This window comes from Manis pentadactyla, chromosome X, assembly GCF_030020395.1.
Source record: "Manis pentadactyla isolate mManPen7 chromosome X, mManPen7.hap1, whole genome shotgun sequence".
NCBI classification, from domain to species: Eukaryota; Metazoa; Chordata; class Mammalia; order Pholidota; family Manidae; genus Manis; species Manis pentadactyla.
Genome location: NC_080038.1, coordinates 127,075,170 through 127,139,352, shown reverse-complemented (window position 1 = coordinate 127,139,352; position 64,183 = coordinate 127,075,170). Strand labels below are relative to the sequence as shown.

At 39.4% G+C, this 64,183-nt stretch overlaps 1 pseudogene; it reads left to right on the top strand.

The window, feature by feature from the left end:
- Positions 1–20,304: 20,304 nt before the first annotated feature.
- Positions 20,305–53,609, top strand: LOC118935119 (TLE family member 5-like; annotated as a pseudogene).
- Positions 53,610–64,183: the final 10,574 nt, after the last annotated feature.

Genomic DNA, 64,183 nt, shown 5'->3' with positions numbered 1-64,183 from the left:
AAAGAAAAATGTAATAATGTGTTTAAAAGAATATTAAATCAGGGAGCATCTTCTAATGTACCAGGCATTATCTAGGAGCCTTCAAATATGTTACCTTGTTGAGATAAATTTGACCTTTTACTCCACTTTAGAAAATTTAAAGGTAGGGTTTCATGTTTGGAATTTTGACATTTTGAACCTAATAACTACATTGAAATGTGTAAAGTGTATAAATGCATGAAGTACAAGGGAAAATTGATACAATTATCTGAATTTTTTGGATTATCTTAATATTTGAGACTACAGGAAATTATCTGGATAATTCTAGAAGTTCACAATCAGGTAATAGGAATATTTTGCTTCAAGCTACTAGACTCTGTCCTGATATTTGGAAGTACAGCATTCAGGGTACTTTTTTTTTTATAAAAACATATGTGATACCTCGAATTTCCTCTTTACTCTTTGCAGGTATCAAATTGGAAACCATGATATACTAGTTCGTGTAGGTATTGTATCCTTGCTAGTGTTCCAGCAAAGCATCCCAAGGGAAAACCTATTGAATCAGTTCTTGGTCAAGGAGCACTGAAACTGTGTAACTGCTTAATTCTCCCGAATAACCATGCACCTTTTGGGCTTGCACAGTACTCTGCCACAGTATCGTTTATAACAAAAATTAGTATGTAAGACTCAGCACAGCTGAGTGTTCTTGCAAGCCTCAACTTCCTGATGTTACTGAGGGGAACAGAGCAACAGAGGAGGTGGATGAAAGCAGATGCTGCCTAAGTGGTTTCCTGCTTATAACATTTCTTTACTATAAGGTTACTCACTTTGAAATGTTTGCCTTTATGTACCAAAAGAATCAAGCTCTTTACTTCTTGCTCTCACCAATTGGTTGCAAAACTGAGAGAGGCAGATGTGGTCCAGACAGTTTCATTTACACAGAGAGGTGGTAGTCAAAGGATAGAACGTTCAGAGATAGCCTCCTGGTTCCAGTTTGCTGCCTGCCGAAACTCGCAGAATCGCACTGTTGATCTTTAGATGCCTTGGGCCCAAGTTGAAGGCCCTCAGAAGCCTGCAAGCACTCACTCATAGTCTCCTCTATGGTGGCAGAACCACCGCTGGCTTCACCAGTCATCCTATAATGACAGTTTTGTGTGGCCATAGGGGTACATGAAGAGATGGGGGAGAGACTCTGGGAGACTGGGCTCTTTGTAATGAAATCAGGTAACTCCTTTGTGCTCTCCAGGGTGCAATTTTTACTCACAGGAGAACCCTTCATGTGTTACCATGAAATGATGCTAAACAAACAGGTTGGGTGATACTTTTTCTCTCTGAATTAACTTTTTAAAATGTATTGAATTGACCACTTGTTCTTTAATTTGTAGGCGTCTCAAAAAAAAACAAAAACCAAACAGTTCTAGTCAAAGGTGGCAGTTAAAAACAGGAAAAAAAAAAACTGGCAGTTGAGACCAAATAGGAAGTGACTATGCCATCAGCTCACACTGAGGAAAAGGAAGTTGTTGCCAGGACCTCTAAGAAAGGCAGTTGTGTAAAATGACCACCCTTCCACTTGCTTGCTGAGGTTCTGTCACCCTGTGGTAAAAGCTCTCCTAGTGTTCTCACTGCTGTACTCAAGAGAACATGAACCAAGCGGGGGAGTAACAAGCACCCCTTGCAGGACTCTTATCAGGGACTACCAGGAGTTTCTGGGGCAGAAACTCAACACTGTAGACAAGCAAGCTCCCGCCCTACTTATTTTTTTCCCGTGCCAAATCGATGTTTTAAGATTAGTATGTTATAGCACGAGGCCCACCATGGGGGTCCAGCTGTAGACTGTAACTGCAGATTTTTGCTGAGAAATAGAAGACAGAACGTCTTTTATACTTCCACCTGGTCTCCAGAGCAAGCTTAGGGCATACAGAGTTCTCCTTTTCCCTTTCCTCTCTCCTCCCTTCTTTTCTTTCTCAAATCCTTGAGTACAGTGCCAGGAACTGTGCTAAGTGCTGGGAATACAAAGAAATGCAAGGAGTTTGCTTACTTGTAGGAGGCCACATAGAAAGGAAGGAGCACTCAGAGTGGTACATGACTATAGTAGCAGCAGATTTAAAATGCCACAGCAGAAGGAGCCAGAGAGCAGTTCATTTTAACCTGTGTAAATACTGGAAGGCTTCACAAAGGAGGTACTATTTGAGGTAAGCCTTGAAAAATGGATAGGAAGTAGCCAGGTAGAGAGTTGGGAGGAGGGAGTGGAGAAGAGAGGGCATTCCAGAGAGAAGGAGCAGTATGAACAAATGCCTAAGCCAAGCAGATACTGTGTTCCATTTGTACAGATTCTGACTATATAGGTCTGAGATAGAGAAAGAGCATTTGTATTTTGTTTGGAAAAAAAAAACCAAACCTCCCCAGGTGATTATGATGTGTCTTCTTGATTATGAAAAGCTAGCTTAGAAAATGACAAGCTTTCTTTGAGGATTAGCTGGTAGTTTGGTTTAACAGGCAGAACCCCAGTGCATGCGGCAGTGAGGTTGGAAGGAGAAGCGAGGGGCAGACTGTGAGCCTTGGGTGCCATGCTAATGACTTTGGACTTAATCCAGTAAACCCCTAGGAGTACTGAGTGGTTTTAAGGAAGAGAGAAATTTGCTTCAGATTTCTATTTTCAAAACAAATAACCCTGGTCAGTATGCAATGGATAGATTGGATATTGGAGAGACTGGAAGCAGAGAGGCCTATTAAGAGGCCATTAGGAGGCCATTGTAAAAGCACAGGAGAGGGATTGAACTAAATTAATGGCTGTGAGAATCAGAGGAGGAAATAGATTCCAGAAACAATTTTCAGGTGGAAACAGCACCATTCAATTGATTGGATGTGGCCAGGACCAGAGGGAGAAGCTTAAAATGCCAGAGACCTCTAGTTTAGGGAAATGGGTGAATGTTGATGTCTGGAACTGAGCCATGGAATACAGAAGGAAGACCAGGCTTGGGGAAGAGATAAGGAGTTCAGTTTGGGTACACAGAGTTTGAGGGGCTGATATGATATCTAAGTGGAGATGTCCAGAAGGCAGTTGAAAATAAGAGGTCAGGTTGAGATGACAAATATAGATTTGAGAACTGCAGGGAGAAATCCTTGGTAACCTCATGGCAAGGTGTCAATAAAGGACATAAAGAATAGAAACCAAATTTGTTCTATGCACTTCCTATTTAGAAAATCACTTCTTGAATAATTGTCCTATGTTTTGGTCCAAATGCTGCGTGTGCCTGTTGACACCATATCCATCTGCAGAAAGCATACCATGTTCTTCCAAGTAATGATTGTTAATCTCATGCCTGTAAAAGTGTGTTACTAAATATTTCTGCTGTGTTCCTACATACACCGATTGCCCTTTGATGGCATGATAGTGGCAGTCAAGAAAGGAATGGAGCAAAGGACAGCAACGATGTGAAGAAATCTGAATGGTATATTGCCAGGTTTTCTGGGGTGCTTTTCTTTCATGCAACTGTAAAATAGATTATTGTGCACCAGAACAGTTTATATTATATTTCCCCTCCTACACTCAAAAGAAAATGAAGTGGGAGATGACATGCATGCCTGGTTTCATGAAGCCAAGTTAGTGTTCTCTACAATGGAAAGAAAAACAGGAACAATTTATGGCAATCTAGAGCACCAATCACTGGCAAAGCTGTGATATTTGCCTGCTGTGGAAATGTGCAGCAAATTTAGTTAATATTTCTCCAATTTTTCAGAATCATTCATACCGTTCTGGTTCTTCCATTCTTTCTGTGCTATTGACCTTTTATGAAACTTCACACACCCCTATAGTTTACCGTATGTGAAGGTAAGCATTCAAGTGGCTAAATGCCAACTCGAAATTAACATATAAATTGTGAAAATAGTGGTAGACATTTACAATCTGAAATCATGAAAGTAGATACAAATAGATTACATTTTAAGTGTTTTGTACAGTGCATTTTATTATGTGTTTGGGTTTTTCTTGGGTAGTCTAAGAAACTGAAATATACCAGCTCTTAAATTTTTTTTAAAATAATTTTATTTTGGTATCATTAATCTACAATTACATGGACATTATGTTTACTAGTCTCCCCCCTTCACCAAGTCCCCCCCCACATCCCCGTTCACAGTCACTGTCCATCAACATAGTAAGATGCTGTAAAATCACTACTTGTCTTCTCTGTGTTGCACAGCCCTCCCCATTACCAGCTCTTAAATTTTAATGTTATGCTTGTATCTGACAAATATAGAAAGATGAGTGCTTAATGTGTTGTGAAGGATGGATTTAGTTCATTAAATACATACTAAAATAAGATATTTGCTTATTTTTTCCCAGTGTCTTAAAGCATAAGAAGGTTATTGGTGTATGGCGAGGTCATTTATGTGAACAATAACAGCAGAAGCGCTGTCTGGGTTGTAAAATTCTGGGTTATTGAATATGTATTCTAGTAAAAGAGGAAGGTGTTCAATGAAAGTATGAATAACAATATACACTTCAGTATCACTCTTTCACTTTGGTTCTACACACAGTAAGTGGAGAATAAAGTAATTCTTTCATTGTCCTTTAAAAGCAGAAGCCAAGCAAATGTCATATTAATGTTAATACAGGAATCAGGTAAATTATAAGAGCTATCATTTATATAGTGCCTACTCTGTATCACGCATGGTTGTAATTTACATGTATTCTCATGTAATCCTCACTACAATTCCATGAGCTCAGTACCACTCATAATATTGTTCCCATTTTGGGGTTGACAAAACTGAGACACAGAGAGATTAAGTAACTCATTCATGGTAGGGTTGCCAGATAAAATACAAGATGCCCAGTTAAATTTGAATGTTCAATAAGTGATGAGTAATTCTACACGAGACATACTTATACTTTAACAATTATTATTTATCTGAAATTCAAATTGAACTAGGTGTCCTGTATTTTTATTTGCTAAATCTGACAATGCTGCAAAGCCAAGATCATGTAGCTATTAATGGGTAGAGCCAGAATTTGGACCCAGGGAGTGTAATATCAGAATTTATGCTTTTAACTACTATACTTCTGCTGATTATGAAGAAAGGAGAGTAGAATATACTTCATTATCCATATGTGGAATATTGAAGAAAAGTCATAAGTCAGTGAGAATTGTAGGTCTATAAGTTTGAATTTAATTTACTCTAATTGTTACTATCATTTGGTCACAGTATTTTTAGTGAGGATTTTTGGTCTAAAAGTGATACGATTTATAACATTTCTGAACGAATTTTTCCTTCAGTGGCTCCAAAGAAAGAGATTAAAGGAAAAGTGTGATTCATTGTAACAAATGAAATTAACTGAATAGTACAGTACTGTTGTTAAAATGCCTTTCTCTTACTTCAGAAAGTAGCCTTCTGTTGTTTTTATATAAAGAGTAAGAGCTTTCTTTTAGTAAGAGCATTTTAAAAGAAAAAAATATGATATACTTCCACACCATTTTCTTCTCTCTTCCTTCTGATATTTTTACTCTAAAACAGGCAAAAGGGCATCTACTTTTTGAAAGGTAGTGCAATTTAATGAGAAAAAAACATGGGCTTTGGAGCTAAACAGGCCTTATTAGTTGTGTGAACTTGATGTCTGAGCCTCATATTCCTCATCTGGAAAATGGGGATTATTAATGCCTCCTTCAAATGATGGTGGTGAGCATTAAATGGAATAATAAAATTAAATGCTCTAATGCAATATCTGATACAGAATTGGCACTTCACAAATAGTGGTAGTACCTTTTCCTATCCGCTTACCTCTTCCCCTGAGCCTCCACTACTCTCTGCATCCCTCATGAATCTTTGAAAATTTAACCCTTATTTACGAATGCATTTTGGCTTGCCCAGAAGTTACATAGCAATCAGGGGGTACAGTCTATTGGAATCCAGAGTGCCTAAAATGTTTTCCTCCCTCCGTGACTTTTCAATCTCTAAAATGTTTAGGCTGGAAGAAAAGACTACAGGGTGATTTCTGTTCTTAGAGATGAGTTCCAAAGACTTTTAGGGTCTGTGGTTTTATTTTGTTTTTGTTTTTGTTTTTGTTTTTTACATTGAGAGTGTCTTTCGAGTTTAAGGTTGGGGTTTAGATGCTTCCGTTTCAGAGAGAAACTCTCCGTGGACCTCTCTGAGGGACACAGGGCGGCATAAAAAAGATGGCACAGGCAGGGAAATTATGTCATTAAGGCATTTTCCTGTATGTATGTGTGTGCATGTGCATGCGTATGTGCTTGAAGCAAGGGTTAGTGATATGTGATGAGGGAACATAAAAAAGCAAGTGTAGTTAGGGTCAAATACAAAGTCACCATAACATTAGAAAGCAAGTAAGTTACTATTTAAAATAAATCATTTCTTAGCAGTGTGATAATTAAGGACATGGACTGTGTGGCCAGCCTACATAAGTTCAAAGCACAGTCTTGTTCATGTACTAGCTCTGTGATCTTTGGCAAGGTATATAGTTTCCATGTACCTCAGTTTCCTCATCTGTCAAATGTGGGTAATAAAAATACCTACCCAATCAAATTAACTTATGGCCTTCAATGAGTGTTATTTTTTCTTAAAACTTTTACTGAAATATGACAGATATACAGAAAGCTGCACATGTTGTGTCAAACAGTTCAGTGAATTCTCACAAAGTTAACACATTCCTTGTGTCTGTCACCCAGATCAACAAACAGAATACTACCTGCTCTTTGGAAGTCTTCTTGGTGGTCTCATCCAGTCTCTGCTTCCTCCAGACCAAACGTATCCACTTCGTGTCTTTGAACATTGTGGATTCATACTGCTTAGCTTTGACCTTTAAACGAGAATCTATGTAATGTACTTAGAATGTGTCTGGCACATCATAAGCATGACATTAGCTTGACTATGTGATTTTAACAATAACAAGAAAGCAGATGTGTTTGGGGGGTAGAATTCTTAACAGGAAAAACAACATAAAAAGCAAACTTGTAAGCTAAAACATATAACAATTAAGTTCCATGTAGAAGCCTACTAATGTTCTTGAAAACATTTTGCTTCCATAAATTATATCTATTGCATAATCCATGATAAGAAAAATCCACTGTATTTGAGACATCAGAGAAAACATATGCTGACACATTTTCAGCATGATCCAAAATAAGAATTTTTGCTAAAATTGTTAAAAGACTAATAAATGAAAAACAAATTTGGCAGAAGCCCTTTTAGGCCTCAGTTTCCTCACTGTAACATGAAGAGACACAGGGCAGATACCTGAAAGGTTCTTTCTAGCACTGATATGTAATGATTATATGAAAACATTTCTTAAAAAGCAAAATCTGGACATCTCTGAGCAATTGTTTTATAGCCAAATAATAAATCTACTCACAGTCAAACATGACCTTTCAGAAGGAAAGCAGCAGGGTTTCCGAGGGAAAATCATGTCTGACGAATCTATTAGCGCTCCTCAGGAGAGTAAATAACATACGGACAAGGAGGAGCAGGATAGAATTTACACAGACTTTTTAAAAAGCCTTTGACAAGCTTCCATACTGTTGACTTTTTGTTGTTAAATCAGTCCCTATGGGGTTTGGGGAAACATTTTGTCCTGGAAGGTGAGCTAACTCGCAAAGTGAAAAGGAGGAAAGGAAAAAGTGGGTGCTTCTCTGGATGGAGACGTGTCAGCACTAAAATTCCCATGGCCCCAGGTTTATTGAAGTATTTTAAGTGGTATAAAATAAGGTAGACAGTAGTATTTTTCTGTAGCTGGCGCTAAGCTCTTTTCAGTAGTGAAATGCCAAGCTGATGCAGTATAAATGGCAAGAGAATCTCTCAAAATTGGGGGAGTGGGAAAAAAGAATGGCAGGTTATCTCATTAAAGTAAAGCACTTACAGGAAAAAAAAATTCTAACTATACAATATAAATACTAAGGTCTGTTGTTGCATGTGGCTCTGGAAAGAGGTCTTGGTGTTGTAGATATTTCTGGAACAGTTTCAGCTCACTGTGCCATTTTGGCCACAAAGGTCAGCAGGATGCTGTGCATCAGTAGGAAATAGACTGGAACAAAATAACACATTCTGCTGTTTTTGAAAAAAAAAATGTAAACCTGGTGTGGCCATATCTGGAGCATAATGGTCAATTCAGGGGGCCGTAAATCAGGAAAAGGCAAAATGGAGGTCAAGGTAGTGCAGAGATGGGCAGCAAGAACAAAGGAAAGGGAAGGAGGTATACTGACACAGACCCAAAGTATTCGGATTCTTTAACCCAAAAAGCTGAACATAGAGGCAACAGACAAAGTTCATACTGATACTAGTGTTGCTAATAATTACAGCTTATTTGGTACTTACTCCATGCCTGGCACAGGTCTAAGCACTTGACATATATTGAATCATTCAATACCTATTACCTCTGTGAGGTAGGTCCACTATTATCCTCATTATAAAGGCATAATGAAGGATATGTATAGAGTAAATAGTGATCAAAGCTATTTACTGGCTAGAGTTCAGCATAGATCTTAAAACTCAAAAGAGTCAAATCCAAGACAAACAAAAGGAAATAAGACTTTACACAGTGAGCAGTAAAATCTAGGGATTTTACTGTTGCCACCTCAAGTGACAGGACAAGTTCAGCTGAAAAGAGATTCAAGAAGGATTTAGACTATATTTATAGAAGATAAAACCAAGATAGCTTACTAAAGGAATCCTGCGAAATGTCTTTAACCTTTGAAGTTGTCATTAAAGAGGCCCCACACCCTCTGCACTGGTACTGCCAACATGCCTCTGAGTCCCCCTGTAAAAATTCTGGGCTGGATGGACCAGAAATTTGACCAAGTGTGGCTTTTCCTTTTTAATTATGACATAAGTAAGGGAATGGAACATGAATTCCTTATGGGTATTTCAAGATGGTTGTAATTTATGGTATACTTGAATCTATTTTCACTGATAGCCTGAAATACACAGAATCCTATTTAAAGCAAAGTTTAGCCCTAGAGAAATGGAATCTTTTAAAAATTTACTTGCAGTAGAATGAATTATCACAAAGAGAGCAGGTAGGGGATTTTCCTTTAACATCCATCTTCTAGTTAGCATTTATTTTGGGTTATTTCATGCCCATGTTTCTTGAACTAGTTACATTTCATTGAAAATAACATTCATACAAGGAAAAACAGGAAAGCAGCTTAAAAGAGTACCCCTGTGTAAAAATCCTCCCATGGAAACTTACATAGTGCAGCCTCTGTCTCATCAGTCTTCAGGAAACCCAAGGACAGACCCAGTGAGGGTTGCTCGCGTCTTCTGTCTCATTGGTGTGACACTGCTGGCTTCCACAGAATGCACCAATGTCTTCTCTACCTTATTGAAACACTGTATGTGCTCTGGGCATACCATGAAAAAGAAACAGAGAGGAGAAAGAAAGACTAGGAGGGATCATCCAGTTCCCAGAGAACTCATCTTATCTGTGGGAACAAAGTATGAAAAGAAAAATGAACAAATTTGAAAAGCTAAGAAACAGAGGAAGGGGAAAGGAACAAATGAAAAGACAGGGTTGTTCTGGAGTAAAATTGTTTAAAAAGAGAAATAGGAGTAAATGTGGATTGAAATGGTAACGGACCATTGGGTCATAAGCAAAATGTTGAGGCTGCCCAATTCTTTGAACTTTCCTACTTCTCATTGTAGAATCTCTGCTCTCTCTTCACTCCCTCCTCCTGACCCCATATCCTCTGACTGCTGGGAGGCCATTTCAGCAGCTAGTGGTAAGCCAGTACTCCCCCAGGTCATGCGTTGCTTCTAGGCCATGGTCATCTCTCTGTATCAACATGTATCTGTGTTCAGCCCATTTTGTTGCCCTGGCCTGAAAACATTTTCATTTTAATAGAGAGATGGTTCTCTACTTCTAGTTGCAAGGAGAGATAATTTGCAGAGGCTGCCTCACATTCTCAAATAATAGGTGGAAAGCCAACAGCTTTTGTCTAAGTGTTGTAACTGTGCTGACCTTAGCTTTCTTCACCTGTAGAATGGTTATAGTAATGCCTTTCATTTCTGTTACAACTGACACTTTTACATACTTTTACCTATTTGACCCTTACAGCTACCCTCTGAGGGAAGGAATATTTCTCCGTTTCACAGACAAGAGAACTGGAGCTCTCAGTAAGGTTAGGTAACCTGTCCTCAGGTAATACGTAGAAAGGCCAGTGCATAAGGACAGGAGTCAGCTAGCCAAGACAGTGACTTGACGTGCCGTGACAGAGGCTGCCCAGGTGATGGTGCCTGGTACAGGAGCCACGTGGCTGTGTGGACTCAGTATGGAATCAAAGTTCTGCATATGGGTTTGGAGTCACAGGCACCGAGGTAGGAATCCTGGCCCTGGACCTTATCATCTGGCATCCCTTGGGTAAGTCACCTTCTCTGAGGGTATATTTCCTCGTTTGGAAGATGAAGATAATAAAACCTACCTTACAGAACTGTTGGGAGGATTAAGTGAAACTGAGTGTCATGTACTTATACTGTGCAGAGCACATGAGAAACAGGCAAAAAAGTGTGGAAGCTCTTGGAATGATGAGTACTAGTAATACTGGGTGTACATGCTAGCTCAGAACATGGAGTCCACTGGCCCAAAGGTAGAGAGTTAGCTACTGTTGACCAGGCCATAGGCAAACATAGCCAAACATGGTTGGCACAAGGGCAGAAAGAGGAGGCTGTGTGCACTGTGGGTGGGACTGATCAAAACTACATAGGACTAGGTTGCAGTTCTTGTAGAAGAGTGGTTCTGAAATTTGAACCTGCATAGGATCATCTGAAGGGCTTGCCAAATGACAGATTGCTGGACCTCACGCCCAGAGTTTCTGACTCAGAAGGTCTGGGATGCGGCCTGGGAATTTACATTCCTAATGAGTTCCTTGGTGGTGTTGCAATAATCTGATCTTGGGAGCCCACTTTGAGAATTATTGTCTTAGAATAAAGAATCCTCTCCATTTCCAGGCTTTAGAGTTTCCTTGGTTTTATTTCCTCTTTCCTTCTTACTAAAAATGCACTTGAAAACTGCCAACCCTGTTCTGAGAGACGAAAGGGAAAATTGCTCGTAACTGGTCCAGGAAAGCTAGGGCAGTCAGAGAACCACCGGAAATCAGGGTGGCAATGACTGCGCCAACTAGGAGAAGCCTTAGAGCAGAACAAAAGCCAAAGTCAGACAGGAAAGAATCAGAGACAGCCGTGATGACTGAACCTTTCTCTGCTTGGATTTTCCCTCGTGGGCTTTTTCTTGCTTAAGCTTTTTATCCCTTTTATAACTACTGCTATATTTGGGGGCGTAGGGGAAGGAATCACTGTATTTTCTTTTTGCACCTTTCCTATTCCCTTGTTTTGTACTTTGTCAGCCACAAGGCCCGTATGAACTTCTCAGAGAGCCTTGAGCAGCTTGCACAGCTTATGGCAGGCCAAGCACAAAGTTTAACGAAATTAGACATTTCTCTTGAAGTAAAATATGTGCTCTGTGCTCTGTATCATGTTACAGAAAATTTGAAAACCAAGGGCTGTGTTCCAAGTCACTGCCTGGCAGTTGTCAGTAATGAAGCCTCTGCTACCTGTTAAACACAGTTAATGAAGCTGTCTGTGTTTATAAATTACAGGGTTTGTCTTTGGAAGTAGTAACCCGAGAGGATGAGAAGGATAGGTAGCCTCGGATCTAGACTTAGGGATTAGAAAGCATCTGTCCCGTGAATTTCAAGGGGGTAGAGTCTGTGGTCTTATTGAAAATACATATTTCTATTGTAAATCTAAGGAAACTGAAACACAAATAGGAAACTCTGCTATGCTTATAAGAATGCAAGTATCTTCAGCTCTTGAGGCAGAGATACTTTATATTTTCTGTATAGGGTGTCTGGGCCTGTTCGGTGCCTTTAAGCTATCAGGTATTTGCCTGTACCAACCTGCCCATAATTCATGAAAGCAGGCCTCCCTCTTTCAGAATTCATGGCTTCTGTCCTGAGCCATTTGTGCCAGCTTATCTCATACTTATTCCTAACTCTTCTTCAGTCTGTTCCAATTTCTGAGCTCATGACTCATTTTTCCTCTTACCACCTTGCCTCACCCGTGGACCTGGCACTTGGTTTGACTTCTCCAACTTGAACCTTTTGCAGTCTTCTTTGGCCAGTAATCAAATTCCATGCTTGGCTATCCTGCTGTTGGCATCCATGGATGCGTGCCCTACTGGGACCAACCTGTTCCCTGGGACTTTTACATAGTTCCCCATGTAAGATACACCAGGTCCTGGGAGCAGAACTCAGACATAAGAGTTGTATGTCTCTTTGATATTGATTTAAGATGGCACAGAAAATAAATAGAAAGGAAAGAACTGGATTTCCCAATTGTTATATATGGAAGAGCCAACGAAATTTCTATTTGTCTAAAGTACATGAGGAAGAAAAATGATGGTTTATAGTACATACTATTTAGTAGTTCTTACTTCTCAGATGTGAAGAATTACTGTTTATTTTCTCCTCTCTTTCATATCCACTTCCCCACAAGAGCCCACCCACTGACAGATTAGCAAAACTTATTAATTCTACCTTCCATAATGTCTCTTGAGTCCATCATCTCTTGCCTGAGCTGTTTGTGAGAGTATCCTAATAACTGATCTCCCTGTGGCCAATGTCTGTTTCTCCCCTGGTCCCACTCTTCTGTGCCCCTCACCCCTGCCACTCCGTTCTCCACACTTCTGCCAAAGTAATCTTTCTGAACACCAATCTGGTCATGTTATTCCTTTTAACACTTTTCATTCCCATTTATGTATCTGACTGTTATTATATATATATATATATGTATATATATATATATATATATATATATATATGATTCTGGTTTTCTAGAAGATAGACTCTTCTAATTATGACAGTAATATTGATCTACTATGTCTCTATTGGGCTTTAGAGTATTTTCACAACTATTATGTAATTTTTAACTGTAATCCTATTACTTAGATATTATTTTATCTCTTTATTTGAAAAGAGAGTGTAACTTTTACATATCTATAAATATGTATAATTATATATATATATATATATATATATATAGTGAATGACACATAGTATGCAGTGGATATATACTTAAAATTATATATTGGATCTATTTGGCTGAGTAGATTAGGTACTCCTAATTTTAGTAGTCAAATGTTCAGTTTCAAAGAATCAATTTGTTAAATCTTACTTGGCTGCTGGAAAATCTCAGTTGTTTAGAACATGCAATTACTGAGGTCAAAGTTGGTGGTTCAATTCCCATTTGTTTAAGTTAGTCTCATTTTGTTTCATGGACATAGTTTGTAACCCTAACCTCAGGCAGCTATTCCACAATTGCGGGTCCCAGTGGAACGCGGGTAATAGAATATGGATAAATCTACACCATGACCCCAACCTGTTACTTAAAAACTCAAATATAATGGCAATTTGTTAGTGTTATATTGACTTTTGTATATGCAGTTATAAAAAAAAGTTTTAGTAACAATCATCTAGACAAAGAGACAGTATGATTCTCTAAAGTGGTCCTTTGAGGACTTGTAGGAATGCTCCATAAACATTTCATTCCAATAGTAATTTCCTAATTCTACAATTCTGGTCTAATAATGCTCGTTTCATCTTTACTTATGACTTAGATAACAATTATTAATATAGCTTCAGATAAATCCTATAATAATTCCACTTACTAATTTCTACATTCTCTCTTAAATGAATAACGAAATATTGTACAGATGACACTAGCTTTCTCATTCACAGCAATGTGATGAGCATCTGGCTCAACCTTATGTACCGACAACATTACGAATTGCCTGTATGGTAGCACTGAGAAGATCCTGACCTGAAATTTCCTGGCTCCCTCTTATCTATTCTGGGTGAAGGTAAGAATCCATTGTTAATTTGCAAATATCTCTGAAAGGAGTGATAAGTCATTGTCAGTCATTAGCACCTGAATAAAAATTAATTTATCAGACACCTTCCACCTAACACTTAACTAACAAAGGTGCCTTAAGGAAGACACCTGGTATATTTTGATGGGAAGATAGTGGAGACAAAGGTTCATATTCCCCTAGAACAGGCTCAGGTCAGATCCTGAGGACATTATAAAGGACACATGGGGGTGATATAAGGCTGTTCCTAGCATAGGAAAGTAGAACAGCACCAGAAGACAAGCTTCTCTTACATTCCTGTTTGACTTTAAACCAGCAATAATAAGAATATATGAAATAGTATTGTACTAAAAACATCCTGTAATGGTTAAGAAACCTACTTCTGGCATCAGACAGACTTGGTTCAGTTTGTAGATCTATCACTCTCAAGCTGTGTGGTCTTAGGCAAGTTTCATAATCATTCTGAGCCTTGATTTGCTGATCTTTAAAGGTACTAATGTTACCTACCATACAAACCATACAGGATTGTCTTGAAATTAAATGGGATAGTTTAGTTCATGTAAGGCACTTACTGGAATGTCTGAGTCATGGTAAGTTATCAATAAATATCAGCCATAACTATACAAATACAAATTTAAGGTTGCTTATTCTCAAGTATATATAATATATTCTCAACAGAAGACTACTTCAGTGGAGTCAGATTTATACTACCTCAAAATGAAAACCATCAATTTTTTGATACTGAAAATAAATAAACATAAGAAATAAGCCCAAGAGATACAGGAGGACAGCAGTTTCCCTATGTTCCAACAGAAACCTGAAAGCCATTCTTTGGAAAGATGAGACCTAATCAAATGTGTATAGTTGACAACTTAATTAGAACCATGAGAACTCACAGCAGTGTAGAAGGTCAGCAGATGAAACAAAGCTGGAAGCAGAAGCAAATGTTACTTGCTCACCTAGAAACTATATATGACCTCTGGCCAGCCTGTAAAAATGAAGTGTAGCATCCTTCACAAAAACAATTTAGAGGGGGAGGATGAAGGTGCGACTCCTTTTCAAGATAGGAGTGTGAAGTTAAGACATCACTGATGACCAGTTCAAAGGTCGTGTTTATTATTATTTATGTTGACTTTTAGTTGGCAGTTCAGAGAAAATAGCATTTGTGTTTGTGTCTTCCTTGGACCCAAAGATACTTTTCTTGCTCAGAATCTGCCAATGTGCTGGCATAAACAAATCTCAAATCACCAAGTTAAAACTGTCGCTTTTTTAGGATATAAACAATGACTCCTTACCTATGTGACTAAAAGCAGGCCAAAACACTAGGTTTGATGAAATGTTAAAAGTATGGCTGCTAACTGTCACCTGCACAATAACCCCTGACAGCCATTTCCTGCTTGGCAGCACAGCAGAGAGGGCTGGAGAGTGTGGGTGATTGACTTGTTGTCTTGACTTGTCATTATGACTTGAATAATCCCTTCTGCCTACCTGTCCTGCACAAGCAACATTTTCTTTAATTATGAAAGACATACTGTCAGTAACTGGTTCTAAGGAAAAAGTTCATGGTTTGGTTCTGCCAGATTCAAGAAATGTGAGTTTTCAAGTCAATGGAACAACAACATTTATATATAGCACCTCCCAGCATACAAAGCATGTTTTCATATATGATTTCATTTAATTCCTACAACAAATCTGTGAGGTAAGTCATAGCTGTTTTTGCTTCTGCTGTAAGGAAACTGAGTTTCCAGGTGGAAGGATTTTCCCCAAACCTCATAGCTGATAAATGATGAACATTCCAGCACTGACTCCAAGTTCTAGGCTCTTGACATCACACCTAATTTTGATTTACACCATTACCATCTAACAGGGTTCCCAGCCTGTAATCCTTGTGTCTGACCTCTCCTTCACACCCTTTCTTCTGCTAGTCATGAGATGCTGTTCATTTTACCTCCCTAGCTTCTCCAATCTATCCATTGTGGAACTTCCAATCCCCACTTCTATGGCCCTAGCCCAAGCTACCATTGTTTCTCATCTGGATTATTGTAATAATTTCCTAACTGGTCTGCTCATAATAGTCTGATCTGTCCTCTGTGTTGCTGCTTAAGTGGGCTATTCAAAAGTGCAAATCTGAACATGACACTCACATGCATAAAATCCATCAGTGGTCCCACATCACCATCAGAATGAAATCCTGATTCCTTAGCATGGCCCTGCCCCATCCCTTTCCTCCTTTCCTTCTTATACATGCAGTGCTCTGGCTTGAATTAGCTCTTTTTTCCTCCTTGAATCTCTCATGACCTTTCTTATTTCTGTGTTTTTCATTTTGTTGATCCTCTTCCTCTTGTGGTTTACCTTATTATGTAGGAGCAGCTTATAACAAATATCTTCAGTGAGATATTCTAATCCTGATATAGTGCCCCTATTTTCTTCAGATAAACTCCTGTTAACAAGTTTAGTTGTAATTATTGATTTACATGTTCATCTGACCCACTAGACTCTGAGATAAGCCCCGAAGACTTGTCTTATGAAATGTATACCCAGCCGTTTTGCCAACTATAGCATTTAGAACATAGTACAGAGTAAAAAAAAGAATGTTTATTATATGAAACTCACCAACAGTGATTAATTATCTACCATATACCCAAGCCTATGACACCAGGTCCAAACCTTACTGAGAAAAGGAGAATTCTGCAATCCATTTTGCTAAGGAACAACATAAGACCTTTTATAATTGAGATAAAGTGTGGTACTGACTGAAAGCCTATAGCAGTTCAGAAGAAGATTTGAAATTAGGGGGGCACTTTTCTCCTTTAGAAATGATTACTTATGAAGGGCCAACAGCAACTGAATATTTGCCATCTGGTAACTGTCACAGTCCTTTTAAAGGTGAAGGCATTTTGTGTTATTTAGGGAGAAATACCATCCCCCAGGAAACTGACTCAAAGAAAGTACTTAGAAACTGAAACTGAATTCCTCCGAGTGTTAGGAGGCAGAATTCTACCTAGCTGGGATGTGACGTGGTTGGAATGCCTTTTTTAAGGGAATGCATTATTTTCATTGAGGAGAAGAAAGCACACTTGCTTTTCATTTAACCAGTCAAAGTATGAATAAATCAGGGTGGACGTTTGGGGCTACTCATCGAGTTGCCTGGCCCAGGTCAGCACTGCCAAGTCTCCTCTTAGACTTAAGCTAGAATGTGATGTCAGCGGTTTTCCTGTTTATGGCTTGTACCCTCTGTAATAATATAGCACAACCTGCACAAATGTTTCCCTCCACTATCAGTTAACTAACTGGAAAACTCTATGTCTTCTCTCAAAACTGATTTTGAACAGCACCCCAACCTCCAGTACAGAGAGTTGGAAGTAGTTGTTTTCATTTATAAATGTGGGCGCTTAAGTATTTTCCCAGTAAAAGTGAAGTTAATCAGAATTGGCTTGAAAACACAGATGTGCACTGTGGAGCTCTAAATGGGGGATATTATTCAAGAAAACCAAACCAACAGATCCTTAGTGAATATTGGCTGGCTGTAAAGCTTTGTGCTTATTGATGTGTGGGACATGTGGCAGCATAAAACATGGTCCTTGCTTCTGTATTGTTCAGTTAGGTGTATAAGGTTCCCTTAGCTAGATCAGAGAAGTGAAGGTGACCCTCAGTTGGTATGTTATGAAGAATAAACTGAGGCCTTTTAAGAAAACTAGCAGAGCAGACAAGCTAGGAAAGAAGAACATTGGCTGGAAGACAGAGATTGGCTCAAGAGTTAAGAAAGGAAAAAAGGAAGATCCAAAGCAGAGGACCTTAGATGCGTGGTGGTGGGTGATGCCAGGCAGAACCTGAGACAGAAAAGCACAAAGGAAAGCAAGTTCATGGAGAGAGCAAGGCCTGTGTCATGGAGATAAAAAGAAGCAAATTCACAGAGCAGAGGAGTCAGCATGCACCAGCTGTGTGGATGACGATGCAGACAACATACATGGAAATGGGTTCTACCAGAAACAAATGGGTTCCATCTAGGGTTCAACCAAAACAGAACCTTACTCTTCCAGAAACCAGAGTAGGAACCAAAGATAACAGTTCCACCCTGGACTGGAGAATGGAAGTAAAATGAACCAACTAGATTTCCATCCTCTAAGAAAATGTCTGTGGATTAAAAGGATTGCCAGCAGATAGATCAGTACAATCCACCCATGGTTTGTATCTGTGCACAGTGAACCCCATACTATACCTGGGAGAAACCTTACTGGTAAACAGTTCACAGTTTGGAACTTCTTTATGTTGGAGGGAGATTTAGTTATAAATCTAAGTTACTTGTGCTGGTCCTCAGTGGACAAGGCGGAGAGAGAGGAATGCTACTGGGAAATCCAGACAGTCTGGTGAACATGGGGAACCTGTAACTCTGAATAAAGAAATCTCCAGCCCCATCACATATAGCATCTTAAGAACTTAAGATATGTCTACATGAGGAAATCATGCCTCAGGGTCTGAAATTCCCATCAGTAGATTCTATCTTTCATGACCTTGTGGGAACAGACATTTTAATTGAACTAAGATATTGTTCCCTGGGAGGAATAAAACTTTATCTGACTCATTAGTTTTGTCTCCATTAATTCAACAAACATTTAGGGCCTGGCACAATGCTAGGGGATACACATATGTATAAAACTTAATTTCTCCCTTCAAGAAGCTCACAACTGAGCCCAGGGCCTTACATGAGGAACTTATATGAAAATTCATCTTATGAGGAGGTGTAGGTGAGACAAGGTTACATGGTAGATTAGAGAGAATTTACAGGAGGCTAGGGAATGTTCAGAGCCTGGAGCTCTGTGGGGAATGACAGCCTTAGCATCTGGGGAGGTAGGGAGAGGAAGATAGGAAGAGAAGGGCCAGGGCTGGGGATGGGAAATTCTGTGGACTGAAACACAGACGAAGCTTATAAGAGATAGAGAGGAAGAAGCCAGAACTGGAGGAAAATCAGTTTTCTGAGTCTAACTTTCTACTGGTAGAATGTCTAGTATTTCGATATAATGCCTCTAGAGTGTGTGAGTGTGTGTGTGTGTGTGTGAGAGAGAGAGACAGAGACAGAGAGACAGAAGCAAAGGAATACAGAAAGAGAGAACTTGAGACTCTGTTGACCCTTTAACCGCTGGTAACAGGGTGGAGGCTGTAACCACTAAAACAAAAGCAAGTAGATCAGTGAGCCTAAATTGAACTTTAAAAGAGGAAGTGAGGAAAGTTTGTTTGTGAGCTCTGGTGGCAGGAAATCCTGTGACTAACCTTATTTCACACATCTCAGATTATTCAAAGGGATCTTAACTTTCTTAAGAATAGTGACTTAAAATGGAAGGGGTTGTCTGCAAGTCACTGATGTCTGAGAAGAGCTGACATCCTTGCTAAATGAACTAATCCAGGTTGGTTGCCCTTTAACTGTGTGAGTAGATGCTTTAGGGCACATGGCCCCCTGGTATTTCTAATCAATAGAGTAATGCAGCCCTAACAAATAGGCTTCAACTCTATTGAAAAAAATGCCAACATTTTGGAAACAAAATCACCAGGTGATCCTCTTTACTTGTAGAAATGTTTTTGTAGGGCTGAAAGCAACCATTATATGTGTGCTGTAATAACTTTAAATGGAAGTCTGGCCTGTGATGAGGACTGCAGGGGGCTGAAGACTGGGTGAGGAGGGGGAGGATGGTGGTCAGGGTTAGGCAATTACAAAACAGCAAGCATCCAGGCAAGTGATGACATGTCCTTCTGCAAGGGCACAATGGTGGGAAGGAAGCCCCTGTGCTGAGCTCAGCTGGCCCATGAGCAGGAAGAGTTAGGGTTCCAGTCACTTGGAGCTTTCATTTCCAGCTGAAGGTGCAAGTGTAGCAAGAAGGGGGTCTCAGACTTATCTTTCAATAACCATGAGTGAAAATGGACCTCAGGAAAACCCAGAAGCAGTTGGCTTTTTTATATTCCAGAAGTGTGCGTACAGCATGCTCAGCTTTCTGAAGACCATAAAAGAAGAAAGTGTGAAAATTGCCTACAATATATGCAAAGGGCTGGCATGGTTCAGGCCGACTGACTGGATTATCTAAATAGCCAGTGGGACCCTTGTAACAATATATCACATCACTGCTCTCCTTGACGGAGTCCACAGGACTCTCACTGAGAGTCGAGTCTCCCTTTTAAATAGAATCATCTATCTGGAGGTGCACAAACCACATCAATACTCATCTTACCACCTCCTGTCCAAGCCCTGTGTCTGTAGGGGTGTGCTGCAGGGCTGCATGTCTCTACAGGCAGCTGAGTCTTAGAAAAGGCCAGAATCCTATTTACAGGCCTGACTTGCCATTTCACTCACGGGCTGATGAAGACAGGGTTCTTTCTATGCTCTCTGAAATCACTTGGGGGAGCCTGCTGTGTTCAAAGAACTCAAACAAAGGGCAGGATGAGTAAATAAGTTAGATATTTGCAGGCACATGCTGGAAGCCGGGCCTCCAGCTGACACAGACATGCTGGTGGCGACCTCTCAGGGCTTTCTACCTCCTTATCAGGCTCATGCTGGCAAGGCACCAGATCTGAGGGGCCAGGTCAAGGTTGGAGACCCCAGTAGGCCGAAGTAAGTACTCCCAGCTGGTCTGGAGAACAGGGACTGGAGACTGGGGCTGGAATTACATCTGCACCTCATTCAGGCAAGGTTCAGGAATCTGAGATAAGAGCCAGGCAGAAACCAAGACATAGGGGAGGAGGGTATCCCAGACCAAGGGGATACTGTGAATAAAGGCAAAGAGGCAGGAAGGCACAGAGCACTTCTGAGGAACAGGGAGGGTCTCCTGTCAGTGCCCAGGAAAACAGGAGGAGATAGAAACCTGAGGATCTAGGAATCTAGCTTTAAGACCCAGGAGAAGACCTTATAAATTGTCCAGGTATGGGAAGGGTGGGGGCAGAGTATAGGAGAGTTGGGGCAGGACAGGGGAATCAAGGAGAGAGCTCATACTGGCTTCAGAGGGGAGAAAGTACCTCAAATCCTGCTGATTGGGCTGATTATAGTTTCATGTTTAAGTGAGGCAGGGCCTTGGGCCTGGAAACACGTCCTATGTGCAAAATACTCTGCTAGGTTCTGCATCAGGTATGTGACAATGTGGAACTCAAAAGCCATATCCAGAGTGTAAACCAGACCCGATTTGATTCTGTCAAACAGCCAAGTATGTGGAATCTGCAGACCTAATTGGACATATGATGTGCTGTCGACTCCTTGTGATATGACAGCTGTCATTTATGAATCCCAGATCAGACACGTGATCTGGCTAAGGATTTTTTGTCATGACTGAATTTATTTACAAAGTTATTATAAATTATTATAAGGTTTAAACATCAAATCACATTTAGTTCTACATTTTATAATTGATCTTTTTTGAAATAAACATGTATGAAGAGAGATACAAAGGATAGCAATAAAAATTATGAGTGAGAAGCCAGAAGGTAAATTAGAAAATGCCTGTGCTTTGGAATAGAAAACCATGATTTCAAACCCTATCTATAACATTTACTAGCTGTGTGACCCTGGAAGAGTTACTCAACCTTTCTGTGCCTCAGTTTCCTCATGTGTAAAATGGGGACAAAAAATACCTTTAAGAATTATTGTGAGGATTAAATGAAATAGTGTACATAAAGCATTTACCAGACTTTCTGTACTTAAGCAAGTGCTCAGAGAGCAAGTTTTGTTTGTTGTTGATTTTGTCATCCATCCATTGTTGAAACTGATAGCATATTGTTCCATTGATACTTTCTTTTTAAATGTATTCAGCTTGTTTCAGAAATCCTTATCCTTCATTTTTTCAAGCAACTTTTTCAAACAAAGCTTGGCAAGGATTTGTGTACTAATTTGGATTAGTCAGAGAAAGTTTGCATTGTTTAGTGATCAGGAGTAGATTTTCCTAATCCCCTTAATTTGCCGATTTGTGAAAATGACTCTTGATCCCAACATTCCTACTCCACAGTAAAATGATGGTTTTCCATGTCCTTTACATTTTGAAGATTGATAGTCTCAAGAAGAAATTGTTTAAATGTATTATAGTATATCTGATCTATAGTTATTCTCTCTAGATCCCATTTGGCTAGTAAGTCCTTATTAGGCTATGATTTCAGAACCAAAGATTCATTATACAGATTATAGTAAGACAAAATAGCAAAAACACTTTGAGAAAGCTTCTATCTCATTCAGGTCTCTTTAGCAACTGACTTAGGGATAATCATGGAATCTTAGCTTGGGCTCTCCAGAAATCAGATCCTGAAATAAGGATTTGAATAAAAGTGGTTTGTTTGGGAATTACAGTTAATACTTCTAAGCATAGGGGATAGTTATAAAGAAAATGAAGACAGGCAATAAAGGATGTGGTATTAAGGCAGCTCCCACAGTGATAGACTGATAGGTAATCATACTGGGAAACTGTGGAAAATGGTGTCACACACACACAACTCAGAATTATCCCACCCAAAAGGAAAGGGGGCTGAAGTATTTAGACACAAACTTAGGAGCCACAACTCACTGCTCCTGTGTGTGTGGGGGGGGTGTTAATTCACTGGCATTTTTTGGATTGCTGCACATGTACATAGCACAGGGACCTGCAGTTCTAGGAAGACTGGCAGGTGGAACTCGGCTTGAGCGTGTGAAAAGGTCAAAGGGACATAGGTGGAGCACTAACAGTGCCTGTTATATCAAGAGTTCAAAGGGGTTTTAATTCCATTGGATGCAGGGCTACTGGGCTAAGATTTGGGCTGGGCCCTGACTCTGATTCTGGCTTTAATCTTTTTATCTACTTCCCACTGACTGACATGTATATTCTTACTACCAGAGTAGGAATATCTACAAGTAAGGATGATCTTAGGGGCAAAAATGAAGAGAGAGAATTAGAGCAAGGGCATTCTCCCAAATACCTAGAATCACTAACCATGGTCTTTCTGCACTCCTGTCCTCTTCTTATCTCTTTGATTTTTGAAAGTAATCAGGCCAAAAGAGAGAGAGCAAGAAGAGGGAGACAAAAAGAATGAAGCTGATCCCTGTCTAATCTCTTGGAAGCAAGAGACCACCTAGGAGGAGATCCCAAGAGAGAGGCAGGCTCTTGAACTCCAAGGACAATGGACTACTACAGTGTCCTGGAATGTGATGACTCTATTGCTATGCTACTCTTCTTCAGTATGGATGGGGAGAAGGGGGAAGTTAGCCAACATTTATTAGGCTTTGTCTTCATAAGGTTTAGTTCTGTACTTTTCCCTGCACTTCTAGGCATAGCAGACATTAGCCATGGTTTGGCTATCCTGCATTGCATGCCTCCTTTCTTAATAGTTCTCCAGTCTCCCACTGAGGAATTTCCTATTGCATGTGGTCCTAGTGAAAGGCAGTGCTTACCTTTCATGACAGTATCCCAAGGGCCAGAACCTTGCTCTCCACAAGTCTTTGCAGCCATGGGACAGGGATATAACTGTCAGCAAAATGCTGGAGTTAATTTGCACCACTGTGGAAGACTTGAGGCATAGGATAGCTACTGAAGTAAAATCAGAGGACGAAAGGAAGAAGCTCCTTTAAAATCCACTTACAGATTTTATAAGTGGAATGTTTTGGAGTTAAATAGAAGGAGTTTTCTGTGTAAGGGTCACCTGGACAGTTTCATCACACTGGGAGCAGGAATGATGAGGGTGGTGGTGATGACTGACATTTACCAAATGCCTACTTGGGGCCAGACACCTCACATGGGTGATATCACTTATCCTTACAGCAATCCTGTCACCTAAGTGCTATTATGACCTCCATTTTTTGGAAAAGGAAACTGAGGCTTGGGGAAGTAAGGTAATCTGCCAGAGATCATACAGCTAGTAAGTGGGCTTCAAATCCACTCCCATCTGACTCCAGAGCCCGAAGTCTTTACTGTCATGCTGGGCTGCAGCTTCCCAGTCAGGAATTCCAAGCATTCGAATGAGCTTAGCTGACACTTATGAACAGAAGAGGTAGTAAGGAGGGTACCTTTAAATTAGCTAAACACAGAGTGTGACAGAGAAGGGAGGCTATTGTGACCAAATCGTATGGCTATGATTGAAATAAAATGGGAGGTACTAAGTGATTAGATGTTGCAGGTTCACTGACTAAAAGAATGATGGAGATGGCATGGAAGAATGATGTGATTAGAGATGGAGCATGCTGTGTCATAAGTGCTGTGTTCTGTCCTGTGTCTTATGAGGATTTAGAGGCACTAGCTCCTATATCTGCTGCCATGATCTTCTTCAGTTTTCCGCTAATTACCTGGTTTTACAAAACCCATGGGAGTTTTGACTTCACAGTTTTGTTCTCCTCCTGGTCAGTCAAGTACAATTTGCATTAAGTTTCAATCTCTGATTTTAAACACTCTGTCAAGTAGTTCTGAATTCCACTGGGATGAAATTCAGGTAACGGTTTGGAGGCATGTGTGTGTATCTCACCTGATAGGGAAATTGTATTCAAGAATGCTCAGTTCAAAGATATGAGATACTGCATGCTTGAGGGGTTCTGATAATGATTTGTGTATTTCAAACAAAAACGTGACTTGAAGTTTCTTTTTTTCTTTTGTCTGAGAGTTTCTAAGGGTTTACAGAAGCTGCTTTGGGGTATGGAATGAGAACTATGGCTTCATGAAGGGGTGTGTGTGTGTGTGTGTGTGCGCCCGTACGCACATGCATACTCACACATGCATACATGTGCACATGCCTCTACCCATCCTTATGCTTTGCTGTGATTGAAACATCACAGAGAAGCCCCCACCAGGTAGCTGCCAGATACCCTGAGGGCTACTAGCACTGTGATATTCTCAGAGTTCTGAGAAAGAAACCTCAGAAATCATGTTAAAAAATATTTTTAATCTCCTTGGGCCTTAGGGATGTAATAATGTGGACAGATAGAAAATTCACACAGGTATCTAACCTCAGGATAAATTGGAAATGATCAAACATGGCACTCCTCCTCCCTCACCATACACACTCCTTACACATATTTCCCTAGAACCCTTGTTTCCATCAGCTGGTGGGGAGGTATGCATTCACATGAGGGGCCAAAAGGGTTGCAGGAGAGAGTGTGTTGTTCAGGTGCCTCAACATCTGTGTGAGAGACATGCCTGCGGAAATCAGTTGTTTGCTAAGGTCCAAGGACCCTACATATATCTAAGTGTGCCTCCCCCTCCCCCGCTGTTGCGACTCCACACCGGCCAGAGCCAGCCTGGCAAGCTTGCAAGGCTGGCTAAGCCCCAAACTAGAGGTTCATTATTGCTGAAAGGAGCCATAGGGTTTATCCAAATTACTGGGACAAGGGTCACAATGGGGACCAAATCCAATTTTCTATTTTGGGCACTTTGTGATAAGAAGGGTAAGCCACCTGGAGTCTTATTTGCTTTAGGACAGATAGGCCTCCTGGGATAAATGATGAAGGCTCTCAATATAGCAGGATTAAAAATAAGAACAAGGAAGGATAGATAAAGACTGTTCCAACATTGGGGGTTAACAGAAACTCAACTGAAAGTAGGAGAAAAGTGAGGTCCCGGGGCTCCTTCCTATGACACCAGTTTGGAAGTATTGAGAAATGCACTTAATAGGACACTGGAAGATGACCTTCAGACACCCTCTGGCCTGATCCTTTGAACCTCATTCCATAGGAAAAGAAAGAACAAAACCAAAATAGTCAGAAAACCTTTCCTAATTCAGAATAGTATGCGTATGAGAATAGATCTCATTAGGTTGGCTAAGAGAGTATTACTGAAAGGAAGAGCTGCCCCTTCTGGGGACCCTGGTAGCAGTTGTGGTGTGAGCAACAGTAGCAGTGGAAGTGGTGACAACTGCATTAACAGAGTGCTGGAAGCAGTTAGCGGGGTGCCGCAAATACAAATAGTAATAACTACCACTTACTGAGGCTTCTATCTATCAGGGCCCTCTCATACATTATACTGATCTTACAGAGTAGGTACTAACTTACCTCCAAATTACGTATGAGAAAAGAGTCAGAGAGGGTAAGTAATCTGGCACAGGGTCTCATAATTGCTGAGTGGCAGCCAAAAATCCAAAGATTTTAGCTCCAAACCCCATGCTTTTCATCACCAGCCTATATGGTAGCAAGAGCTGCTGAAGAGAGCGTGAGCTTCCTGATAGTAGGAGTTCTAGAACATTTCTGATTGGAAACTCTAAGTGGATCCCACTGAAAGGCTACAATGACCCAGCAAAAAGGAAAGAAAAAGAAAAAAGGCAGCATGATTTGATCCTTCATTTCTCTGGCATCCAGTTTCTCCCTGTGGGAACTGAGGTCAGTGCAGAGCAGTGGTTCTCGAATAGGGCTAGTACTGCCCTCCAGATAGGTTTTGGAAGTTTGTTGGGGCATGTTTGTCTTCTCGTGTACTACGGTCCAATAAATATTGTTTTATAATAACTCACTTTCCCTTTTATCCCTCTTTCACATCACGGCACATTATTTTTTAATTACATGTAGAGGCAGTTTGAATCACCTGTGTTTTTGGGTAGTGGGAGGAGTTACATTTTTATATTAAAAAGAAGTGTTAGGTTAAGAGCCACTGTTCTAGAAGGTTTTTAACAACCCCACAGTTGTGCTAGTCTATGGTTCAGAATCAGTCTTGGGGCAAGTAAAGCAATGCAATGCCCAGATCAGAAGTACTGGGATGACCTGACAGCACAGGGCTGCCTCCCTGCCTCCCTGCCTCTCTGCCTTCCTGGTACAGGTGTATCTGGATTGCCTGCACCTAGGGCACCCTGTAGTTAAAGTTCTCCTGCCACCATCTATGGTCACAAAGGTTCCTCCTCAAAAAAACCATATAGCTTTGGCCTTTGGCATCTTTTTCTCTCCAGTACAGACATATCTTGTTTTATTGCACTTTGCATGTATTATGTTTCTTACAGATGGAAGGTTTGTGGTAACCCTGAGTCGAACGACTTCATCAGCACTGTTTTTTCAAGAGCATTTCCTCATTTCATGTCTCTGTGCCACATTTTGTTAATTCTCATTATATCTCAAACTTTTTCATTATTATTATATTTGTTATGGTGATCTGTGATCAGTGATCTTTGATGTTACTATTGTAATTGTTTTGGGGCATCATGAACTGCACCCACATAAGATAACAAACTTAATTGGTAAATGTTGTGTGTGTTCTGCCTGCTCCACCAACTAGCCATCACACCCTCCACCCATCTCTTCCCCTCTCCTTTGGGCCTCCCACTTTCCTGAGACACAATGATATTGAAATTAAGCCAGTGAACCCTACAATGGCTTCTAATATTCAAATGGAAGAGTCACATTCTCTCATTTTAAACCAAAAGCTAGAAATGATTAATTTTGTGAGGAAAGCATGGCAAAAGCTGGGCTAGGCCAAAAGCAGGCCTCTTGTGTCAAACAGTTAGCCAAGTTGTGAATGCAAAGGAAAAGTTCTTGAAAGAAATTAGAAGTGCTACTCCAGTGAACACATGAATGGTAGGAAAGCAAAACAAGCTTATTGCTGATATGGAGAAAGTCTTAGTGGTCTGGATAGAAGATCAAAGCAGCCACAACATTCCTTTAAGCCAAAGCCTAATGCTATGAAGGCTGAGAGAGGTGAGGGAGCTGCAGAACAGAAATTTGAAGCTAACAGAGGTTGGTTCAGGAGGTTTAAGGTAAGAAGCCATCTCTGTAACATAGATGTGCATGGTGAAGCAGCAAGGGCTGATGGAGAAACTGCACAAATTACCCAGATCTAGCTAAGATATTAATGAAGGTGGCTATACTAAACAACAGATTTTCAAGGAAGATGAAATAGGCTTCTGTTGGAAAAAGATGCCATCTAGGATTTTCATAGCTAGAGAGGAAAAGTCAATGCTGGGCTTCAAAGCTTCTTGTTAGGGGCTAATGCAGCTGGTGACTTTAAGTTGAAGCCAGGCTCATTGACCATTCTGAAAATCCTAGGGCCCTTAAGAATTATGCTGAATCTACTCTGCATGTGCTCTGTAAATGGAAAAACAATGCCTTGGATGACAGCACATCTGTGTATAACATGGTTTACTTAATAGTTTAAACTCACTGTTGAGACTTACTGCTCAGAAAAAAAGATTCCTTTCAAAATGTCACTGCTCATCCACAATGAACCTGGTCATCCAAGAGCTCTGCTGAAGATAGACAATGAGATTAATGTTGTTTTCATGTCTTCTAACACATCCATTCTGCAGCCGATGGATCAAGGAGTCATTTCAACTTTCAAGTCTTATTATTTAATGAATACATCTTGTAAATCTATAGCTGCCATAGATTGTGATTCCTCTAATGGATCTGGGAAAAGTAAACTGAAAACATAGAAAGGATTCACCATTCTAGCTGCCATTAAGAACACGCATGATTCATGGGAAGCTGTCATAATAGCAACATTAATGAGAGTTTGGGTGAAGTTGATCCCAACCCTCATGGATGACTTTCAGGGGTTCAAGACTTCAGTGGAGGAAGTAACTATAGATGTGGTAGAAATAGTAAGAGGACTAGAATTAGAAGTAGAGCCTGAAGATGTGACTGAATTTGTGATTAACTTAATCTTGTGATAAAACTTAAAAAAAACTTAAAAACATGATTTGTTTTTAAGGATGAGCTAAGGAAGTCATTTCTTGAGATGGAATCTACTCTTGTGAAGATACTGTAAAGATTGATTAAATGGAAACAGGATTTGGAATATCACAAAAACTGAATTGATAAAGCAGCAGCAAGAGTTGAGAGAACTGACTCCAACTTTGAAAGAAGTTCTACTGTGGGAAAATGATACCAAACAGCATTGCATGCTGCAGATAACTCATTCATAAAAGAAAGAGTCTATCTATGTTGAAAACCTCATTGTAATCTTCTTTTAAGAAATTGCTACAGCCACCCAAGCCTTCCGCAGTCACCACTCTGATCAGTCAGTAGCCATCAACATCAAGGCAAGACCCTCCACCAACAGGAAGATAACAACTTGCTGAAAGCTCAGGTGATGGCTAGCATTTTTTAGCAATAAAGTATTTTAAATTAAGGTGTGTACACTTTTTAGACATAATGCTATTTTACACTCAATAGACTACGTATAGTGTAAATATATCTTTTATATGCACTGGGAAACCAAAAACTTCACTCAATGTGCTTTACTGTGGTATTAGCTTTATTGTAGTGGTTTGGAACTGAACACATAATGTTTCTGAGGTATGCCTGTAGTAGCCTCAGTCTGCATTATGAGGCTTCAGGGAGGACAATCTTCTTTGCTCCCCTGGGCCAGAGATTTGAGATAACAGAGGAAATCCAGTAAAACAAGTCACAAGTGTGTTTTCTGTCTTCCCTCAATTTAGCTTAGTTCACACTGATACGGTTCAGCCCATAGATAGTCTCTTTTACTCATGTAGCTCTACCCCTCCCATCCATAGTGGTGGCTTGTTCCTTACTCCTAATTTATGGGACTCTCCATCCTTTCTTCTTAGGCCAGACTCAGCTGTACCCTTGAGTTACAATGTAAGACTGCTAATTAGGCAGGCAGCCAAGCTCAACTCCAGGGCTGTGTCCTCCCAAGGCTTCTGCTGGCGTCTCTTAACAAGTCTCTCCTTAGTCTCTCCCTCTGAGCCTGAGGTGTCCCCAGAAGCTACTTCCTCTTCAAGACCTTTCTGGACTACCTCTAGCTCACTGTTTCCCCCAGTCATTCCAGCCTGAGTCAAGTCCCTGTTGATGTTATGTGATCTCACTTTCTCTGTACAGCCAGTTTTCTCCATTGAGTTCAGTCATCTAATCTCCATCATTCTCCCAAGTAGGGGGCTTCTCAGTTGTCTTACTGGTGATGAACCCACAACACAGGAAGTTCTGTGAAGATAGGGACCCATCTGTGATATTGACTGCCATATAACCCAAGCCTACTAGCATAGAACCTGGTACTGAGTGGGCACTCAGTAAAAGTATTATTATAAGTTATTGACTCTGAAGTTCCATATTTCTACTTCCTATTAAATGTAACAGGGACCATGGTATATACTTGGTTCCAAAATAACTATAAAATCTGAGGATTTTTTTATAAGGAGTCATGGATACTAATCACTACTAGAACCCAGCCTGGTCCTCACCAGGGGCCTAAACATCTCATGGCCTACATTCACAAACTCTTTGCCCTAGACCCATTTCTAGAGAGTCCCACAAGTTCCAAGGACTAGTCCAGCAAGGCCCACACCAAGCATTTGCCAGAAACGGCTTGACTCGAAGTGGGGTGAGAAATGAGAAGGGGCCCTCCTCCATTTTCGTTCTTGTCTCCCAGGCTGGGAGTAAGGGCTTGCTTAGACCTTCACTGCCCTAGTCTTTCAGAGCTGCCCACAGCTTGAAATTCAGTTTAAATAGGTCTCTCTATTCAGAATTTGATTCAAGCCACACTGTGTCTTTTTCTCCTCAGAAAATGGGAAAATAATACTGGCCTGTGAGTCAGACATGGAAAGTGTTCATCATGATGCTGTGAAAAACTGTTTCCAAAGGGCGTCCACTTACTCCTGTTGTTTCCATTCTGCCCCAGAGGCCAAGGAGGGTGATGTGTGTCCTCTGAAGGGGACAGCAAAATTTCCTTCTGCGTAGGGTCCCGCAGGGATTGGCAAGGTCCTCACTCTACTTCCTTCAAGTATACCCCAGAGGAAAGTTAGTGAAACCTGTGATCTTGGGCAAAGTGATTTGGATCTCAATTTCTGTGTTTTTTTTAAAAAGGGAATTGGACCTTTTGAGGTCTCAAGCTCCTTCAAAGAGAACATTGAAAACATACGGGCTGTGAAACAGATAAATGCAGATTTCATTCACATCTCTGCTGCTGGGGGTGTTGTGTGACCCTGAGCAAATCAGTTAACATCTCTCAGCCTGAGTTTCCTTATCTACTCAGTGAGGCCTCCCCTGACCACACTATCCAAAATGCAGCCACTTTACCATCCATTCCTTATTTCTGGTTAGCATTTATTACAATCTGACTCACATTGTGTTTTTCTCATTTGTTTATTTACGTTTTCTGTCTCTTCCTCCCAAAATACATTACTTGACGCATGAGGGCAGGGATTTTTGTTTTTTTCCTTCACTGCTCTATCCTTAGTATATGGCACATAGTAGATAATAAATAAATATATGTTTTATGAATTAACTCAAGGCTTAAAACCCCAAGACTTTAAAACCTTAAAACCTGTTCTTTTTCCCCTCAAATTTTGTATCTAGCCAGGTGAAACATACAGTTGACCAGAGTCTCTCTAATGAGATTAAATGTTGAAATGAAGAGCCAACAGCATAGAGATGCTCTGAACTGGATTGCAAATCTCCTTCCATTTTGAAGATTCTAGGAAAAATTAAAGCCTGAAAAGTAAATATGGTTGTTGAAATACAAGGAAGTGAAAGGCCCAAACAATTAGAATTAGACATCAAATGCTTTCGTTTTTTTGTTTGTTAAAGTGCAAAGAAATTAGAGTTCCATGATTTTGAGCTCAATTGGGAATTCAGTTCCTGACCAAGATGGAGTACAGGAATTCAAATTTATCCTGCTTGAAACAACTAAAAGACCATACAAAATACATGAAATGATGATTTTCATGACACTGTCAGGCAACGAAGGACAGCAGGGATCCCTGAGGTATGGGAAACAAGGTTAGCCATATGACAGCCCCAACTCACCGCCTTGAGATTCCAGAGGGTGCCAGGAGGTGGATCACAGCCAGAGCCTGGAAGATTTCCTTGAGGAAATGGAGCTTAGAGTTCTGGGAGACCAAGATGGCAGGGCGGAGTACTGGAGAGGAGAGAGCTGCAGAGAGACAGAGACAGAGAACCATGGAAATCTTCAAAAGATCTTCCTCATGTACCCAGTAGAGTACCTATCAGCACATATATATGCAGAGAGTAACCAAGTCCAAGGGAAGAACCACCTGGAAGGATTAGAAATAACAGGGCTTGCCTCTCACACAGGGTCAAGATAGTGCCTGTTCCCAACCAGTCAGGTTGGAAACCTTCGTAATCCGCAGGGCTAGAGTACTCAGAAGGGTCTTGCCTCAAAAGTGGGGGAGAATTAGCTCTAGACTAAACACTGCTCTGGATCTGCCTAACATACTGTAAAAGCAAGGATAAAACTGTTTCCAAGTACTTAACTATGGCCCAGAACAAAGTTCAAGAATATTTATAAGAATACAGAAATAGCACCCAACAAGGTAAAATCCACAATGTCTGGCATCCAATCAAATATTACCAGGTTGCAAAGAAATATTTGCAATAATAGCAACTCCACTCTTTCAGTTGCTCAGACCCTTGATACTTTGGAATCATCCCACAATGAAGAAAAAAAAACTACCAATCAAAATCAACCTAGAACTGATACTATAAGAAATGTTAAAGAATTTCTGTCAGGCAGAAGGGAAAATGACACCAGATGGAAATATGGTTCTACACAAGGAATGAAACGCACCATAAAAATAACTAAATGGGTAGATATATAAGTCCTTTATATTTTATTTTTACTATTTAAACTTTTAAAAAGATGTGGGGTTTAGATGAAATAATAACAATGTAAAATGGGATTTATAGCATATGTTGGAGTGAAATGTATGACGACAGTAACACAAAGACCAATAGGGAATAAATGAAAACTCAAATGGAAGAAATATCCTATGACGATGTTAATTATGGTGGTGTCTTACCTAAGATTTTGAAGGTTCCAGGCTTTGAAATGCTGTTTTTCTATAGTAGTGGGGTAGGCTTCCAGTATTGCACCACTCTCCCTAGTCTTTTCTGAGAGATTCAGCTAAGTTTCTAACAGTTGAATTTCCCCTCTTTTCTCCTTCTCTGTGGGGTGGATCTGAGTGTTTTTTCTTCTTTCTACTTTCTCTCTGCTTTCTGACTTAGACTTTTTTTTTTAGACCTACTCTTCTAGGTTCTCTCTTGTGGGGTCTTCCTTAGTGAGATATATGGAATATAAATTGTGGTTCTTCCAAAATCATCCACTGTGCAGAGAAATCTTGTCTACCTTTACCTCTTAAATGGCATAATCCCACTCAGGAGATAATTTCCCATCAAAACCAGACTGTATTATTACCCTGGCTGCATGCCCTTTATATGGTTCATATTTGCTGTGCCTCTCCTTAGAGCTGTAACCCCATAAATTTTGCTAGCATATTTCTTTAGGATACAGACAATTACTTCTGTTTGTCTATAAAACCTCTCTCCTCCTGAAACTTCCCCAGTAATTCTTGTGATATTTTGATGCTGATCCTCTTTGTCTTTTCTCAGTTCAGTCCAAATTTTCTGAAATCACTTCTTACAACCGCCATTCTCTTCAGTGGTGTCTCCTGATTCGTTTATGGTTGTCATGCAAGTTACAAGTTGCTGCAGCACTGGCGACACACATTGTAGCTATGATAGGATTTCTTGAGAATACAGCTTATACTCAAAGGCTTAGCAGAACCCACAGGACCCACTAGGCCCCCATAACTGTGGACTATCTATTCCACTGGAGGATGTGCTTGAGCACACAAAAGCTGGGAGACACTGGCAGAGGAAACTCTGCAGTCATGGCTGTGTGTTTTTAACACGTGTAAAGGCTTGGAGAAAGGGGAGTCGTTCTGTAAAATGTAACAATGGGGCTTCCTGCGCCTGGGTGTATTTTTGAGGAACTTCTGAGGCTCAACTAGGGTGTCTGAGAAGCAGCCCTGCAGGTATCATCCTCCACCGTTCTCTTTACGGTAGCTCAGTCCTCCAGAACCAGTTCAGTTTGCCAGATAAAAATGCTGGAAGGGAGCCATCATGACTGGGAAGATTTCTCGCTAACAACGGCCTCACTAGTGGGACCTGGGTACAGATCCTTTTGCTTTTGCTTTCGCCAGTGCTGTAGCAACTTGCACCTTGCATTCTGGATATCTCATTTTCTCATACATATGTATCTAACCTATCTTCTAAGATCTCAGCCTTTTTTAAAAGACATTTTTCCTGTCCTTTATCTTAAATCAGACTTTTATTTGTCTCCTGTTTTTCTTTTTACTTGACTTTGAGACTGAAGCATATTTTTCATACCATGCTGGGTCCTCATTCATTTCCTGAGCAAAACTGATTTCTAGAAGTAGAATATTCCAGGCACAGGCTTTCTTCTTTCCTTTTTTGTTTTTTGAATCAAATTAAATTCATTTTTTGAATTGTCACACAGTAAATTTTACTGTTTTGATGTACAATTCTGTGAATTTTAACACAAGTAATCCATATAGCCATCACTACAATCAAGATACAGGACAATTTCATCATCCCAAAAGATTCCCTTGTGCTGTCCTTGTCATACCCTCCCCTCCCCCCTAACCTCTGGGGATCACTGATATGTACTCTATACCTATAGTTTTGCCTTTTCCGGAATCCAGAATGTCATATAAATGCAATCATAATATACATAATGTTTTGAGATTGCCTTCTACTCAACATAATGCCTTTGAGATTTGTGCATCAACTGTTTTTTCTTTTTATAGCTGAATACTATTCCATGGCATAGTTGTACCTACCACAGTTTGTTCTTCCATTCACCTACTTAAGGACATTTGAATAGTTTCCAATTTTTGGCTACTATGAATAAAACTGCTACAAACATTCAGGTATAGGGCTCTGTGTGAACATAACATAGGTACATGTTTAACTTTATAAGAAACTACCAGTCTGTTTTCCAGAATGGCTATACCATATATATTAAAGTGTACCCACCAGCAATGTTTGACAGTTTCACTGTCTCAGCATCCTTGTCAGCATTTAATATTAGTCATTTTCATTTGAGACATTCTGATAGGCATGTAGTACTATCTCATTGTTGCTATAATTTGCATTGCTCTTATGGATAATGATGTTGGGCATATTTTCATGCATTTATTTGCCATCCTTGTAACCCTCTTTGGTACCCCTTTTGTTGAAGTGTTTGCTCAAATCATTTGCTATTGTTTTCAATTGGATTCTTTAATTTTGAACTATTAAGAGTTGAGAGTTCTTTCTATATTCTGGATATGGCATATCCTTTGTTGGATATGTGATTTGCAAATATTTTCTCTGGTCTATAGCTTGTTTCTTTTCAATTTTTTAATGGTGTCTTTTGCACAAATAATGTTTAACCTTTTTATTGTGGTAAAATACATGTAACATAAAATTTGCCATCTTAAACATTTTAAAGTATGCAATTCAGTGTCATTAAATATATTCAGAATATTGTGCAGCCATTACCTTTATCTACTTCCAGACCTTTTTCATTACCCCAAATGGAAACTCACCAAGCAGCCAGCCACTCTCCTTTTCTCCTCTCACAGCCCCTGGTAACCATTAGTCTGCTTTCTATCTCTATGGATTTACTAATTCTGGATATTTCATATAAATAGAATTATGTAATATGTTGTCTTTTGTGTTGGACTTCATTCACTTAGCACAGTGTTTTTAAGGTTTATCTACAGGGTAGCATGTATCAGGATTTCTTTCTTTTTTATGGCTGAATAATATTCCATTGTATATGGATATGAAACATTCATTTACCCATTCATCCATTGATGGAAATTGGGTTGTTTCTACCTTGTGACTTTTATGAATAGTGCTTTTGTGAACATTCATGTATAAGTTGTTTGAAAATCTGTTTTCAATTCTTTTGCGTATATACATGGCCATCCTAGTGTGCATGAAGTGATTTCTCATAGTGGTTTTGATTTGTCTTTTCTCAATAACTAATGACATTGAGCATCTTTTCATGAGCTTGTTGACTATTTGTGTACCTTATTTGGAGAAATGTCCAGTTTGTTTTCATTTTTTAATTGGGTTATTTGTCTTTTTATTGTTGAATTTTATTGTTGAATTTTAAATATATTCTGGAAACTAAACCTTTGTCAGATACATGAACTAAAAAGATTTTCTCCAATTTCATGGGTTGCCTTTTATTCTCTTGATAGTGTTTTTTGATTCACAGAAAGTTTTAATTTGTTAATGTCCACTTTAATTTTGCTTTTATTGCTTATTCTTTTGGTGCCATTGCCAAAAACAAAGTTATGAAAGTTTACTGCTATATTTTCTTCTAAGAGTTTTATAGTTTTAGTTCTTACACTGAAGTCTTTAATCCATTTTGAGTTAGCTTTTGTGTATGGTTTGAGATAAGGGTCAAATTTCATTCTTTTGCATACGGATATCCACTTGTCACAGCACCATTTGTTGAAGAGACTATTCTTTCCCCACTGAATGCTTTTGATATTCTTGCTAAAAATCAGTTGACTGTAAGTGAATTAATTTATTTGGACCCTCAAATATATTCTTGATCTATATGTCTACTTTTATGTCTGTACCATACTCTTTCATTTTCTGTAGCTTTGTAGTAACAGTAGTAAGTTTTATAAGTAAGGGAGGTAAGCAATAACAGTAACTTTTGAAACAGGGTAGTGTGTCTCCAATTTTGTTCTTCCTTTCCAAGATTATTTTTGGCTATTCTGTATGCCTTGAAATTCCATATTAATTTTAGGATTTCCTTTTCCATATCTCCAAAAAAGACCTTTGGGATATTGATAAAGATTGCATTAAACCTGCAGATTGATTTGGGGTATATTTTCATCTCAACCATATTAAGTCTTTGAATTCATGAATATGGCATACATTTTCACTTATTTATTTCATCATGAATTTATTTCACCAATGTTTTGTAGTTTTCAGTGTATAAATCCTGCACCTCCCTAGTTAAATTTATTTCTGATTATTCTATTATTTTGACATTATTATAAGTAGAACTGTTTTCTTAATTTCCCTTACAGATTGTTTATGGCTAGTGAGTAATGTATACTGTATGCAGCCAGTATTTTTATGTTTATTTGTACCTTAAAACTTTGCTGAATTTGTATAGTAGCTCAGTTTGTTTTTGTGGATTATTTAAGATTTTTTATTTCTATGATCATATCTCCTATGTACAGAATTGTTTTATTTCTTCCTTTCCAGTTTGGATACCCTTTGTTTCTTTTTCTTGCCTAATTGCTCTGGTTGAAACTTCCAGTACAATGTTGAAAAGAAATGGCAAAAGTGGTCATACATGCCTTGTTCCTGATCTTATAGGGAATGCTTCTAGTCTTTTATCATAGAGTATTATGTCAGCTGTGAGTTTTTTCATATTTCTCCTTTTTTATGTAGAGAATTTTCTTTCTATCGAGAAGTTTGTTGAGAGTCTTTACCATAAAAGGGTGTTGGACTAGGACAAATGCATTTTCTGCATCTATTTAGATATTGTGTGTGTGTTTCCCCATTGTTCTGTTAAGGTAGTTTATTACAATAACTGAATCTCTTATGTTGAACTACCTTTGCGTTCCTGGTTAAATCCCACTTGGTCATGTTGCATAATCCTTTTTTATGTGCTTCTGGATTCAGTTTCTGGTGTTGAGGATTTCTGTTATTTATACTCATAAAGGATATCAGTATGTAGTTTTCTTACGATGTCTAATTATAGTAGGGTAATGCTGACCTCATAGAATGAATTAGGAAGTGTTTCTTCCTCTTTTGTTTTTTTTTTGGAGTAATTTGAGAAGAATTGGTGTTAATTCTTTAAATGTTTGATAAAACTCACTAACACTTCTTGTCCTATACTTTTCTTTTTGGGTAGTGTTTAGATTATTAGTTCACTCTCTTTTTATAGGTATATTCAGATTTTTTATTTCTTTTTGAGTGAGTTTTGGTAGTTTGTATCTTTCTAGGAAAGATACAAACCCCCATTGGCTCTCTGAGCTAGGTGATTTGGGGGCCACTCCCTCAAATGGCAGGCTTAATAGTTGGGGTGTTAGATGTGTGGTCCAAAACCTTTCCTCTTCATTAAGAAACTGGAAGTTGGGGGTTCCCTCCCAAATGTAAGGTGCTTTGAGTGGGGTGGATTTTATAGCAACAGTATGTCTCAGCATTTTTTACCTATTGTGATATGGATATTTTCTCAGTTGCCTAATATTTAGGAGTCACTCAAATAATTTCTGGATTTCACTCAGAGTGAATTGATGTGTGAAGCTGTATATTTGGTGCATCATCGGGAGAAGGGAAATTCGGGAACCTCCTATCCCACCATCTTGCTGATGCCAAACAATCTATTTAGATTACTGGTTTATTATAATAGGATATAACTCAGGAATATAGCCAAGTGGAAGAGATGATTTGGGTAGGGTATGTGGGATGAAATTTGGCATTTCCATGGCCTCTCCAGGTATGCCACTCACCCAGGACCACTGTATACTGACTTTGTTGAAGAATACAAAATAGATCTGACCTCATGCAAAGATGTAGCTGGAAAAAAAGAGTATTTTAATAGGCTCTTCAGATAACCATGGACAGTCTCTATTTGAGACACTACACCAAAATTCAACATGGAATTTTTTTAAGTTTAGTAACAATGTGGAGTCTGAAAGCATATCACTGAATCTACATACTCTTACATTAAAACTTATTGGTCTATCTTGTTCTTCTTTTTTGGTATCATTAATGTACAATTACATGAACAACATTATGATTACTAGACTCCCTCTATTATGAACTCCCACGACCTACCCCATTACAGTCACTGTCCATCAGCATAGTAAGATGCTATAGAATCACTACTTGTCTTCTCTGTGCTATACTGCCTTCCCTGTGCCCCCCCCTCCACATTATGTGTGCTAATTGTAATGTCCTTTTTTCCCCCTTATCCCTCCCTTCCCACCCATCCTCCCCAGTCCCTTTCCCTTTGGTAACTGTTAGTTCATTGTGTGGTTCTGTGAGTCTGCTGCTGGTTTGTTCCTTCAGTTTTTTCTTTGATCTTATACTTCACAGATGAGTGAAATCATTTGATACTTGTCTTTTTCTTCCTGGCTTATTTCACTGAGCATAATACCCTCTACCTCCATCCATGTTGTTACAAATGGTAGGATTTGTTTTCTTCTTATGGCTGAATAATATTCCATTGTGTATATGTACCACATCTTCTTTATCCCTTCATCTACTGATTGACATTTAGGTTGCTTCCATTTCTTGGCTATTGTAAATAGTGCTGTGATAAACACAGGGGTGCATATGTCTTTCTCAAACTGGGCTGCTGCATTCTTAGGGTAAATTCCTAGGAGTGGAATTCCCAGGTCAAATGGTATTTCTATTTTTAGTTTTTTGAGGAACCTCCATACTACTTTCCACAATGGTTGAACTAATTTGCATTCCCACCAGCAGTGTAGAGGGTTCCCCTTTCTCCACAACCACGTCAACATTTGTTGTTGTTTGTCTTTTGGATGGTGACCATCCTAACTGGTGTGAGGTGATAGCTCATTGTGATTTTAATTTGCATTTCCCTGATGATTAGTGATGTGGAGCATCTTTTCATGTGCCTGTTGGTCATCTGAATTTCTTCTTTGGAGAAGTGTCTGTTCAGCTCCTCTGCCCATTTTTAATACAATTATTTGCTTTTTTTTTCTTGAGGTGCATGGGCTCTTTCTGTATTTTGGATGTCAAGAGGCTGTCATTTCCCCATTGTATGTCCATGGCTACTTTATCATATATTAATTGACCATACATGTTTGGGTTAATATATGGACTCTCTATTCTATTCCACTGGTCTGTGGCTCTTTTCTTGTGCCAGTATCACATTGTCTTGATTACTGTGGCTTTGTAGTAGAACTTGAACTTGGGAAGCAAGATGCTTCCTGCTTTATTCTTCCTTCTCAGGATTGCTTTGGCTATTCGGGGTCTTTTATGGTTCTATATGAATTTTAGAACTATTTATTCCAGTTCATTGAATAATACTGTTGGCATTTTGATAGGGATTGCATTGAATCTGTAGATTGCTGTAGGCAGGATGGCCATTTTGAGAATATTAATTCTTCCTACCCAAGAGCATGGGATGAATTTCCATTTGTTAGTGTCCTCTTTAATTTCTCTTAAGAGTGTCTTATAGTTTTTCAGGGTATAGGTCTTTCACTTCCTTGGTTAGGTTTATTCCTAGGTATTTTATTCTTTTTGATGCAATTGTGAATGGAATTGTTTTCCTGATTTCTCTTTCTGCTAGTTCATCGTTAGTGTATAGGAATGCAACTGATTTCTGTGTATTAATTTTGTGTCCTGCAACTTTGCTGAATTCAGATATTAGTTCTAGTAGTTTTGGAGTGGATTCTTTAGGGTTTTTTAATGTATGATATCATGTCATGCTGTAAATAGTGACAGTTTGACTTCTTCCTTACCAATCTGGATGCCTTTTATTTCTTTGTGTTGTCTGATTGCCATGGCTATGACCTCCAGTACTATGTTGAATAAAAGTGGAGAGATTGGGCATCCCTGTCTTGTTCCTGATCTTAAAGGAAAAGCTTTCAGCTACTCGCTGTTAAGTATAATGTTGGCTCTGGGTTTGTCATATATGGCCTTTATTATGTTGAGGTTCTTGCCTTCTATACACATTCTGTTGAGAGATTTTATTATGAATGGATGTTGAATTGTGTTGAATGCTTTTTCAGCATCTATGGAGATGATCACGTTGTTTACGTCCTTCTTTTTATTGATATAATGGATGATGTTGATGGATTTTCAAAAGTTGTACCATCCTTGCATCCCTGAGATGAATCCCAATTGATCATGGTGTATGATCCTCTTGATGTATTTTTGAATTCGGTTTGGTAATATTTTGTTGAGTATTTTTGCATCTATGTTCATCAGGGACATTCGTCTGCAGTTTTCTTTTTTTGTGGGTCTTTGCCTGGTTTTGGTATTAGAGTGATGCTGGCTTCATAGAATGAGTTTGGAAGTATTCCCTCCTCTTCTATTTTTTGGAAAACTTTATGGAGAATGGGGTATTATGTTTTCTCTAAATGTCTGATAAAATTCAGCAGTGAATCCACCTGGTCCTGTGGTTTTGTTCTTGGGTAGTTTTTTGATTACCTATTCAATTTCATTGCTGGTAATTGGTCTGCTTAGATTTTCTGTTTCTTCCTTGATCAGGAAGTTGTCCATTTCTTCTAGATATACAGTTTGTTAGCATATACATTTTCATAGCATTCTGTAATAATTCTTTGTATTTCTGTTGTGTCCATTGTGATTTTTGGTTCTCATTTCTGATTCTGTTTATGTGTGTAGATTCTCTTTTTCTCTTAATAAGTCTGGCTAGGAGTTTATCTATTTTGTTTATTTTCTCAAAAAACCAACTCTTGGTTTCATTGATTTTTTTCTATTCTTTTATTCTTCTCAGTTTTATTTATTTCTTCTCTCATCTTTATTATGTCCCTCCTTCTGCTCACTTTTGACTTCATTTGTTCTTCTTTTTCCAGTTTCAATAATTGTGACTTCAGACTATTCATTTGGGATTGTTCTTCCTTCTTTAAATAGGCCTGGATTGCTTTATACTTCCCTCATAGAACTGCCTTCACTGCATCCCAGAGAAGTTGGGGCATTGTGTTATTGCTGTCATTTGTCTCCATATATTCCTTGATCTCTGTTTTTATTTGGTCATTGATCCATTGATTACTTAGGAGCATGTTGTTAAGCCTCCTTAAGTTTGTGGGCTTTTATGATTTCTTTGCATAATTTATTTCTAGTTTCATACCTTTGTGGTCTGTGAAGCTGGTTGGTACAATTTCAATCTTTCTGAATTAACTGAGGCTCTTTTTGTGGCCTAGTATGTGATCTATTCTGAAAAATGTTCCATGTACACTTGAGAAGAATGTGTGTCCTGCTGCTTTTGGGTGTAGAGTTCTGTAGATGTCTGTTAGGTCCATCTGTTCTAGTGTGTTGTTCAGTGCCTCTGTGTCCTTACTTATTTTCTGTCGAGTTGATCTGTCCTTTGGAGTGAGTGGTGTGTTGAAGTCTCCTAAAATGTATGCATTGCATTTTATTTCCTCCTTTAATTCTGTTAATATTTGTTTCACATATGTCGGTTCTTCTGTGTTGTGTGCATTTATAGATATTCATAATGGTGTTGGACTGCCCCCTTTATCGTTATGTAATGTCCTTCTTTATCTCTTGTTACTTTCTTTGTTTGATTTTGTCTGATACAAGTACTGCAACACCTGCTTTTTTCTCCCTATTGTTTGCATGAAATATCTTTTTCCATTCCTTCAGTTTTAGTCAGTGTATGTCTTTGGGTTTGAGGTGAGTCTCTTGTAAGCAGCATATAGATGGGTCTTGCTTTTTTATCCATTCTATTACTCTATGTCTTTTGATTGGTGCATTCAGTCCATTTACATTTAAGGTGATTATCGATAGATATGTACTTATTGCCATTGCAGGCTTTGGATTCGTGGTTACCAAAGGTTCAAGGGCAGCTTCTTTACTATCTGTCTAACTTAACTCTCTTATTAAGCTATTATAAATACAGTGTGATGATTCTTTATTTCTCTCCCTTCTTTCTCTTCCTCCTTCACTCTTTATATGTTAGGTGTTTTATTCTGTGCTCTTTTGTGTTTCCCTTGACTGCTTTTGTGGATAGCTTATTTTGTTTTTCCCCTTTAGTTAGTATTTGGTTGGTCTGCTTTCTTTGCTGTGATTTTATTTTCTCTAGTGACAGCTATTTAGCCTTAGGAGTACTTCCATCAAGAGCATTCCCTTTAAAATATCCTTTAGAGGTGGTTTGTGGGAGGCAAATTCCCTCAACTTTTGCTTGTCTGGGAATTGTTTAATCCCTTCTTCAAATGTAAATGATATTCTTGCTGGATACAGTGTTCTTGGTTCAAGGCCCTTCTACTTCATTGCATTAAATATATCATGCCATTCTCTTCTTGCCTGTGTGATTTCTTTTGAGAATTCTGATGATAGCCTGATGGGTTTTCCTTTGTAGGTGATCTTTTTTCTCTCTCTGACTGCTTTTAATATTGATTCCTGTGGTCACCCAGATCTTCCAAATGATGACACATTTTAGTAACGATATCAAAAAATTCACATTAGTTAATTGTTTCCCCAACCTCATTACAAAGGTCTTTAAGTATTGGGCAGTGGTCATGCTCACTGTGGTAGGTATCCAGTTTTACTGCATTCCAATTTTTGTGTGAAACCTTGAATTATACTATTGGTAATAAATGTTGTCAGATGTTTCCTTTAAAGTGATAGGTTCTGTTCATTTTTGAGAAAACATCTATAAAATACTGAAGTCTGAATAAACCATAGTTTTTCTCTCAGTTATTTTTTCAATTTAAAATATCATTTTGTGGAAAACAGGTCTAGTTTGACTTGTGGCTTAAACAAATGTACACCATTTTTCCTCAATTCAACTATCCTACTTTAATATACATCAGAAGTACTTTGTACTTACTTCTCATTTTGTTATACAGAATGTTTAGAAAGATGTACATTTGAGGGCTGATATTTAATAAAATTAACTACTTCATCAAGGTCATTCTTAAATTCATTTCTCCCTCTTCAAGTGAATGGTGGTAAAGAATACAACAACTAGCTGATAAAATTTGGTACCACTGCCTTGATTCGTGCTAAGGCAGCAGTTTTACCCACCATTGCTTTTGTATCACCAATGTAAATTTCAACACAGTGAAAAGGAAAAATGACTTTTTATTATTACTATAAAAAGATTCTTAACCTCATGGACCTCTGAAAGAGTCTCAAGAATTGTCAGAGATCTACAGACCACACTTTGAGTACCAGCACTATAGCATTGCTATTACAAGAATAGTAAAATAATGTATAACCAAAAAAAACTAATAATAAACAAACAAACAAACAAATAAGTAAATAAGAATGTATGACTAACAAACTGGTACAGGGATAAATAGAAGGAATTTTTAAATACTTAGTAATTTAGGAAGAGAGATAAATGAATGTACCTAGGTCAAACACGTAGTACAATAGTAGATTTAACCCCTTAAGAACAGTTATTTCCTTGGTCTTCCATACAACTGGAACCCAACAGGTACTCCAAATCATTTTCCCAATGTTTCCAGACAGACTTGCAACCTAGGGCAAATGCAGTTTAGCCTTAATCTAAGACTTCTGCTTCAAATGAGCAGAATGAATGGTGGGGACTAATATTACTATTTAAAGTCACACGAGCAATAGTTTAGAAAGGCATATGATGGAAAATAAACCCCTGCTTTGTTAAACAAAGATTCCCCACTCATGCCAATTTACTTGAGAATGTAGATTCAACCCTGCAGATGAATATCTAACATGCACACAGAGTATGTCAAAGAAAGAAAAATTTGTAGAGTACACAGTGTCTCAAGCTTCAGGAAAATTCTATGATTGGCATATTCATTTACTTTCTATTTAAAAGCAAACCCAAGGACAAATAGGATAAGGTAAGGAAGCATCATCTAAATTCCCCTTCCCCAAAGACAAACTGTCTAGTTCATTGGACTGGACACTGCTAGGAATTCATCAATAGTATCTTGACCATCCAACACCATTGCATAGGTATGTCTATCTCATTGATTGGTTGTCCATCAAATCTGAATCTAATCTATCTCATTGACAGGTCTTGTCTCTCACAATATGCCTTCATGAGTTTGCTAAGGGGTGTTTGTCATTTATTTTGAGCTGAATCATGGATCCGTCATAGAATTATAACAAAAGAGTTGGTTGGAAGTGATCTTTGTAATCATTTTTTCTAACCTACCTGGTAGAGAAATCTCCTTGACAGTATCCATGCCTAGAGGTCATTCAGCAGGTCCTTTAGCTACTTCTGATTACAGAGAGCAACAGACCATTTCAATTATAGTCAGCTCTGTTCCTTAGTACGTTCTTCCTTATTATATTGAACCAGGACTCCTTGGAATTTTCATCTCAGCCTAGGTACTTATTCTGATGCTCACAGAATAATAATAAGCATACTGGTTTTTTTCCATAAAGCCCAGTACTTTGGAGTTAATATACTAATTCTTTGGTTTTGATCCTATATTCAGATTTTCTTTGGGAAACTGGGTACTGATGCTTTTGGTAGGTGACTTTGAAGCATCTATAGTATGAGGTGAAGAAGAGAGAAGTTGCATCTATTAAACATCATTGTAGTGGACACAGTTGGATGACTTCCCAGCACCCACTCTCCCCCTTCCTATTTTATAACAGACCCCTGATTTTATTCATATGCCTATCATCCACTCTCCAGTCACACTAACCCAAGTGACCCAGGAGAAGGTAATCTTGTCCTCAGCTCTATGAGTGGGTCATGATTGCTTCAGTCAATGAAGGTAATCCAAATATCCTTGCTATTAGTTTGGAAATAAAAACTAAGCTAATAATGCATGACATATACCTAACAATTAGTATTGATACAGGGGTGGGTATGTGACTTTTATCCAAACAAATTGAAGGGAAGTACTTTTTAGTTTATGATGGGGGGGAGAGAGATTTCTCCCTCTGTCACTGAACATGAATAAGGGAGTATATATCTGCAGTGTCTTTAGGCAGTCACTTTGTGACCACGAAGGCAGCCAGCCTGAGATCAAAGTGAACACACACACAGGAAGAACAGACATCTTCAGGAGAAAATTACAGACAAACAGAATGGGGGGCCTGATTGGTCCACACTCAGAATTCCATACCATTTTTGGACCTAAGGTCATGTGAAATAATATTTTCATATTATTTAAGGTAGTTTATATTGTCTTTTCTATTACTTGTAGCTCAAAACATATGAACACAATCACCTACTTCTTCAAGATGAAGTTTCTGACTCTGATGTAGAATTGCAGGGTTTACTCCACTGGGTTGGTGCAGGTGGACTACAAGTTGAGGTAAAAGGATCAGGGCCTTTATTTACAGAGGAGTAGAACCAATTAAAAATTTTCACTTTGGCCATAACCCAAGATAATTTTCTTTAACCCAATGTTTAGGAAGAAAACTAGCATTTGTTGAATGCCTATTATGTGCCAGGCACTTTCCTATATGCCAAGTCATTTTATCCTCACTGTGAAGCAGGTACAAGTTTCCAGTGTGGAAAATGAGGCTCACCAAGGTTAAATGGATTGCCCAGGACCACAAAGCTAGTTTTTCATAGAGTCAGCATCCAGTCTTTATCTGGTTTCTCCACGTCCAGTGCTCTTTCCATTACATTCTTGGCAGACAATTCTTTCCAGACAATTCTAGCCCTTATGCCAGAGAAAGCTGTTTAAAGTCTTAGACGAAGACGTTTTCTACAATGGTAGTATTTTGTAGTGGTTAAGAGTATGGAGTATAAGATCACACAGACATTGGCTCAAATAATGCTACCAGTTATTCAGCTCAATTTTTTAAAATAAAGCTCTTCTTTACACTGAAACAAGCCTACACCATTCACTATCTTTTTGACCTTGTGTGAGTTACCATCTCTGAGCTTCAATGTTTTTCCTTTGTACAATGAAGATAATTACCTCACAATGTTGTTATATAGATTAATGAGAAAATGCTTGTAAAGTTCCTGAAATATAGTGAGTGAATTGAGAGAGCTGGTAGGAGTAGTCTGCCATGCAGTGGAGGAGTATATCATCATTGATTCTGTTTAGAATTTTCATGTCATGGTGATAATAAAAAGCATACCAAGGTTTAGGATTATTTATTTTAACTTCTCTATAGACAATTCATTCCTTTGTTGCCTACACTGGCAACGTACCACTCTTACAGCCCTGCTCTTGGTAGGCCTTTCAGTGAGTATATTGCATCAATTATTATTTTTAAGGCCTAAATAGGAAAAATCTTGCAGTGAGGATAGGGACGTCAAACAAACTTAGTCTTTGAAATTTAGATTAAAAGGCATTCATTTTATTAGGCATAGCCTTTGGCTTAGATTATTAGTTGTATTTTTTTTAATGTTATAGTTGGTACAGTAGAAAGAAAGCACTGTGTATCAAATGTTACCTTCCCTCCCAACCATGGGATCTTGAAGATGAGATTTGTCCAACATTCTTTGACGTTTAGGGAAAGTCTTCTTGACCTGTTTACAGTGGCTGTCTCATTACATGTGGCACAAAAAGTCAAATGGATTTATATTGGGAGAGGTGAGCAGGTAGGGCTTTACATATATAATCTTACTGAATCTTCATGACAACCCTGTGAAGTATGGTTAGAATAAATGTATTATCTCACTTTTGCTGAGGAAGAAACAGATTTGTGGATGAGGTTTAAGTCCTTGGTGATAGAACAGGGGTATTTTATTTCTCTGGTGTTTCACTTTCCAAAGTAGATGAGGGCTACTATAGTGTTTGCTTGAAACTCAGAAATGCCTTTAAATTATGTACTGATCAGAACCAGTATATAATTCAGTAATTCAGGTTGACCGGGCTAACAAAGTCTGCAAATGAAGAGTAGATTCTCAACTACTGGTTTGAATTTCCCACTCCTAATTTCTAGCTATATTACCAGCTGCCTCCACTAGACAGTGAGGTTCTTCAGAGCCAGGACCTATGCTATTTATCCCTATAATGCTATTAAAATTGTTTAGTAGGGTTTTGTGTGGTGTGCATAGAAACATTAATCTTTAAATAGAGGGGGTATTAGGTAGGAGAACAGTCGTCTTCATGCCGTTCTTCAGGCCTATAACCCTCCAGCCTTCCAAATACTGGAGCCTCTTTAGGCATCAGTGAGATCCCAGTACAGCCTGAACTATAAAGATGGTCAAGTTCCACATCTACTTTTGCCAGGACAGAAGGTCATGAAGGAATTAGAATGAAACAGCTCTCCTAGGCCAGAAGGAGGAGAGACTGGTAGGACATTGAGAACGCTTTCATGAAAGGTTGGATCAACAGGCAGAAGGTTACATGGTCAATGCTCAGGCCTTTCTCCTGTAAGTCATCAGGCCATTTCCCATACCACACCATTGGCTTCATATAAAAACAGGCCTCTGATGTCCACACCTTTTTCACTCTATCCTGAACTACATGCCCCAACCAGCCTCAGTCCTGCTTGCCAACTTATTCTTGATCTTCCCAGGTTCTGACCTTGTAATCTATCTTCCCCAACAGTTTCATCAACGCCTAATTTCAACATCACTTCCTCAACTCTGACCTTTGCATTACAAGTTTGGTCATGATCTGAATTGTCTCTCTGGTTACTCCAACACTGACTTTTTTTTCTATTTTTTTTTATTAAGGTATCATAAATATACAATCTTATGCTCAGGTTTCACATGAGCAACATTATGGTTACTAGACTCCCCCCATCATCAACTCCCCCCCACAAGCCCCATTACAGTCACTGTCCATCAGCGTAGTAAGATGCTGTAGAATCACTACTAGTCTCTGTGTTGCACAGCCCTCCCTGTGCCTCCCCCCAGATTATACATGCTAATCATAATGCCCCCTTTCTTCCCCCCCATCCCTCCCTTCTCATCCATCCTCCCCAGTCCCTTTCCCTTTGGTAACTGTTAGTCCATTCTTGGGTTGTGTAAGTCTGATGCTGTTTTGTTCCTTCAGTTTTTTCTTTGTTCTTATACTCTACAGATGAATGAAATCATTTGATACATGTCTTTTTTTGCCTGGCTTATTTCACTGAGCATAATACCCTCTAGCTCCATCCATGTTGTTGCAAATGGTAGGATTTGTTTTCTTCTTATGGCTGAATAATATTGGATTATGTATATGTACCACATCTTCTTTATCCATTCATCTACTGATGGACACTTAGGTTGCTTCCATTTCTTGGCTATTGTAAATAGTGCAGCGATAAACATAGGGGTGCATATGTCTTTTTCGAACTGGGCTCCTGCATTCTTAGGGTAAATTCCTAGGAGTGGAATTCCTGAGTCAAATGGTATTTCTATTTTGAGTTTTTTGAGGAACCTCCATACTGCTTTCCACAATGGTTGAACTAGTTTACATTCCCACCAGCAGTATAGGAGGGTTCCCCTTTCTCCACATCCTCGTCAACATTTGTTGTTCTTAGTCTTTTCAATGCTGGCCATCCTAACTGGTGTAAGGTGATATCTCATTGTGGCTTTAATTTGCATTTCCCTGATAATTAGTGATGTGGAGCATCTTTTCATGTGCCTATTGGCCATCTGAATTTCTTCTTTGGAGAAGTGTCTGTTCAGATCCTCTGCCCATTTTTTAATTGGGTTATTTGCTTGAATCCAACCATGGCTTTTAAGCACTAGAGAAGAGGCTATTGGTAGCAAAGGTAAGACCTCATGGGGTCATGAAATGAAGATTATTGGAGCCCTCTGGAAGCCTAGAGATACCATGGGATGTGTTTTTCTGAAGTTTGATTTTAAAAGCACATATACAAGATCATATTGTCTGCAAACAGAAACAGTTTTACTTTGTCCTTTCCTGTCTATATGCCTTTTCCCCCCTCTTTTTCTTGCCTAATTGCACTGCCTAGAATCTCCAATATGATGTTAAATAGAAGTGGTGAGACCAGACAATTTTTTTCTTGATCTTAGAGGGAAAGCTTTCACTCTTTCAGCCATTAGGTTTTATGATAGATGTGGGGTTTTTGTAGATGTCTCTTTTAGCATGAGAAAGTGTCCCAGTTTGTTTATTTTTTTTTAAATCAAGAAAGCATGCTGAATTTTATCAAAGCTTTTTCTGGGATCACTGAGGTGACTGATCATGGATTTCTAGCCCATTATTCAGTTAATATGGTATAATAGATTGATTTTTGTATATTGAAACAACTTAGTATTCTTGGGTTAATCCCATATAGTCATGGTATATAACTCATTTTTATGTTGCTGTATTCATTTTGCTAGTATTTTGTTAAGGATTTTTGCATCTGTATTTATAAAGGAATTTTTTTATTGAAGTGTTGTTGGTATACAATCTTATATCAGTTTCAGGTATAAAACACAGTGGTTCAATAGTTACCCATCCCATAATATTTATCCTCACCCCCAACTAATGCAGTTACTATTTGTCAACAGGCAGATGTTACAGAATCATTGGCTGTATTTTCCATGCTGTACTATCACCCCTGTGACCAACTTGTATTATGATTGAGAATTATTGTGCCCTTTTATCTCCCTCACCCTCCCCAACTACCTACCCCAACCCCTCCCTCACGGTAACCACCAGTCACTTCTCAGCATCTATGAGTCTACTGCTATTTCGTTTTGTTTTGTTTTTAGGTTCTACAAATAAGTGAAACTATATGGTATTTAATTTTCTCTCCCTGGATAATTTCACTTAGCATAATACTGTCTAGGTCCATCCATGTTCTTGCAAATGGCCGGATTTCTTTTTCATGGCTGAATAACATTCCACTGTGTGTATGTACCACCTCTTCATTATCCATTCATCCATTGATCAGCACTTTGTTTGCTTCCATACCTTGGCTTTTGTAAATAATGCAGCAGTAAACATGGGCTGCATATATTTTCAAATCAGGGATTTTGTTTTCTTGAGGTAAATTCATAGGGCAGTTACTGGGTTGTATGATATTTATATTTTTAGTTTTTTGAGGAACCTCCATACTGCTTTACATTGTGGTTGCACAAGTTTACATTCCCATCAAAAGTGTAAGAATAGGGTTCCTTTTTCTCCACATCCTTACCAACACTTGTTATTTTTTGTATTTTGGATAACGACCATTCTGACTAGTGTGATGTGATATCTCATTGTGGTTTTGATTTGCATTTCCCTGATGATTAGCAATGTGGAGCATCCTTTCATGTGCCTGTTGGTCATCTGTATTTCTTCTTTGGAAAAATGTCTTTTCAGGTCCTGTGCCCATTTTTTAATTGGATTATTATTTTTTTTTCATGTTGGGGCAGATGAGTTCTTTATATATTTTGGATGTTAACCCCTTATCAAATAAATCATTTATGAATATATTCTCCCATACTATAGGTTGCCTTTTTGTTCTGCTGATGGTGTCCTTTGCTGTACAGAAGCTTTTTAGTTTGATACAGTCCCACTTGTGCATTTTTTATTTTGTTTTCCTTGCCCAAGGAGATGATGTGTCCAGGAAAAAATTGCTCATGCTTATGTTCAAGAGATTTTTGCCTATGTTTTCTTTTAAGCATTTTAGGGTTTCATGTCTTACATTTAGGTCTTTAATCCATTTCAAGTTTCCTTTTGTGTGTGGAGTTAGTAATCCAGTTTTTCTCCTGCATGTAGCTCTTGCATGTAGCTTCCCAACACCAGTTATTGAAGAGACTGTCTTTTCCTCATTGTATATTCATGACTTCTTTATCATATATTAATTGACCATATTAGCATGGGTTTATATCTGGGCTCTATATTCTGTTCCATTGATCTATGGGTCTGTTCTTATGCCAGTACCGTATCATTTTGATTACCGTAGCTTTGTAGTATAGCTTGAAGTCAGGGAGTATAATTCCCCCAGTTTTGTCTTTCTTTCTCAAGGTCTTTTGTGGTTCCATATGAATTTTAGAATTATATGCTCTAGTTCATGGAAAAATGCAGTTGGTATTTTGATAGGGATTGCCTTGAATCTGTAAATTGCTTTGGGCATGATGGCCATTTTGACAATATTAATTCTTCCTATCCATGAGCATGGGATAGATTTCCATATATTGGTGTCTTCTTTAATTTCTCTCATGAGTATCAGAGTACAGGTCTTTCACCTCCTTGGTTAGGTTTATTCCTAGGTATTTTATTCTTTTTCATGTAGCTGTAAATGTAATTGTTTTCCTGATTTCGCTTTCTGCTAGTTCATTGTTAATATACATAAATGCAACAGATTTCTATGTATTAATTTTGTATCCTGCAACTTTTCTGAATCCAGTTATTAGTTCTAACAGGTTTTTGGTGGAGTCTTTAGGGTTTGTATATGTAATATCATGTCATCTGTAAATAGTGACAGTTTTACCTCTTCCTTACCAGTTTGAATGTGTTTTATCTCTCATAAAGGATATTGATCTGTAGTTTTCTTCGCTTGTGATGTCTTTGTGTGGTTCTGTTGTCAGGGTAATGCTGACCTCATAGAACTTGTTAGGAAATGTTCCTTACTATTCTGTTTTTTGGAAGAGTTTGTGAGGTATTGGTCCTAATTCTTTAAATGTTTGATATATAATTCCCTAATTAAGCCTTCTGAGCCTGGAGCTGTCTTTGTGAGAAGTTTTTTTTAATAGTAATTCAATATTTTTACTTGTTATATTCAGCTTTTCTATTTCTTCTTGAGTTAGTTTCAGTAGTTTGTGTCTTCCTAGGAACTTGTCTGTTTCATCTAGATTATTTAATTTGTTGGAGTGAAATTGTTTGTAGTATTCCCTATAATTGTTTGTATTTCTCTAGGTTGTTATTATTGTCCCCTCTTTTATTTCTGATATTAATAATCTGAGTCCCCTCTCTCTTTTTTTGGTCAATCAAGCTAAAGTTTTATCAATTTTGTTCATTTCCAAAAAACCAAGTTTTGGTTTTGTTTTCTCTTCTTTTCCTGTTCTCTGTATCATTTATGTCTACTTTAATGTTTATTAATATATTATTTTTTATTTATTTGGATTTAGTTTACTCTTCTTTTTCTAATTTCTTAACCTGGAAGTTTGATTATTGATTTGAGATCTTTCTTTTTTTATAATGTAGCCATTTAAAGTTATACATTTCTCTCTCATCACTGCAATAGCTTCATTCCAGAGATTTGGTATGTTGTGTCTTCATTTTCATTCATCTGAAAGTATTTTTCAAATTCTCATGGTTTTGGTGTGGTCACAGCCTCAGGCTTCCAGGGAGCTGGGTGAGGGGAGGTAAACAGCCGCATGGCCCTGACCCAGCACCCTGTCCCCACAGGGCTTGTCACATGTACCCCAGCAACTCAAATTCACCACCTGTGACTCCTGTGACCACATCAAAGATGCGTTTCAGCTTCTGCTGGCTCAGTACTATAGCCTGAAGCTCGAACATGACAGGCTGGCCAGTGAGAAATAGGAGATGCGGCATCATTATGTGATGTACTAGGAGATATCCTAGGGCTTGAACATTGAGATGCAAAAGCAGGGTGAAATCACCAAGAGGGTGCATGGGGTTTGTGCCCAGGTTTTATCTTAACTTTCCCAAGACAAGCAGCAGGTCTTGGGAACCATCGAGAGCGCTAAGTAGGTCACTACTCCTGAGCTGAACTCCATCATCCAACAGCAGCTCCAAGCCCACCAGCTGTCCCAGCTGCAGGCTCTGGCCCTGCTCTTGACCTCACTGCTTGTGGGGCTGCAGCCGGCTTCACTGCCAGCAGTCAGCAGGAACACTGGCCTCCTTTCACCGTCCACACTGGGCTCTCAGGCTCACCTCTCCAAGAAAGACAAAAATGGGCATGATGGTGACAACCACCAGGAGGATGATGATGATAAGTCAGATTAGCAGGCTGCCAGGATGGGGAGGGTTTGGGGACCAAGAGGATACAGAGACACAGAAAAAGGAAGGCTCAGCACAAGACGCAGTATAGCTTGGGATTGGCTAACTCCAGTAGTATTTATGGTAGCTACCAGCTGGAGCCCTTGTCCTGCTTATGTGCCACCCCCTAGCTTTGCTCCGGCCCCATGCTCCCAGCCTCCCCTGCTCTTCCCATGCAGCCTGAATGGATGGATGAATACCTGATCATATCACAGATGAGGCAAGCTGAGACCTAGAAGCTCAACCGGGAGCCCAGGTCAGAAGGGAGCAAAACCTGAAGAAATCCAGCATCCTCCATACTTCCCCATTTCACACACATGTAACTGTCTGCCTGCTGGGCCCCCTCAGGGCACAACCCGCTTCCCACCCTGGCACTGCATGCAAACAATGCTAGCTGCCGCTTCCCACCCTAGGCACCCCACGTCTTCCCCTCCCTATCCCACCCACCCCGTCTCCTCAGTCCAGATGCCTGCTCCGACCTGGGCCTTTTGCCTTGCCCACAAGAAGGGGGCAGCGGGAAGCCAGCTTAGCTGGGATGCGTGGGGTGGGGGCCAGCGACCCAGAATCCCCTTGCTCCCCTCAATGAATAAAGATGAGGGTACTAAAAAAAAGAAAAACCTCTCATGATTTCTTCTTTGACCTACTGGCTATCTAGTAGTGTATTGTTTAATTTCTGCATATTTGTGAACTTCCCCAGTTGTATTCTGTTCCTGATTTCAAATTTAAGTCCATTGTGGCCAGAAAGCACTTAGTCTGATTTCAAACCTAGAGTAACATTCCCTCTCTGTAAGGTGAACACTGGAGGAAGGTGTTAGCTCCTAGCTTTCTCAGCTTGTGCCTCCCTGCATGAAATCTCTGCATTATAAGCAAGCTGGACCAGAGGTGACTGGGGCCAGTATCTTTGGCCTCCTACACCTAGAATAGAGCTTACACCCTATGAATGAAGGCTCGGTAGGAGAAGAGAGACCCAGTCCTCTCTGCCATGCCTGGCTGGGATAGAGCTTCTGCAACATGGTGGAATGAAAAGCAATAACCATCTGACCATTCTGAGTGAAAATATATCCCAAGACCTGAAACTGGGAGAAAAGGAGCCCCTATCTTCTTGGTTACACATGCCCAAGGTAGACCTTCCATAACATGAACTGGCAGAGGAGAGAAAAATAGAGTGAACTGTGGTTCAAATGCCACAATCTCTCACTGTTCCCTACTGAGATTTAGATTTTCTTCAATGAATGTTTTTCCATTCAATGAATGTTCTGTATTCCCTTAGGAAAACTTCCAGTGACTTTGAATGATATTTTAAAAATAGTTTTCATCACAAGTTGTTTGGCTGGGACAGGGTGAGCTGGACTCCAACTGCATCATTCCAGAAGTTTTGCCTCCAAATTAGTATTTTTATACAAAGAAACTGCTCTGGAAAGTTATCTTGCATCTGTCACCTTTTTTCATTTAGACGAGATGAATGTGCTTAAAAGGTGCTCAAAGACCCAGGTTCCCTAGAAGTGGCCTAAAAGTTCAGAGATCAATTGGCATGGATAGCAACCTCAAAAAGTGGCTTTGTTGAGTCAGTGGTGACGGTTCTGGAATATTCCATTGTATTTTTGCTCTTGACAAAGATCACCAAGGCACTCCGTGATGGGGACTGGATAACTTCTACTGTCGATTGGTATCTATATGATTGTGAAAGACCTAAAAGGTGGATATATGTATTTGGCAAGAAGGACCACCCTGCATACCTGTTCTACCTTAGAGCTGCATCTACTGCACACATTTTAGCAATTACTACATTTACTGCCAAGTCTCGCCTTATATGACACTCTGTACCTAGGACCCTAGACAAATGTGTGTTGGATTTGGAAGTATTTTTGGACATGATGAAGAGAAAAGTATCCTCCATTATGAATGTGGCTGAGTAATTGATTTGGTACCCAATATCTGTTTTCCTGCCAGATTTATATAGTGCTTTCAGGGATCAAAGTCTTCTGCTAGTTTATTGACCCCTGCTCATCAAGCACTTCTCTTCCTCTCTAAAGGAAAATGGAGCACTTCCCTTCTGATAAAGGACTATTTAGGTGTGGTGTCTACACAATATCTGAGAATTCTACTTGTTACCACTAATCTTCATGGATAACTTCATGGAGGAAGGATCTTTGACATTTTAAATATATAAGGTCTTTATGATATTGCCTTTATGTGGTAAGATAAAGCCATGCTAGCAAAGATAAAATAATGATTGAGTGTGTGCCAGTGAAATTCCTTCACTATCTTATCCCCAGCCAAGATGTCTGATGATGCTAGACAAAGTGTCCCAGGGGATGTACACTATCTACAGAAACTCCAATGTAAATCAGAAATGTGTAGCATATTCTGGGATCCATTTAATAGTACTATAGAAAACATTTCCTCCCCATTCTCCAGACCATGGAAAACAGACTTCAATCAACAATTCTACCTTTCAAAGATAGTTTAGGGAGAAGAAATTCTGCCCTCTGTCCATTCATTACTTGCTTCTGCCTAATGAAGGAAGAATAACTATTATGATTGGTGATTGCCTGACATTCATTAAGTCATACTTAACGAATGGGCAAAGTCACACTGATTCCAAAGCAAGGTTAGTATTACTCTGTCTTTCTTTAACTGCCTTACTCCTAGATTAGTAAATGTGTAAGCAGTTATGTACTCCCATGTGTAAGTACACATACATGTAAGTATACCTTGGGGAAGGGCTTATAACATGCTTTCTATATGGAAACTTGATCAGTATCTCTCTATCACACACATACACATGCACACTTTTGTTCATGCTGTTTCTGGTAACTACAGTAACTATATGGATATGGTAGACCTGTGGTTCTTAGAGATGGCATCGTAAACCAGGATCTACCCTATAGACACAACTCTCTGCACAGATAGGTCCCAGAGCCTAGTTTCAGCAGGGTAATATGAAGATGCTATTTTGATCTCAAGATCCAGCTACATCCTCCAATATAGCTTTAGTAAGAAAGCCATATGTTTTATTGAGCACTTGCCCTGTTCACTAATAAAGCTGATATTCTGATCCCCATTTAACTATCAGTACATATCTATTTTTTAAATTTTTGTATCAGACAGAACCCAGAATGGAGAAGGGGTGAGCCTTAGTTTCTTCCTCTAATTTACATTCACTAACAATTCATCACAGAATTCTGTTTTGACAGCCCTGGTAAACAACTTACTAAAAAGAGGGAAAGACTATATAGACCTTTGAAATGGCAAGTTTTCAAGTTCCTTGACATCTTTACCTCTGCCCAGGTACCTAACCTTGATCTACTCTGGCTATTTACCCACAAAATAAAATGAATCTAACATCATGATGGAAGCTGTTCTCGTCCCTACAAGAATCTGATTTCAGAACCTCTACTCTCAAGCCTGATTCAGTCAAGTCCTATATATCTGGTAAACAAGCCTGGTGAAAGATAAAATCTCATCTGGAAAATACTGAATAATGCTATGGATGATTGTATATAGCTGTATTCCCAACAGAGAAAACCTATCCCCAAGAGCCTATGGCACAATACCACCTCTGTAGCACCTTCAAAATAATGACTAAGGTCACCAAGACTTCTAGCAACCTCATTTTAAAAATAATCCTTTCAAGTGACATCTTCATCAGGATCAGGAACAGGATGGAGTGACCCAGGAGATCACTGTATCCCTTCCCTAACCCTTTTAGAGGTCATCCCCATGATCAGTTATATCTCCAACTTGCCTCATTCCCACAATCTTTGCATTTTTCCAGAAGTGATGGATATTCTCCTCATGGCACACTTTATATGTTGCATCTGTCTTCCATAGTATCTGCATTACGAGATGCTGTAACAAATTACCACAAAATTTGTGGCTTAGGAAGACAGAAATTTACTCTTACAGTTCTGGTTTGGCTAAAAGTCTGAAATCAAAGTGTCCACAAAGCCACATTCCCTCCAAAGACCCTAGGGGAGATTCCTTCCTTGCCTCTTCCAGCTTCTAGTGGCCCCAGGCATTCTTAGTTTATGGCAGCATAACTCCAACCTCTGCCTCCCTCTTCACATGGTCTACCCTGTGTCTCCCTCTGTGTCCTCTCCTTTTCTGTTATAAGGACACTTATCAGAAGATTTAGGGTCCACCCTAATGCAGGATGATCCAGTCTCAAAATCCTTATTTTAATTACATTTATAAAGACCCCTATTCCAAGTAAGGTCATATTCTGAGGTTCCCGGTGGACATATCTTTTGGGGGAACACCACTCAACCCCTTACAGCAACCAAGCACCATTTTGTACTTCCAGACACTTGTCCTATTAATGGAGTCCCTGGTTTGTGTTCTTGCCTATTTATTGTTACATGCAACTATAAAATATGCTCCTTCATACTGTTTTTCTAGCTTTGATCTTTGTTTTTTGTAATCAAGATGATTTTGGCTACAAACATAGGTGACTTAAACAGAAAGAAGGGACTTATTGGTTCATGTTAATGAAAGTCTAGGGGTAATAGACTTCAGTTGTAGTATGATACAGAGAATCAAGTGATAATATTAGGGCCAGTTGCTGTGAATATCTTGATGGTGCTTTTTTTTCTCTGCTGGATTTTCTGGGTTGACTCCTTTCTTGGTAACAAGATGGCTGAAGCAGCCCCAAGTTTCATATTCTCATACAACTAAAGTCAATGGAAAGCACTTTTACTTCCCAGAAACCTCATTAAAGGACTCACGGCTTCTCATTGGTTCAGATTTAGTCACATGCCAATCCATGAAATAATCGCTACAGCCAGGGATAGGTGATTGGCTTGGGGCAAACAAGGTCTACTCCTGGCACTGAGAGTGGAGGTCAATTCCAACCAAAACAAATGGGGTGAGAGTTAGGCAAAGTGGGTCATCAAGCAAAAGGTGAGGTTATATTTCTGGAAGCCTGAGGAATGAATACTGTGGGAATATATCAGTGTCCACTATAGCTTCTCTCTTAATCATGACTTGTGAAAAGTTTTGAAATATAGAGGGAATGTGCAGGAATGAAAGGGACCTGAGGATGGTAGCCCTCCTTTCGGTGTGATTACACTCCTAGTGTAACCTGGCCCCTATTCTGCTGCACCTTAATCCAGTATGACCTCATCTACATGTGATTACACCTGCAAAGACTTTCTTTCCAAGTAAGGTCACATTCACAGGTTCTAGGTGGACATGAATTTTGGGAAGGATTCTATTCAATGTAACACATTCTGCCCTCCGGTCGCCCCACCCCAAATTCATGTTCTTACCATATACAAACTACATCCACCCTGTCCTACATTCTCAAAAGTCTTACCCCATCCTGCATTAACTCTAAATCCAAAATCTCATCTAAATATCATCCATTCAAAAAAATTCCAGCTCTCATCATCTAAATCAGGTATGTGTGAGACTCTGGGGTGGTCCATCCTGAGACAAAATTCCTCTCTGTCCACAGATCTGTTGAACTAGAAAAGAAGTTTTCTTTCAAAATACAACTGTGGGACAGGCATTGGATAGATATTCCCATTCTGAAAGGGAAAAAATAGAAGTGACCCCAGGAAGCTCCACTTAAGAAGTATCTTGTTTTGTGAAGATTACATAGAATTCATGGCCACCTGGAGAGGAAAGTATAACCTGACATCATCATGTTTTCCTTCCTCCATCAAGAGAAGATGACCATCAGTTACTTCTCTTCAGAGTTATGTTGTTCATCCAGGATTGGCCTTCTAACTACACCACACTGCAAGTGCAGTTACAGGAATTCTCTAGAACCATCTACTACAGACTAACTTATAGGAGATAACATTGATAGCATTGGTCAGGTGGGTTGGGGGTATTAGAGAGGACATTCCTTGGTGAAAGTGGCCAAGTGGGCAGAGCCTATATATATATATATATAATATATATATGTAGCCTCTATGTATAGTCAGTCTCTTTCTCTCTTTCTCTGATTATGTATATACGTAAAATAGAGAAACTGAAACTCTGTAACTGTGCTAATCAATAGAACTTCCTGAGATGACGAAACTGTTCTTTATCTGTGCCGTCCAATATGATACCCACTTTATCTGTGCCATCCAGTATGATACCCACTAGCTACATGTGGCTCTTGAGTACTTGAATTTACTACTGCAACTGAGGATCTGAAGTTTTAATTTTATTTCATATTAATTTAAGTTTAAATAGCTACCATCTAGACAACACAGCTTTATAGACAGTCATATCTGACACCTTAAGCCCTCCTCACTTTCATCTCCTTTGTCACCTTTTCCTACAAGGACCATGATGGACTCTCTGTAATCACTAGGATTCTGGTAGCTGAGTTAGAATGTCACTGATGTATATAAATACATAGTGCCATGTAACTATTTTGATGATTTACTTTGCTTATCCTATGTTTTCAAAATGGTAGTTACCCTCCTAGCATTCACAAATTCATGTTTAATTTATCCATCGTGACCTTTCACCTGACAGTCCTCCCAAAGGATGGTAGAACCTTTGCTGTGCCCAAGCCATCCCAGCAGCTACAGATTCTGCTTACCTTCTCAAACTTGGCTCAAAACTGTCTTGTATACAAAGTAGACACAGATGTTCTCCAATAGGGAAGCATTAGCAATCTTTTTGTAAGAGGATCTCTAGAGACTTTGGCCCATGTATGTATAGCTTGAAGATGTTTCCAGCTGTTATCAACTACCCTGTATATGAATGGGAATTGTTGGTTCTGAAGATTGGAGGAACCATTTGCAGGAGACTCAGCACTGGAGACCATGAAATCAGATGACAGCATCCTGGAAATCTTCCAGATAATGTGAAAATCCAGCTAGTGCCAGATGTGGTAGACCCCATGTTTGGGAACCCTACAGCTGCTTTTATTCTGTTGAGCAGGCTTTCCCTTCCTTTGGGTAGACCACCAGCTGTCTTATGTGCCATAACTCAAGTTACAACAGCAAAATTCACTTTAGCTCTGGGAAACTGATCCCCTGAGCAACTCCATAGCAAATTCCTGAGGAGATGACCTCAATTACAAACTGTCTTAGCTAAAGTGGCCTTATTGGGCTACTTAGAACAAAATTGTAGCAGCTTCCATTGCATCTGTAAGTGGTGTAATTTGAGGAGGGGCTTTTCATCATGTGATCTCTGGGACTCTGGTTCACAGGGTATAATTAAAAGCAAAACCACCTACCCAGGGTTATTTGGAGGGCAGTCCCTGCAGGCACTAAGTGGCAGGTGTGATCTCAGTGACAGCTGCCCTAAAAATATACAGTGTCCACAAGACTGTATACATACTATTTAGAAATTAACTGAATGTTCCTCTTTGTTCTCTGCAAAAATCTTAAATTTTCCCCATGTTATCCTGCACATCTTCCAAGTTAATAATTGGTAGTCATTAAAGGAATCCCTCAGAGATGTTCTTAGGCCTTCAATTATTGTTAGTGTGCAGTCTCACACTCTGTACTTAGTGAAATTTGAGGGGCCTTGACTGCTAAGATTTTGCTTATAGGAGTCACTTTAGTGATGGAAATTCAGGGGCTCTTGTGAGAAGAATATGAGTCGTAAGTGCAGTTGGTTGTGGGGGGAGAGTGATTTTTTTCTTAGGTTTAAAGGAGGCAGCCAGCCCCCTGTTCATCAAATGTAGTTTGTGTTCAATTAAGTGGGATCTGTCTTAAAATTGGGATGCTACAGAGGAGATTAGCATGTGACCTGTACCCACTGTACAATGAGATTTGGGGAGCAGGCACTGCCATTGTCTGGGCTCAGGCTAACATATATGATATAGCATTTTTCTCTATATATGAGAATGTAATATAACCTCAATATGACATGGAGAAAGATATGAGGTACATTTGTGCACACAACATGGCCAAGCAGTTAAACATGTGATCTGACAAGCACCCTTTATATGGTGTGGTTTCATTGGCTGTCCAAATACCATGTCGTTTGAGGGATAGCCTCTGTCACTAGTGGGAATCTAGGGAGAGCTGACTCAACAGTGGACGAGAAGCAGGGAGGATCCCCCATACCACATGACTTCAGTGTCGTGAGACATAATTTCTGTTTCTGGGGACATAGGACAAAACATGTACATGATGAAACCAGAAGGCAACAACCTTTAGTTGACATTAGACAGGCACAGATAAGGGGTTGGGGGCATTCAGAAGGCAACAGTTACTCACTTAGTTTAATATGCAAGTTTTTATGCATTGGTGGGATAAACTGAAACACAGTGGCTTATATGGCAATATATGGGGAGTCATCTTTCCACACTGATAATTGAGGGCTTGCCTGGAATGACTTAAGCAAAAAAAAAAGGCAGGCACAGTCTCTGTCACTGTCTCGCCTGAGGGGAATTGCCCCTGGGCAAGTTCACTTGGGATTCAATGAGACTGAATATCAACAAAGGAACATTAGGGGTAAAAGGGCTTATACCAAGCTTTATTCTTACAGTAGCAGGTCGAGTGCTGGAATCATGTCTGCCTTTGGGGCAGTCTGCATGCAGCAAGCCCGTCTCTATCTCTGTGTCCAGGCAGAGCGCTGGGTGGAGCTCTTTATATAGTAACACCAACAATAGTGGCTCATTGCCAGTGGGTGTGTAAGCATTAGCCTATGCAGTAGGCCAATTACATCATCAAGTAGTTCAGGGTCAGGTTAGGATCCTGGCCATGGGAACTTTCATTTTACCTACAGTCACTATGAAGCCAGTGCCAAAGTGGGCAGGGGCATGGCAAAAGACCCCTGGGCATGTAGAAGCAGTTCCTATCTATCTATCTATCTATCTATCTATCTATCTATCTATCTATCTATCTATCTATCTATCTATCTATCTATCTTTGTATCTATTGCTCTACCTCTCATCTTTATGTAAATTCCTAACTTTACTGAAATATAATTGACATAATGTGTAAGTTTAAGTATACAACATGTTGATATGATACACTTATATAATGCAATATCATTACCACTGTAGTGTAAGTGAACACCTGCATCACATAATATAACTACCATTCCTTTTTTGTGGTGAGAACATTTCAGATCCACTCTCATAGCAACTTGAAAGTAAACAGTACAGTATCATTAACTATAATCACAATGCTGTGCATTGCATTCCCAGAATTTATACGTCTTCTAACTGGAAGTTTGTACACTTTGACCAACCTTTTCCCCCCACCTCCCAGCCCCTGGCAACCAACATTCTACTCTCTGTGAGTCCATCTTCTTTAGATTCTACATATAAGTGAGATCACACAGTATTTGCCTTTCTCTGACTTATTTCACTTAGCATAATGTCTTCAAGATCCATCCATGTTGTTGCAAATAGCAGGATTTTCTTCTTTCTCATGGGTGAATAATATTCTATTGTATATATACCACATCTTTATAAATTTATCCACTAATGAACTGTCTTACCTGAGAGTTTCAGCCCCAGTCAACTTCAACTTCACTATGGAATCAGTGAGATCAAGAAATGACAATGAAACATTCTTGGGGTAAAAGGGTTTATACATGGTGTTATTCTCATAGTGGTAGGTCGAGCACTAGAATCACATCTGCATCCAGCAGTCTGAAGGTCCATAATCCACCTCCATCTCTGCCTCTGCTCACAGAACTGGGCAGAGCTCTTTATAGTGACTCAGTCAATAATAGCTTATTGCCTATGGGTGTGTAAGCATTAACCTATGCAGTAGGCCAATTACATCATCAAGTAGTTTAGGATCAGGTGAGGATCCTGGCCATAGACACTTCCATTTTCCCCACATTCCATCCCTCCAGGATTCTTGCCTCACAATCTACATGCCCTCAGTCTTCCATGATAATCCCTGTGTGAGAAAGCTGGAGCATTGTAACCAGATTCCACAACAGCAACAGAGGATAACAACAAACAGATAACAAAAAATAAATTATGATACAGGTAACAAAAATTATAGTAATCCTCAAGTCTGAGGAGATCAAATGCCACCAAGTGGTCATACCAGCTGTATTCAAACCAGTTCTACTCAGATGAGTTCATGACTCATACTTTCTATGGGAGAAATCAATTTTCTGCAGTAGTCCTTGTGTGGGACATCTGGAACTTTGTAACAACAAAATTTATAATAATAGTCATCCTCAAGCCTGAGAAGATCAATTGCCACCAAGTGGTCATGCCAGCTGTATTCAAAGCAGTCCCAGGTCATGATATGCACTTTCTGCAGGAGGCCAGTAGTGGTACTGATAGGGAGCTCCATGAATACCCAGTGAGTAGCAGTTTTTGCTAGGGTATGTGCTCAATCCATAAAGGCATTAGAGGAGATTAACCTTAAGAGATATAAGACACGTGTTTTAATGACACTAACATGGGAAAATCTTGTCCATCAGGTAGGATGCATTCAAGAGAGTTGTCCTGTGATAGGACCATGGCAGGAAGGGGGTCCTTTATGGGTCTAGTATACCATACCTGTCCCCCTCTCCCTGTGGGGATTACTTAGAGGTCTATATATAGTGCTACTGTAGGCTCATGTACTGGCCATAATGCCATAATGATAAAACAGAACTCCCTGGTAAGATGCTCCTACCTTTTGGCCACTTAAGATATACTACCGTGATCTTTGGGGGCAACTCTGCTGTTATTACAGGAATACACAGGAAGCTATCTTCCAGGCCTTGTTCCAAAGGTGCCAGGAGGGCCAGTCATCACTGGCCTATGTGTCAAAATGTCCAAGACTACATCCACTGAATGCGTCTCCAGGGCTTATCACAGTTGGTGCTGGCAGCAAGATATTATTCTGGTGGCCAAACCTCAGCTTCAATGATACCTCTTTGGTTTGTACTTGCAGTTGTATACGGGAGGCAGCACTATGTTTTAGCATGGCTATGGGGCTCAATGTTCCCTTCCAGGGCTTCTCATTCGAACACTGTAGCACTGTCCATAATCCCTGTAGACTACTGGTATCTGACTTCAGGCCAGATTTTAACAAGGTGTTGTACCTCTCTATCATGTCTGCTGCAGTAGGATTATATGGTACATGAAACTTCCATTTTATCCCTAGTTGTACCCATTCTTATAGTGCATGTCCAGTAAAGTGGGTTCCTTGGTCACTCAGTTACCTGCGGTCGGCTATAGGCTGCAAAGAGATGCTCCAGGCCTCTTTTAGTCAT